Source organism: Macaca fascicularis, chromosome 3, assembly GCF_037993035.2.
Source record: "Macaca fascicularis isolate 582-1 chromosome 3, T2T-MFA8v1.1".
NCBI classification, from domain to species: domain Eukaryota; kingdom Metazoa; phylum Chordata; class Mammalia; order Primates; family Cercopithecidae; genus Macaca; species Macaca fascicularis.
The window spans coordinates 42,268,692-42,340,163 of NC_088377.1; the positions used below are offsets into that span (position 1 = coordinate 42,268,692).

The 71,472-nt window shown below is 49.3% G+C and overlaps 1 protein-coding gene and 2 long non-coding RNA genes across 3 annotated transcripts; 1 reads left to right on the forward strand and 2 right to left on the reverse strand.

Annotated features, from left to right (window-relative positions):
* Positions 1-872: 872 nt before the first annotated feature.
* Positions 873-33,443, forward strand: LOC141409997 (uncharacterized). The gene is made up of 3 exons (XR_012433183.1): positions 873-1,074; positions 32,597-32,769; positions 32,952-33,443. It is a non-coding gene; the product is annotated as an uncharacterized lncRNA (long non-coding RNA).
* Positions 32,892-37,146, reverse strand: LOC135969862 (uncharacterized). The gene is made up of 2 exons (XR_010585233.2): positions 35,995-37,146; positions 32,892-33,287 (listed from the first exon to the last, which is right to left on the reverse strand). It is a non-coding gene; the product is annotated as an uncharacterized lncRNA (long non-coding RNA).
* A 216-nt stretch (positions 37,147-37,362) lies between these two features.
* On the reverse strand, positions 37,363-43,159 carry LOC141409981 (uncharacterized). The gene is made up of 4 exons (XM_074036515.1): positions 43,112-43,159; positions 42,285-42,553; positions 40,316-41,124; positions 37,363-37,433 (listed from the first exon to the last, which is right to left on the reverse strand). The coding sequence occupies exons 1-4, from the start codon at positions 43,157-43,159 to the stop codon at positions 37,363-37,365; spliced, it is 1,197 nt and encodes a 398-aa protein (XP_073892616.1).
* Positions 43,160-71,472: the final 28,313 nt, after the last annotated feature.

The window sequence follows — 71,472 nt, forward strand, 5'->3', positions numbered from 1 at the left end:
AACCCCGGGAGAGAGCATAAACTCTAGAAGCAAAACGAACAAATAAAGAACTTGAGGTCATCAGGGACGGGTGTGGGATCACACTGAATCTCGTGTGTTTTGCTGTCTGTGTCACTGCAGAGTGTAAACGGGAACTATTTTTAGCTTAAGGTAAAATAGGTAACGGGAAACACTGTGGAATGGGCACGAAGGTGCGCCCCTCATTACCACGTGTTACAGCCAAGCGTCTGCCTCCTGGGGAACGATCTGTTCTGTGGGGAGACTAGACGTTGATGATTTCCGGATATGTGAAGGGAAATGCCCTCCGAGAAGCGTGGCTTTGGCCGGAGCACGTGAGACGAGAGTTAGCGTGGCATGGAGTTTCCACAGTGCCCCTCAGCCCTGCTGCTTCTCTCCCCACCCCTGGTCCTGACTCTTACCAAGGGAGGAAATTTCAACCCCGCACAGGGCTGTGGGTCTCTAGGGCAGGTGCTGCCTTCTCCTGAACAGGCTGTGGCAGAGGAGGGTCTGGCCTTACTTGAACTGTGAGAGATGCTCTCGGAGATCCAGCATCCTGCAAACCCAGGTGCTGAAGGTTCCTCTTTCACCGTCCTGCAGGGAGAGGCCGCTTTTCTTGCTTCCCCTCAACCTGAGCTGATGTCTTGTCTGTTCTGTACACCTAGTTCTCAAGAGCAGTTATTGTTAATCATCCAGCAGACAAACCCCATAAGGTGACAGCCTGGGAGGGTAGATGGGGCTGGAAAGTAGTTTCCTGAATAACAGGGTTCAGTTTCCTGTTTTGGCGTCATTTGACCAAAAGACCCCAAATAATTGAAATATTGTCAGCAAAACACCCATGCTGTATCTGAGTTTTTTTTTTTTTTTTAAAGGAATGGGTGCAAACATTTAACAGGGACCTGACGAAAAGAGAAGGATGTCTTCTCTGCAATGTGAAGGTCAAGGCTGGTTGGCATTTGCCATCTGTGACTAGCAGCGACCCAGGTTGTTTCCCTCCTGATCCTCCAGCTACTGCTTCAGTTCCCACCAGCAGGAGGAGCAGCGGGAAGGTGCCTTTTCCCCTTTGAAGGGGATGAGGTGAGAGTTGCACCTGCCATTTCGCAAGTCCCTGGGGTGATTCTCCAGCATGGGTGGGAGTTGGGTTTGGAGGCCTGAGCCCCGTGAAGCTGGGGTTGCTGTTCCCTGAGCAGCAGGAGCCTGGACTCTGGGAAGTGGGGTCAGAAGGTAGCCTTTGCTGCATCCACAGGAGGGGCCCCTCGTCTCAGTTGACATCTTCACTGCAGAAGGGGGTGTGGGCTTCATGGTCCATTGATAAATAGAACGTTACTTTTTTTTAAGCACATCGAACCCTAATTCAGCCTTTACTAAAGTGGCATTTTGTAATTCCACTTGATTTCATCGTTATACCCGCCGGAGGGAATGCTTCCTGTAAACCAGAAGCATCTCTGAGATGGTTCTTGGCCCATAGAGAGTTCATTTTCCCAAGGTTGAAGACACAGCCTCAGGAGGGGTTGAGGACACACTGTGACAGCCTCAGGAGGTCCTGGACATGTGCCCAAGGTGTTTGGGGCACAACTTGGTCTTTCACATTTTAGGGAGACGTGAGACATCAATACATGTGAGATGTTCGTTGGTTCGGTCCAGGACGGAGGGACAGCTCAAAGCAGGGAGGGGTTTCCAGGTCACAGGTAGATCAGATAAATGCGTTTCTGGTGAACCTTTCCAGAGGAAGCAGTCAGATCCGCATTTATCTCCATGTGCAGATGGTGACTTTGAGTTCTGTCCTCTGTCCATGAGGAATTTCCTTGCAGACTGGTTGTGCAGGAGGTACGTGGCTGTTTTTCCCCCCAGTAGCTGTCTCTGTTAGGAAGAGCATGGGAGGCAGGTTTACCCTAAGCTGTCTCCCACCTTGATTTCCCTTTAGCTTAGTGATTTTGGGGTCCTGAGATGTATTTTCAGCTTCACACTTCTGAACACACTGGCACTCTAAACAGTGTTGTAGGAGGCATCTAACTTAGAAGAAGAATCTATTTGGAAGGACTTGAGCACCTTCCTCTTTGAGAGACACAAGCCTCTGTTTAGTTTGCCCCAAGGCTGTTAGGCTGCCCCGGTCTGTGAGCTTAGAAAGCTGTGCCCCTCTCAGGGCCTGGCTGTGGAATCTGATGACTTGGAAGATAATCCAGCATCTACATGTTTTGGAAAGCAGATTGTCTCTTAAATTTTTGGTGATTATGATTCTAACACTAGAATTTCAGTGTGTATTTTCCACCCTTCTTACTTTGTCTCCTCACACCCTGAGATGCTATTGCATTTGCCCTTAGGTTTCATTGAGGGAGGGTCAGTTCTGACCCTTTCTTAGATATTGACCTGGAACGAACAGAATCGAGATTCAGAAAAACCCTGGAGCTGTGAGAGTGGTTGATATCTATGTAAGTGGGGTTCATGTGTCAAATTCAGGTTGAAGAAATACCAATTCTAGGCTGAGCATAGTGGCTCACACCTGTAATCCCAGCACCTTGGGAGGCTGAAGTGGGCAGTTCAATTTTGAGCCCAGGAATTCGAGACTAGCCTGGGCAACATAGCAAGACCCTGACTCTACAAAAAATTAAATAGTGGTGGTGATGTGCACCTGCGGTCCCAGCTACTCGGGAAGCTGAGGCTGGAGGATCACCCAAGCCTGGCAGGTTGAGGCTGCAGTGAACCCTGATAGCACCACTGTACTTATGGTGCACTGTGCCTGAGTGACAGAACAAGAACCACCACAAACACACACACTATCAATTCATGCAGTGGCCAGTTCTGCTGGGACCACCTGTTAAGTCTACTCTGGGCCTCATGGTTTGAGAAGGGTCTGTCCAGGGGAGAGAGTGAGTAGCTTGAGGGCCTAGAAGCCAGTTCTTGTGGTTCAGCGTAACTGTGGGTGTGGAACTGGGGGCAGGGCTCTCCAGGGGCATGAGTGGGTAAGCTGATGGGATTCCAGGATGAGCCCCTGTGACTTTGCCTCGTTTACATCCGTCCAGTACGAATCCACAGGCTCTTACTCTAGAAGCTTCTGCCGGGGCTGATGGACTGGCCCAGGGACAGAGGGTGCCCTCAGAGCCTCAGGGTGCCTTCTGGTTTAGGAAGAGCACTTAGTCTCCTAGATCTAGGATTTATGGCACTACAGGGGACTGGTCACACTCGGAGCAGCAGCCACCTACATTCTAGACTTGGTTCTCGCCGAAGTATTTTGGAGCCTGTTGGTACCCTGTGTTCTGTTGATCTGTAAAACAAGTTAGAGTTGTAACTAGTTAAAATCTACTTTTAAATTTTTGCCACAGAATATGGCAGTTGTGGTGGAGCCTGGCCAGAGACCCCCACCCTCGGACGCTGCCGCATGCTGGGGTTGCAAGCGTTGCCTGCATCGGCTGTCCCTCCTGGTGTGCCTGTGTTCTTGACATGGGCGCCGGCTGAGGCTCGGCCTGTGGGACTCGTGCAGCCATTTGTCCGTGTTCCTCTGAGGCTCCGCAGACTTCATGGTCCCGTGGCAGAGCATACGGTATCTGCTTGCATCCTGATTTCCCCAAACCAGTGCACGTGAGGCCTCCCTGGAGAGCTTGTGGGAAGCCCTAGCCCACCCTTTTCTGGTCCCACAGCCAGCACCAAACTCTGAGATCCCCTTGGCCCACCCCTCAGGTTCCTAAAATGGTTAGGGTTTCCTGGGCCCCGAATTTTTAGGTCTAGGCTAAAAAGTCCTGGGACAGACTCGCAGGGTTCTTTATGTAGAAACGATGAGTGTGCTGGTGACTCAGAGCAGGCACTGCACCCTCACTCCAGGGTCCTTTGCGCCAGCTGTAAAGGAGCGTGTGGGTCACACACAGTCCCTGCATCCTCACTCCAGGCACTGCTCTTTTATTTCTTAATTAAAAGCCTAAAAGCCTTGATAATGAAAATGCATTCTCCCCAGAAAGTAGAGTTTCCTGTTACGGAGGCTCACCTGTAAATGCCGTGCCAGGTCCTGCTTCCTGCCAACGGCCAAGGCAGGTACTTCATTTGGGAGGTGACCCAGAGGGACATCTGAGAGGCCTGCCCGTCCCCGAGGGATGAAGCCGCTGGCCTCACACTCTGCTCCGGCCTCCATCAGCTCCTTCCTACCTGCAAACTGCCTGCTTTGACGTTGCCATCATTGGAGATCCATTAGGGACTTAGTATGGGTTGACTCCCATAGGACCAGGAGATCGTGGAAAGGTGGGAACCAGGGCTGGGAGGGTGGTGACCACGGCCAAAATGAGAACCGCGGTGGACTGGGAGGTCCATCTTCTGTCTAAAATGTTTTTTAAAATAAACATAGTGTCTCAGGAGCATGAGAGGGCAGGCCACAGACAGGGGAGAACGTATCTGTAAAAGACTCATCTGATAAAGGCTGTTATCTAAACCGTGCAAGGAACTCTCAAAACTCAACAAGAAAATGAACAACCTGATTAAAAATGGACCAAAGACCTGGATAGATAACCCAACAAAGAAGATACACAGATGGCAAATCTCCACGCGGAAAGATGGCCCGCGTCTTATGTCGTAGGGCGAGGCATCACTGCGCACCCATCAGCCTGGTCAATACTGGAACTCTGACACCACTGCGTGCTGGTGGATGTGTGGGCATCAGGACCTTCACTCATCACTGGGGGAAGTGGGGCAGCTGCTGTGGGAGGCAGCGTGGCAGTTTTCTGTGGAACTAAGCACTCCGACCACAGGAGAAATCAAAGTCTTGGACGTTTACTCAGAAGAGCTGAAAGTTCACTTCCACTCGGAAATGTGCACACAGATGTTGACAGCAGCTTTATTTATCATTGCCAAAACTTGAAAGCAACCAAGATGCCCTTCAGTAGGTGAATGGATAAACTGTGGTATGTCAGAAACTGGGATATCATTCAGCACTGAAAAGAACTGGACCACTAAGCCATGAAAAGACGCGGAAGGATCTGAAACGCATGTTGCTAAGTGAGTCTCCAATCTGGAAAGGCTACCTGCTGTCTGAGTCCAACCACAGGACAGTCTGGAAAGGGCAAAGCTGTGGAGAAAGTAAAACGGTCAGCGGCTGCCAGGGTTTGGGGAAGGGAGAGATGAATGGGAGGAGCATACAGGATGTGTAGGGTGGGGAAGCAACTCCGGGTGGGGCTTTCATGGGGTATCCTTGCCGTTCCACCTCTGTGAAACCCACAGAGTGAGCAGCAGCAGGCCGAGCCCTCTGGTGAGCTGTGGACTCTGGGTGGTGGTGTCGTGTTGATACGGGTCTGTCAGTCGTACAGACGTGCTTGTCCGGTGGGGACAGGAGAATGATGGAGGCTGTGCCTGTGCTGGGAAAGGAGATACGTGAGGACTCTCAGTACTTTCCTCCTGATTTTGCTATGAACCGAAAACGGCTTTTAAAAACGTCTATTGAAAAGCCAAAGAAAAGAGTGCTGGCCAGATAGCATCTGTGTGAGCGTGTGGCCTGTGTTCTATGTTCAGGATTTCCCTGTTAGAATACACATATCTACATTATTCAGAAGTTAAACTTTTGCAGTAAGTAACTCACTATAAAGTTAATGACAATATCAGCTTGAGCGCTGCCGGGATAGCCAGGATCCTGTATCCTGAATCCTGAACAGCTTCTCCCCTTACAGGTGCAGTTGACGCCCATGCCCTCAGCCCAGTAAGCAGCAGGGCTGGAACCAGGAGTCAGGCTTTGGGGGGCAGAGAGGAAGTGAGATCTGTAAGCACGTGGCGGGGGGGTGGCAGGGATGATGTTTTGACCAGTTTTCCTTATCCCTGAGACCTTCTTACAGTTGGGAGTCCCCACTCTCGGGCACCTCAGAAACCAAAGGCTGCTCGTAATCCTCAAGTTCCAGATGCCTCAGGGGAGGTACTTGGGTTGTTGGGTGCAGTTATTTGCTACTCGGTGGGATTTACCCGCAGCATTTCTGGTTGTTTTGAAGAGCTGATGCTTGAGCTGCTTAAAATCACGTATGGATATCGATTTACCTGTAAAAGTTAAGAATGGAATTTGAGTTCAAAGATTTGTTGAAAATGCTCAAGTTTGTGTACTAATATATACATTAGTGGAAATATCCAAAAGTCCAAGATTTATGTTAATCACTTCTCTTGATTTTTGTAATATCTACCTGTCGTATTTCCATTTGATTAATAGATGTCAGAGGGCTTAAATTTTGAGTGCCTGAATTCACTGAATTTAAAACTTCTTACACCAAATGTAATTAAACTGAATGCAGCCAACAGTGCGTGCTTTTATAAATGTTGATTAAAATATATATAAAAACACATATCCATGAACATGCAGATGGGGGCAACATATTAAACCAATGGAAGTAGAATTAGTGTTCCTTGTTTTCTGAGAAGACAAATTTTTAAAAAGCTGAGGGTCTTATAACTTTCTAGTTTCCCACTTATTTGCCCTAAAGTGGAAGATTGACAGCAGCAGAAGAGGAGATCCTGGGCCAGTGCGGGCTCTGGGAGCAGCGGGATGAGTGCCCGAAGGTGCTGGCTGGAGGCAGAGCAGGGAGGTGCTCAGGCAGGCCAGGACGGCCTCAAGGCACGCGGCTCAGTGAGTGAGAAAGGGTTCACGTTTCCTGGAGAACCCTTGTCTCTGCCCACGGAAAACCCAAACTCCTTCCAACCGGGATGTGCATCTCATGTAAAAGTTGTTGCTCCCAGAAAGAAAGCCAGTGGATATAGAATTTTTTTGTATGCAGAAATTAGTTGAAATTTGTTTCTAACCTTATCCTTTTCTTCCACCATCTTAATGTCCAGTAACTTCCTGCAGGTAACACACACATCTTAGGAGAGCGCTGTATTTCAGCTGCTGTTGGCTCCGATGTGACTTTGTGGTGTCTGATGTTCTGGTTCTGAGGTTCTGCCCAGAACGTGGCTCCTCCCTGCTGAGCGTTGCTTGTTGAAGGCCCGTGTGGAAACTTTCCCTGTCAGCTCGTTGACCGCAACAGTCTTGGTTCAGAAACCTTGGACCTCCTGAGACTTCACACAGCCTTCTAAATTTTCTTGCGTGACCTTTTCATTTTAGTGTTCCCCATTAATTCAGCTGTTTTCCAGAATGTAAGTAAGCTGCTGAATGCAGGGTGGGGGGTGCCCTCCGTTGGCTCTGGGGAGAAGCATCGCTGTTTCTCCGGGTGGAGCTTCCCGGCCACCATGTTGTGCTCCAAGACGCAGCAGGGTTCTTTGGCAGAAGTAACCGTCGAAGGCCCGCGTCTCAGTGGCAGGGTGGCTGTGGGTGTGTGGCCTCGCGGCCATACCGGCCCCTCCCCGTCAATGGCACCACGGAGAGGAGCAGGGGGAGGCCTGGGATCTGTCAGCAGAGTCACAGCAGTGCTTCCGAGAGTGTCGTCCATTTGTAACTAGACAAGCAGAGAAAGTGTTGGAGATAAGCAGGAGACGGTGTCTGTCCCTAATGAGCTCAGGCGTGCCCTTGAGAGGGTCAGGTTTCTGTGCGGTTGATCCGGACTCAGCCTGGCTGTGGCAGTGCAGGTGACTGCTGGGCTTTGGCAAGGCTGCAGCCACTGTCCGTCTGAGACAGCCCCCTTCCCAGGTTCACGGTACCAGCTGGGCGCCCAGGCCTGATTTCCCGCCAGGACGGAGGCCCTGTGTATGTGTTGGGGGAGGGGGCGAGGAAGGGGGAGGTGGGGTCCTGCTTTATTGCTGTATCCAATGCCACGCGGGGTCAGTACTCAGGAAACACGTGCTGTGTGGGTCAGCGATTAAGTTCAGAAACCTGAAAAATTCAGCAGCGCAGGCTTTGGGCATGCATGAGCCGTCCAGCCCTGGGGCTCTTTCTCTGAATTTCCTTCCATGGCATCCTCCTCATCCCAGGGGCCCCTGTCCCCGCATGGCTGTTGGCAGCTTCACAGCTTCCTCTGCCTCCCCTCCAGGGCCCTGGTGTGGCTGGGGCGGCTAGTGGCTGTGCAGACCCCATAGCCAGTAGATCGTTGATGCCAACGCCTTAGGCCTGGGTTACCTGAGCCAAGGACTCCAGTGCACGGCTGAGCTCACCCCAAATGCCTGGATCGGAAGGCCTTGGCTTGCAGTGGGGTGGGATTTGGATATCGAAGGACAACTGCAAAGCGGAAGGGGAAATGAGTGTGCTGGATGGGCAGCTGGAGGAGTCTGTGCAGAGCCTGGAACCCAGTGCAGATGCAGAGCTGGCATGGGGAATCCGGGGACACGGCCACCATGGAAGTGGACAAAGTTACAGGCTTCAGATCGATATGGAGGGGCTGGTCTAAAACGATTCTCCTTTTCCTTTAATCCTAACAACTGCTGGCTTACGGGGTGGGGGAATGAGATCTGTGGTGGCAGCGAGGAGAGACAGGGATTTTAATTAAACCCCTCTTTCTGGGAGGGGGAGTAGCCATCTCTGTAGGACAGTGAGCATTTTCATCTGAGTCAGTTCAGGCTGTTGTAACGAAACACCATTGACTGAGTGGCTTATGAACAACAGGAATTTGTTTCTCACAGTTCTAGAGTCTGGAAGGCGGGATCAGGGTGCCGCAGGAGGGGATTCTGGTGTGGACCGCTTCCTGGTTAGCACACACCTCTCTGGCCCTGACACAGTGGGAGGGTGAGGGATTTGCTGGGCCCCTTTCTGAGGCACAAACCCCATTCACGGGGCTCCAGCCTCGGGAACTCATTACCTCCCAAAGACTTCCTGACAGCTTCGCATTGAGGGTGAGGATTTCAACCTGTGTTCTGGGGGACGGGTAGGCAGTTTGTCACCCTCACCCTCTTTGTGGATTTCTGACTCAATATTGAGTCTGCATTCGGCTCTCCAGGGGACAGAGCCTGTGTGGACACTGAGCAAGGTCAGAGCTGCAAGCATGTACACATTGGGGGCAGGGGAGCTGCCAGGGGTGCAAGAACGGGTCTTCAGAGTCAATCGGAGCTGCTTTCCTGGCAAATGTACTCATAAGCTATCCTGGCAACATTTGCTCTTCACGAAGAGTCGATCAGGCAGTGCGGGCAGCAGGCGGTGTTGCCAGAAGCTTGGAACAGATGGTCGGGGCAGAGGCCACGACCTTGGGGTGGTCAGCAGCGCCAGGTGTCTGCCCTCCAGGCCTCACGCCTGTGACTGTGCAGAGACCGAGCCGACCGGGGTTTGCCGGCCAGTGTGGCTCTCATGCAGGTGATTATCGGGGTGTGCTTTCTATGTAATGTTCCCTCAATCCCATGCCCACCCCCACCATTTCTGTGTCTAGCAGAAATCATGCTGCGTTTCCTTGATGAAGCACTGAGTTTCCTATGGAGGTGTAGGAATAGCACAATTTGGTTCACGTCAAAATACTTTGTAGTGAAGCTGCATGGAAGAGGATTCTAGGCTTCCATTTGACGTTTTAGACAATGCCTGAGTGTTACAGGACCCACTTGCTTGTTAAAAAGCACCAGAAGAGAAAGGCTACTGGTTAATAAAGGAGATTTTTATATTAGCACAGAGAGGGTGGCTTGAGATAAATTCAGTGTAACGTAGGTGTGTTTGTAAGCCGTCAAAGGGACCATCTCTGTGCTGGTGACACATGTTTTCTGGCATTGATTTTCTGAAAAAGGATGACTGGCATTCGGTAGAATCATTGCAAAATTCACCTGGAAGGCGTCCACATGGTGTCTTGTTTTCTCCTGACATTCTGGGCACCACGAGGAATTATTCTTGTCTTCACCACTAGCGGGGGACTTTCCTGAACACCTGCTCCTCTTTGCCATTGTGGGTGTGAAGGGGTCAGAGTGACCCTGTCTTCGTGGAGCTTTCAGACACCATGAAGACAGTGTGGCACGAGTGTCAGGCTCGGGTGGGTTGGACGCTTTCCCCAGAAAACAGCTGCCGATTCCAGGATGGCCCTCGACCCCTCCTCCCTCTGTTTTTCTGCGTCGTGTCTGAATTAAGGCTGTTCTATTGTAGCGGGGGTGTCATGTTAACTGCAAGTGTGCTTTTGTTCTGGGCAGTAAGTAAATTAATGGTACATTTGCCAAGGACAGTGAGGCTTGATTTGATGAATCCAGTGGGGGAAAAGGAGAAGGGGTTTGGCCGGGTGGGCACGTGTGTGATGGGAGCAGAAAGGAGTAGCCATGCAGGCTGGTGGGATGGAGGGACCGCGTCCGCATTTCCATGGGGTCCATCGATGTTTGTGTCACTAGACCTGAACCTCTGTCTCTAATTCTAAACCCTGCATAGTGAGGAAATTCCTGATGGGCCTGCGTTGTTACTTCCTGTGGCCATTGCTGGGAAGTGCCCCGGGCGCCTCTCCTGGCTGGTGACGGCCCCGGGGCTGGACACTGGGTTCGTCCTGAGCTCTTCAAGGGGCTTGGGCTCCACGCGCAGCAGGCACCTGCGCATCTCTTTGGACGTGAGATGTTGGCACTCGGCTTGGAGGCCACCGCGATCTGGGTGTGGTCAGGACTGGCTATCCTTTGGGGAGAGAGCACCTGCCCGGGGGCCCCTCTGAGGTGCGTAGCCCTGCAGTGCCCTCACAGGATGGCCTGTCCTCCGGGGACTTCCTGCCATTCCCCTGGACCCTCAGGTGTGGGAGTCAAGTGTGGTGTGTGTGTGTCACGGGCGGGGGTGCTGAGGACACCACGTGCCTGCTCATTCGAAGACACGAGGCGCTGCGTGGGCTCATTTCCAGGGGGCCGTTGGCATCTGGGGGCCTGTGGGTGTCTTTCCACTGGCAGGAAATAACGGATGGCCCACGTTACCTTTTTTGTCAATTTTTGCCAAGAAGCCCTAATGGCAATGTTGCTGTCCCGTTGTGGGAACCGCTCGTCTCAGGCTCACTGGCCCTCCTGTTTCTGGGCTGTTGCAGTGTTGTGTTCGGATAACCAGGTTAACTTCATTTGATTTTTTTTCCTGTTCTTTTGGAATAAGAGTTGATAGCTTGTTCTGCTTGTTCACCCCAGAGGCGAAGGTATCCTTTAGGCCTGGAGGAGCACAGCCCTTGCAGGCAGGTGCCCGGCCTCGGCTTCTTGTGTCTTCCGCAGCCCTCACCGCACGTCTGCTCTTCGCTCCTCGTGCACACGGCCGGGGTCACGGGCTGTTCACTCTGCTGTTTGAGATCCTCGGAAAAGGTGGTGTTTACACTGAAGGGAGATTGGGGGTGTGGGGCTGATTTTAAATATGAGGAAATGACGGTAATCGAATGAGCAATGCCTAGCACTTAGTTTTAGGCTTGAGAAATTGTGTTTTAGAAACAAGGTATCCCCAACTCCTGGTTTTTTGAAATTAAATCTTTTAAAGTGTTCACATATATAAACAGTAAAAGCCTAAAACTATGCAACAGAGGGCCTAGAGCCCAAGCCACTGCCACCTCTGTCTCCAAGACACCTCAGAAACTTGTTCCTCCTCCTCACAGAACCCCCTTCTACTCCCCCCTACACTCCACCCTCCACACTCCACCCTCCACACTCTGCCATTCACAGCCCTCTTCCCCCTCCTTCCGCCCCCTCCTTCCCCTCCTTTCTCCCCTCCTTTCTCCCCTCTTTCCCCCCTCCTTTCCCCCTCCTTCCGCCCCCTCCTTCCCCTCCTTTCTCCCCTCCTTTCTCCCCTGTTTTCCCCCCTCCTTTCCCCCTCCTTTTACCCCTCCTTCCCCCCTTCCCCCCTTCCCCCATCCTTTTACCCCTCCTTCCCCCATCCTTTTACCCCTCCTTCCCCCATCCTTTTACCCCTCCTTCCCCCATCCTTTTACCCCTCCTTCCCCCATCCTTCCGCCTCCTTCCCCCCTCCTTTTACCCCTCCTTCCCCCCTCCTTTTACCCCTCCTTCCCCCTCCCTCCTTCCCCCTCCCTCCTTTCCCCCTCTCCTTTCCCCCTCTCCTTTCCCCTCCCTCCTTTCCCCTCCCTCCTTTCCCCTCCCTCCTTTGCCCTCCCTCTTTTCCCCTCCCTCCTTTCCCCCTCTCCTTTCCCCCTCTCCTTTTCCCTCCCTCCTTTCCCCTCCCTCCTTTCCCCCTCTCCTTTCCCCTCTCCTTCCCCTCCCTCCTTTCCCCTCTCCTTTTCCTCCCTCCTTTCCCCCTCTCCTTTCCCCTCTCCTTTCCCCTCCACTTTCCCCTCCCTCCTTTCCCCTCCCCTTTCCCCTCCCCTTTCCCCTCCCTCCTTTCCCCTCCCTCCTTCCCCCTCCCTCCTTCCCCTCCCCCTTTCCTCTCCTCCTTCCCCCTTCCTCCTTCCTTCCCCTCCCCTCCTTCCCCCTTCCTTCCCCTCCCCTCCTTCCCGCTTCTTTCCCCTCCCCTCCCTTCCCCTCCCCTCCCTCCTTTCCCCTCCCTCCTTTCCTCTCCCTCCTTTCTTCTCCCTCCTTTCCTCTCCCTCCTTCCCCCTCCCTCCTTCCCCCTCCCTCCTTCCCCCTCCTTTCTACTCCCTCCCACTCCCTCCTTCCCCCTGCTTTCCCCCATCCTTTCCTCTCCCTCCTTTCCTCTCCCTCCTTTCCACCCTCCTTTCCCCCGCCCCCTCCCTCCTGCCCACCCTCCTTTTCCCTGCCCTCTCCCTCATGCCCGCCCTCCTTTCCCCTGCCCCCTCCCTCCTGCCCCACCTCCTTCCCCCTCCCTCCTGCCCAACCTCCTTCCCCTTCCCTCCTGCCTCCCTCTTCCCCTCCCTCCTTCCTCCCTCTTCCCCTCCCTCCTTCCTCCCTCTTCCCCTCCCTCCTTCCCCCCTCCTGCCCTCCCTCCCGCCCCCTCTTTCCCCCCCCTTGATCTCCAGGGAAAGCAGATCGATAATGGGTTATAAACATGGAAACGTTTTGGAAAAGCTGTCCTCCATTTGTCAACTCCATCTCTCCTGCCTGGAAGATGTAGGGAGAACCTGCCTTAACCCCCCCTCATCCCGTAACAGGACAGAGGACCAGGAGGCAGAGACCCAAGTCCTGTCAGTGCCCTCAGGAAACCCCCCGTTTCCTCCTCATGGTGGAAGTGGAAACCATCCTGCTGGATGATCTTCCCGGGGAGCTCCTCCACCCTGAAAGCAAGGAATCTGGTTTTGAGCGTGCACACATTCTTGGTGCCATCACTTTCTGCAGCTGAATCCTGCATACGTGGCCCATTAGTCTTGCTAGTCTGGTGTTACTGGGTCCTGAGAGTTTCTGTGGGCTGATGGCAGGTGTTTACCATTGTGTTTAGAGAGGAGAATAGAACTTTATTGTGTCAAAATCCAATGATAACGATTGCCATGTGATTCCTTGGGTTGGTTGGGGCGGGAGGTGCTCAAGCTTCTTCTGAGAGTTAAGTTCTTATTTGAGACAGTCTCACTTTGTCGTCAAAGCTGGAGTGCAGTGGTGCGATGTTGGCTCATTGCAACCTCCGCCTCCTGTGTTCAAGCAATTCTCCTTGCCTCAGCCTCCTGAGTAGCTGGGATTATAGGTGTGTACAACCACGCTCGGCTAATTACGAAAATTTTTTAAACAGGCAGGGTTTTGCCATATTGGCCAGGCTGGTCTCGAACTCCTTACCTCAAATGATCGGCCCACCTTGGCCTTCGAAAATGCTGGGATTTACAGGCTTGAGCCACTGCGCCCGGCCCGATCCTGACATCTTTTAAAGCTGCCTTCATGTAGCAAAAGGCAGTCTATGTTTGAACATCAGGCTTGAAGAGCCTAGGAGAAGAGGGTTACACTTCAGCTAGGTAAATAACTATGCATATGTTAAAGATATGGGCCAAAATCTACACCAAATGTTAACTCTTCTGCTTTATATTTTATATCTATTTATGGTTATTCTTTCAGTATTAAGATTTTTAAAGATTCTTTTGATAATTATAGACAAATTACTACAAAAACTCAGCTGCATTTGTAACACTTTAAAGAACTAATTGGATGACATTATTTTCCTTGGAGGCATTTTGGATAGTTACATAATTAATGTTTATCTCTTTGCCAGAAATCTTTTTTTTTTTTCCAGAACAGAAGCCTGAAAAGAAAAATTCCTTTGCAGTAAGTGCTATTTCACCGTGTGACAATCAATTTTTGAATGTGAGAACAAGATCATCGTGTATTTTTGGGATAATTCTTACTTCATAGTGATAATACTAAGTGTTAAAATTATGGAACAATTTGTTTCTTTGAAAATTATTATTTGCCTGCTCTCCAGGTGGGAGCTGAAGAGAACGTGGATGTAAAAATTAAATTGTATTTAGCTTGTATAAAAGAAGTTTTAAAAAAAGGTTTTTTGTTTTGTGCTACTACTGAAGTTGCTTAGCTGTGGAAATGAGGTTATTGCAGGCACCTAGAATTGTATCTCCTTCACTTCCACACTGGGAAGAAATTCTCCAACAAGCACAGGAATCTGACATTCTGATATTGAGACTCCTGGGCATCAAGCCCCATGGAAGGGGTGGTGATTACATGAGCGTTGGCGTTGATGTGGGCACCCTCCAAGCCGGACGCAGGGAGCAGGGAAGGGCAGAAAGAACAGGCCCCTCAGGTGCCACGAGAAAATAAAGCTTTGGTGGCAGTGGTAAGGGTTGGTGTCAGGGGCCAGGAAGAGGTGGCGAAGGGAGCATGTGCCTCAAGGCAGCCCTGGAACCCGCGGTCCCTGCAGTGAGGTCTGGTCTGCAGAGGACGTGGACGGCCACGTGGCGAGGCCCACAGACAGCCTGGACTTGGCTGCCTCAGAACTCTGGTGGGCGTTGCAAGCAGCCCCACAGGGTTGCAGTGCACATTCCACGGACAGAAAGAAGACGCTTGGAACTGTTCCCGGCACGAAACCAGTGCCCTGCGAACACTGGCCGCTGCTGTCGTGACTGAGTGCTGTCCAACTCGGGGCATTTACTCTGCGCAGTTCACTTAATTGGGCCAGGAATGGGGTTGCCCTGCCTTCAACAAGCTTGACGCATTGAACGAGGACTCAGTCGATAATGTACTCTGTAAACATGCTCTCCCGGCTAGAGTGAGCAAAGCCCAGGGAGCGGGTTGTTCTTCAGTATTAGCCAGGTGTTTGTGGCGGGGCCAGCTGTGCGGCTGCCAGAGCGAGTGTGACCAGGAAGCCTCTGTCCCCCCAAGGTGGCCAGCGTTCCCGTTACACGTGACTTAAGCAGAAGGTGGGCACTGCTGGGGAACTTGCTCATGATCCTGTTTTCTGATTGGAAATTCAAGGTTTCTGAGCATCGTACATCAAATTTGTACATTGCTGAGACTATACACATTTCAACACTTGTTTTTTTCTGCTTTTCGGATCTATACAATCTGGCATTTGGCCATGGCTTCCAAGACAGGCTGGATGCAGAGTGAAGTCCTCTCCTCACTGTCAATGTTTGCTGATGTCTTTTTGTATAAACTTTGTATTTCTTGAGACTTTCAATTAGGTTTTTACTTAACTAGACTTTTAAAATTGCCATGCACATAATTCTACCAGTTACAATCATGAGCTGACATGGATTTTGGTTTTACTTTGATGAATGTTTCACATTTGCATGCTGGATGTGGGGGCGGAGGTCATTTATCTGCTTTTCATTTCCTTCTTGGTTATACTTAGTAACTTTCAGGTAAGGCGTGGAAGGCGTGGTACAGGGTGAATTGCAGGCCGCACTGTGGCGCGGTGGACGAGAGGCGCGGGCTGCAGCGGTGTACACAGGGGATGAGAGAAAAGAGGAGACTTCCATCCTCGAGGGAAACACACAACAATTTAAAAAACTGATCATCTAGCTTACATGAGGTCCAACAAATTCAGTTTGCAAAGTTTAACTTCCAAGTTAATTTAGTAATTTTTCCCCTAAGTCATTAATTTAGTACCTTACATTTAAATATATTTCTTTTGTCTAAAGCAAGTCATAAATTCTAAAATGAATGACTAAACATGGAATAATTTAGGAGTACAGCACCTGAAGGGAAAACTGCCAGTATGCTATAATATTGGATACAGATGCTTAAAAAATAGAATGTAGCATTCTTACAATGCTGTGCTTTTAGCATGTAACTTGGTGAGTAGTTTTAAGCTCTATTTGTAGGACTGTGTATCTTGAATACTTCAGGGCACCACTGCAGATGTGTGCGTGAGATGTATAAATACTGAATGTTCTTCTCCCTTCCCTTAAATGAAAAACATTAGCTCCCTTTTTTTAAATTTCAATTTTAATTTTTTTTGAAGTGGACTCTTGCTCTTGTTGCCCAGGCTGGAGGGCAGTGGCACAATCTCGGCCCACTGCAACTTCTGCTTCCCGGGTTGAAGTGATTCTGCTGTCTCAGCCTCCTGAGTAGCTAGGATTACAGGCACCCACAACCATGCCCAGCTAATTTTGTATTTTTATTAGAGATGGGATTTTGCCATATTGGCCAGGCTGGTCTCAAACTCCTGACCTCAGGTGATCTGCCCACCCCGACTTCCCGAAGTGCTGGGATTACAGGAGTACTCCACCGTGCCCGGCCAACTCCCTTCTGTACTGATTTATACAGTTGTTTTTGCTTTTTGTTTTTTTGAGACGCGGTCTCACTCTGCCGCCCAAGCTGGAGTGCAGTGAGGCAAATCTTGGCTGACTGCAGCCTTCCCCTCCTGGGCTCAGGTCTCCTCCCACCTCAGCTTCCTGAGTAGATGGGAATAGACACATGTCACCACGCCCAGCTAATTTTTTTTTTTTTTTTTTTTTTTTTTTTTGTATTTTTAGTAGGGACAGCGTTGTGCCATGTTTTCCAGGCTGGTCTCAAGCTCCTGGACTGAAGTGATCTGCCCGCCTCAGCCTGCCAAACTGCTGGGATTACAGGTGTGAGCACCACATCTGGCCCATTTTTTTTTCCTTCCAGGATTAATAGGCGACTTTCAGAAAATTCTTCAACCTTGCAAACTTAATTTTCCATAATAATATGCCTCTAGGATAAAAACAAGACAGAAACAAAGAAGTATGTGTGGACTATAGTTAAACATTTTCAACACAACATAGCTTAGGAGAGTTGACATTTACAAAGAGCAGGAGGCCCGTTCAGTGCCTTCTAGGCATTGGGAATGGCGGTCTGTGGGCGACCCTAACGTGTGGGCGTCCTGAGATGTGATCGTGGTGCTCACGCTTTTACCGAGCGCCTCCCCCCGGAGTACCCGAGGCTCTTCTGCAGTTGGCCAGCCGGGCAGCAGCTGCTGGAGAAGGAACAAACAGGAAAAGACAGATGTACACGGTGTTATTGTGGCAGAGAGGTTAAAACCAGGCTCACTCTGTTCTTACTGTTTTAAAAAGCTAATAATGAAGTTCTTAAATATGTATTGCATTTCAGGATTTTAAAACAGTTGTGGGTGTGTCTGTGTCTCTCTCTAGCTCCCGTTCGGGTCTGCGAAGAGAGCTCAGAGATGCCACCTTTTCTTGTTGAGATGACAGGGCCTAGAGAGATGTGAACCCCGTGGTAGGGGGTAACTGACCTGTGGGGAGGCTGGGTCAGCGTGGGGATCCACCCCACTCCACGTTCCTGTAGGGAATCCACAGTTCTAACTCTTTATGATATGGGTAAGATGAACCTGGAAGAGGTGTTGTTTTTTAAGAAGTAAGTGCCATGCTCTTTTTTCCTCATATTTCTCTGTGTTTAAGCAGCATTGAAGGATAAGGCACTAGTAGCAGGTTGGTTTGGAAACAACCTTGTTGGTTATTTTACGTTGAATCCGATATTAATGTTGTCTGGTAACAGAAGTTTTCCTTTAACAACATGGAACTCTGTTGAATCTGTTGCCCCGTTGGCTGAGCCGTCTGAAGTCGGTGCGGTGGCAGCTGAAGACGCCGCTTCCCCTGGGAGGAAGCCTCTGGCTTGGCAGAAGGCACAGCCCTTGATTGAGGGAGTGAGGCGCCTTTGCAGGGACCCCCACACCGCACCTGTGGCTCTCTCCTGCCCCTGTTGGCTGGCCAAGCAGCCTCGCGACAGTGTGCTCAGTGTGAACGTTCACGGGGCAGGCCAAGGCTTTTGTTCCAGAAACACTGACTTCGGAAACGGCCGGTGGTGTGTGTTGAGCATGGCAAGAAAGACTTACGTGTGTTTAAACTTCTTGAACAAAGCAAGCTGACGTTTCGAAGGCTAATGACTTTGCTATGATCAATGTTCAGGAGAAAATAGGGTTTGATGAAATAGAAAGATAGGAGTGGCAAGTGACGTGCTTGTGCCCCATATGACTAAGCGATGACCTGGCCCTTCCACACCAGGGCCTCTGAGCAGCCAGCGTTGCAGATACTGGGTCAATTTAGATGGGACTCCTGGAACTGTCAGTCCCCTGGGAGAAACACGAGTTCTGTGTGCCCACGATCATGGTTCCCGCTACTGTGTCCAACAATGTGCCGAGTTCCGATTTCAGCATCGGGGCAGACACAGCCCTGAACACTATCACCGACCTAAGTCCGTGTGTGCCCCACCAGGCGGGCGCCGGCTGACGCTAACCCGAGGGCCCCGCCCCTTTTTATCTACCAGTGCGCTAGAAACAGCCTTTTACAAATACCATGAATGAGAGCTTCTCGTTATTCCCCCCACCCCCAGAAAATTACGTTTTTAGACTCTGAACATTTTTTATCTCATTCTCAAAAAAGTTTTACCGCCTCTTCTTCTGTGTGGCCACCGGCGGGGACGTAGCGTGGCCAATACCCCGGGAGTGCCCGTGAGTACCTGCAGTGCTGAGGAGGGCTGGGCCGCACTCTCTGTAAATGCTGAGCCTACATTTCTTTAAGCCTCCAGTACCCATTATGATGAACCCCTGCCTTGATGCTGAGGGTAGAAATTGAACCGAATATTTTATAATTGTAGTCATTGTTCTGAACGCACCATTGCACTTGTTATCTCTTTGGTCTTGGCTGTTGACCTCATTTTCCCCTTTGTAAATTGGGGATGTTAAGTTACATCTAAGGCAATATTGGGGCTAGTTGAGTATTTTGCCAAGAGACAATAATAAAACATAGAAATATATTCTTCTGGTTTTTTGTTTTGTTTTGTTTTGTTTCTTTGTGAGACAAGGTCTTACTCTGTCACCCAGGCTTGAGTGCAGTGTTGCGATCTCGGCTCACTGCAGCTTCGACCTCCTGGGCTCAGGTGATCCTCCCACCTCAGCCTCCCGAGTACCTGGGACCACAGGCACGTGCCGCCATTCCCGGCTATTCACGTGGGAGTCTGAAGATGCGTACCTAATGCAGGAAGCATTTCATTTTTTTTAAATTTTAATGTCTAAAATTTTTCACTAATTCTCAAGTTTTAATTTTTCTTGTGCGACTTAGTTCTCAGGAATATTTTTCAGTTTTTCTTTCTTTCTTTCTTTCTTTTTTGGAAACCCTTGGCATGAAACTTATTTCTGGCACTGGTAAATAAAAAAAAGTATTTAACATACAGCACCTATAGTAAGTAATGCTTAGCACTCGTTTCTTGCTTTTCTGAGCATCTTAAACTCTCTTCACTTTCTTTGCGAAGGAAACCTGCCCAGGTTTTCCCGTGTTCACTGGCTTTGGGGGCAACTTTCACCTTATTTTTGGCAGTCACTAATCTCTGACCTAGATGTTGCTTCTGTTTTCCCAGTGACGGGTGTCACGGCTTTGCTGCTGCGGGGCGGGCCCGGCTCTGGGCTGACCTTCGCGCTGGGAACATGAACATGAGTGTCTTGTTTCAAAGAGGGGATTCCAGCATGGCTTTCCCTGCTCTTTCACCAGCTTTAGCTGAATTTTTGGGTCTGTGAAAGTTGGATGGGCAATGGGAGGGATTGAAGCTTCTTTTTTCCCTAATTGTTACCTAATTGGATCTTGCCCAGAGGGAATGGGTGGAGAATTTGAGAGCAGTCACTGCAGTTAGCTGAGAATCTGAAAGATGTGGGACAAAGCTGGTGTTGAGCTCCCTGTGACTTTTTTTATTTTCAAGTTTCCACACAAAGCATAGGTCCTTGTGGCATGTGATGTACACTTTCAGGCATGAAAAAAATCTCTCTTTAATTCCAGGGTCCTCCGCTATAAATAACTTTCTATTTGTTGTTTTTCAGATTGTAAATATGTAACAAATGTGTAGGGTCAAAATTTGAAAACCAAAATACGTGAGGCAAACACCCCACAAATGATCAGTTCCACCCCCTTTGACTTCCCTTGGAGGGACTGTGTGATTTATTATGCGATTGTTTTAAATTCAGTTTTTCATTCATTCGAGTTCCTCAAAGCTAGGTTAAAAAATTTCATTTTCTTTCTTTCTTTTCTTTTCTTTTTTCTTTTTTTTTTTTTTTTTTTTGAGACAGGTCCTCACTCTGTTTCCCAGGCTGGAATGGAGTGGTGCAATCACGATTCACTGCAGCCTCCACCTCCTAGGCTTAGGCAATCCTCCCACCTCAGCCTCCTGAGTAGCTGGGACTACACGTGCATGCTACTGTGCGCATCTAATTTTTTTTTATTTCTACAGAAACGAGGTCTCCCTGTGTTGCCCAGGCTGGTCTCAAACTTCTGGGCTCAAGCAGTCCCCCTGTCTTGGCCTCTGAAAGTGCAGGGGTTACAGGGATGAGCCACCGCGCTGGGCCTTAAGTTAACTGATTACAATAGAGAAAGAACTGGAGCGTGTAGTTAGTTGAGGCTCCCGTTGGCCAGGCACAGCCACCTTGGTAAGTGTATGTGTGTGTCCTCATTGCCCTTCTGATCCTGAGCTCCGAGAAATGAGGCTGTCTTGGGAGTGCTGTGGTTCTAGTCTCGTGATGGGTGAGTGACGCCGGCCGATCAAGGTCACCCTGGCGAATGCAACAGCTGCTCGGGAGCCAGGACAGGGATGAGAAAGCTGCTGAGGGTCCCTCTGTGGACCCCTGAAGGGAGAGGGACCTAGATGTGAACATGGCAGCTGTTTTCTCCAGAGTCCTGTTTACTGACGGCCAAACAGGATGAATCCTGAGAAGGTTTGGATTTGGGTCTGAACTGGGCTTGTCTGGCTGTAGAACAGGAGCTGGTGACGAACTCAGGACATGAGGGCATGAGGCGACTTGATGTGGATGGCTCCGGGTCGCTCCAGCCACTGTCCTGCAGCCGTCAGAGGCTGAGGATGGGTGGGAGCGTCTCTTCCCTGTCTGGCCACACCCTCTGTGCCCTGTGACTCATGGCCTGGCCCTGGGCAGCATTTATGTTTGGGGTCTGTGGATGGCTCCAGTTGTTCAGTAAATTCGGTGATTCTCATGGGGTGATTGTGCCCCAGGGGATGTTTGCACCGTCCAGGGAGGTTTCTGGTTAGAACTGGGAGAAGGGATGCTCCCAGCCTCTGGGGCTGGAGGCAAGGGACGCTGCGGAATGTCTCTCCAAGCACAGGGCGGGCTCCATAGTAGGAGTCTGGCTCAGGATGTGGCTGTGTTGTGCCCAGGACGCAGCCCTGGGCGGATCTGATGTGGTGAAGTCATCATCCTCAATCGTGATTTCCTTCTTGCCAGCATTGATGCTTAGATGACGCCACAACCCCTCAGAATCTATGCGGTGCTGGTGAGTGGGTCTTCCGGGCAGAACAGAATGAATGAAATACCTCAGAGCAGGTGTTACACATTCTCAGGATATGGCTGCAGGGTGTTTCTCTTGGACTCCTTTCATTCCCTAGCACTGGCTGGTGCATTACTCTGTCCTGTAAGCTTGATCAGGTCACATCAGAAACACAGTAGGTGGGTGCCACGCTGCTGTCAGGTGTCACGAAGGTGACGGTGACCACAGCCTTGTGAGTAATTCCTTGTCATAGTGGCCCCACCACGGACCCAGGGGCCCGGCTGTGTTCGGTCTTGAGAGTTTTATGCTTTTCTGGGCAGGGTCTCCCCTGTCTTGAAGCTTCCCTCTCCTCTTTTGGAGACTGAAGGAAGGAGAAGAGGAGCGATAGGGAAGAGGGGAGAGAGGATTTGCAGCAATGTGGCCATTCCCACAGATTTCAATGTGGAGTTAAGGAGCCGAGACCTCCTCCACCTGCCCTCTTGTGTGCCTCAGGCACCAGGTTACACACACCCTCCGGCTTCCGGTGAGGGCTTCTTGGAGACGCAACCAGCTCCCCGCAGCCAGTCTTGGTCAGTCCTGAGCTAGGGTATTCCCCAGGAAAGGAGTGACATCACCTGTCTGAAAAGCCTAAGGAGCCCCCCACATGGTTGGTGGTGCTGACGGGGCCACATCCTGGGCACCAGACCAGGGAGTATCCCCCAGATGAGTGTTTCTGGCTGGCAAGCAGGCTGGCATTTGGATGGAAGTCCTGCACAAACTGCCATGGCCAGAGCCTGCAAGGCAGAGCCTGTACAGAGCAGCCCAAGAGCTGGGCATGTGCTGGGCCTGGGAGGACGTGGAGGCCATGCCATGGGGTGTGGGGGACCCTGCTCACAGCTCACCTCGTGGTCGCCCAGCACTGACCCATCCACCTTACCCTCCTACCCACCACGCTGTGAACTCATCTGCCACAGATCTCCACCCACTGTCCGAAGCCCTCGGCCCACAATGCTTCGGGTTGCACCAGGGCTGCAGAGCCTGGGTCACTCACTGTTCAACTCTCCTGGGGCAATGTGGGCCCGGCCCTGCGTCCCAACAGTAGCATTTCTGCAGCAGATGTGGGGATATTCACAGTAAGCGGGACAAGTCCAAGTCCATAAACAGTTGGTTTTGCCGCCAAGTGGATGACAAAAATACTTTGCTGTGTGGGGCCGCTTGGAGGTGGGAACAGTGAGCGTGTAGACCTGTCCTGCTGTTACCTTGGTTATCACGTTGAGGTGGAGTCTGGAAAACCCCGGTGCACATGGGCTTCGGAACCGCTCCCCTTTTTGACACCAGAACCCATTTCCCAGTGGAACCCCAGAGCAGCAACTCGGGCTCTTGCTCGCCTGTGTGGCTTTGTGTGTGGCTTCCTGCTGGTGAGCAGAGATGTGGCGTGGGGCTGAGTGTGGCCCACCGGTAATCCAGCTGCATGCCTCCTTCCCTGCCTGAGTGTGGAGGCTGCCTCTGCACGATGAAGGCTGTCACTTGGTGTGGTCCTTACAGCTGTGGGCCCCATCCCACTGGTCGTGGCCTGCCTGCAGAAAGCTATAGGACTGGCTTTGCCTTTCAACCTGCTGATCGCCCTGGCCTCCCTTACCCACGATGAGATGCCGAGAGCTGAGCTGTCCTGCTCGTGACTAACTCGCCACTGCCTACAACCTGCGCTGCTGCCTGCCTCACACCCACCCTGCTGTGCTGCCTGCAGGCCTCCCCTTTCACGAGGACCTGGGCTGTGCCCAGGCAGCCCCCTGTGTCGCTGAGGCCTGTCCTGCTACCGCACGGCCTCCAGAGCTCCCCTCGGCCCCTTGACCCGCATGAACCGGCTTCCCCTGGTGATTCAGGCCCCTTCTGTCCCTTCCTGGACCGCAGCGCAGGCCCTGGGGCTGGCAGGTGAGCACGCGGCACCCCCTGCTAACCGCTTGGCCCTGCTGCTTCAGGCTTACAAAAGCGCGTGCGACATGGCCGAGGTGTGAGGCCGCCGCCAGGAGCTTTGCATCCCCCTGTGTGTGGTGCCGGCCACGATCAGCAACAATGTCCCGGGCACAGAAATAAGCCTGGGCGCTGACACTGGCCTGAATGCTGTTGTCTGGGTAAGAGAACCCCGTTTCCTCCCATTGCTTTCTTTCACTTATTTTGGCAATTTGTTTCTTCTGTGCTAAGAATGAGCCAGATTTATTATTACTCTTCTCCACCCCCCACCCCCACTCTTTATTAGCTTGACTTTATGTCGGTCACACTGGACAGAACAGGGTAAATTTTGTAGCTTCTCTGCCTTAGGGAGAATCTGTCTTTATTGATTAAAAGTGAGATGATATATTCAGTTCTCAGGGTCTTGTCTCTATCGCACCTAGACTAGGGGAGCGGTGAGCACCATTTCTCTGGAGCCTGCCTCTCCTGCCTGCGTTGACTAGCGAGGCTGCAGGGCCAGCTGTGGGAGCCTGCAGAAAGGGGTTTGAGTGCCTGGTATGTACGAGCTCTGGGACACAGCCGTGTCCACTGGGGGCCGCTGCCTGGAACCACAGCCTTCCTGGTGAGACGAGAGGTTCTTGAGAGAGCTGAAAGCAAGCCCTCCTGGGCAGGTAGCTTCACCAACATGTGCTTTGGGAGGAGTGGATCCTGCCGGTCATGGGCGTGGTGCTGACACCCGCATGGTGGCCCCTCCGGTCCCTGATAAGCTGACCCACCTCTATGGTCATGAACTGGACATGAGGACCTGTGGGAGTTCCACAGGCCTTTGCTGCAGAGAGGGTCCTCACTCAGCTGCAGACGGGACGGTGGCCATCTTGGCAAGTAGGGTCGTATCAGTGGCTTGGCTGCCTGGTGCCTTCTGAAGAGCAGCCGCTGGCCTTTACCTTAGATGTTCACGTCCAAACCACCTCCGGAGTTTGCGGTGAAAACTCCCAGCCCTTTTGGAGACTCCTTAGTTCAGCTTGGCACAGAACCTCGGAAAACAGCAGTTCTGTTCCGGGTTCTTCAGAACTGACTTCCAGTGCAGGGAAGGGAGCAGAGGGACCGTGAGGTCGGCTGCAGCCTCCTGTGCCTCACACTCGAGCTGAGGGCCATCTCTCTCCTGGACTTCTCCTTGTTGCGTTCCCTGGTGCTGTGCTGGCCCAGTTCCCTTGCAGAGGCTGGCCCCGACTCGTTCCCTGGACTTTCTTGGGCCCCGTGCTTGACCCCTGTTCATTGAATGCCATTGGGTTCCAGCCATCGCTGGCTTCGCTCTCCTTTAGCACCTTGTAGATGTCCACACATGCGGCGCAGCACTACCCCGGCCAGCGGCTGTGCTTTGCTGCAGGTCCCTTGCTGTAGCAGGGGCGGGACCCCCACCCCCTGCCCCGTCTGGCCACCGACTTCAGTAGAGGCTCGGCTGTCGTGAGGGATACCAGTCATGGGAAAACTGGTCTCCCTGCAGATTCACAGAGCAAGGTGGTTCTCACAGAGAAGTCAGTGGCTTTTTTCTACCTTAACGCTGTAGCAAATGCCACCTTATCTTTCACCACCAATTTATAGTTCTTTACACCCACAGAGCAAAGTGCTGGTGATGTTTGAACTGTAGCCTGGGGCTCTCGCTCCCATGGGACTCCTTGGGGAATTTCCTAGCAGGATCGTGTGTGTGCCCTTTCAGGGGGTTGTATCTGCCAGGCGCATCCCATTGTGTGGCAAGAATGGCTGAGGTCACAGGCTCTGCCTGACGAGTGCCACTCACAGCTGCTGTCCACGCAGGGCCATGCTTGGGATTGGCCTTTTTCTTGTCAGTGCTACTTTGACTAATTGCCCGAGTCACGGCTGGAGTGACTTGCTATTTTTAGAAGCTAATTCAGGCTTCAGATGCCATCTAGGTAATGAGGAGAGAGTTCAGGAAAGCTGTATCTAAGCTCCAGCAAAGGCGGATTCTTCCATCCCAGCTGTCACTGCGTTTACACTGAGAGGAGCACACGGTCGTGGGCGTGGCTCAGGTGTCAGGGCTGCGCTGTTCCACGCACCCACAGCAGCAGCCTGGCGGGACCAGAACTTAGACACTCTTGGGCACAAATCAGCCTCTTGGGAGAGCTGCTTTGCCTGCAGAATTCTTTTGCTATTAAGCGATGGATGTCATTCTTTGAATGAGTGACAGTAATTCCCCACCTCAGGATGGGCTGCGGGGGAGATTCAGTTGGAAAAATAACCCATGAGGCTTTGTGCCTCTGAGGATCCTGATGCCCCACCCACATTTTCCTTCCCATGCCCAGGATTCTCTAAGACAAAGGGCAAGTCTTAAAGCCTTACGGCATCTTAAGTCTTAGATCGCAATTAGAGACCCACCCAGTACAGGTGGAACAGTGAAACCCTCAGAATTCTACACTGGCCCTTCAAGAAGGCAGTTGTGGGCTCTTTGGACACTTGACGGGTTTCTGTCCTCCGTCCTTCCTAAGCACAAAGACGGGAATTCTTCCCATTGCCTGTTTCTCTCCCCATCTCGGCTTCTACACAATGCAAAGTGGCCCTCTAACTAGAGCCCGTATTCAGTTTTGAATACATCAACCAATTATTTTGGGAAGAAAAGAATCTGTCAAAAAACGAAGTATAGGTTGGAATGGTTGAATCAAGCCTATGTTTATTCAACAAAGTGCGCTTTTAAATTTCATCCGAGGTACTCAAGTGAAAATTTCCCAGTGGGTGTTAAACTTTCATGCACAGACTCTCATGTGGCTCCCAGTCTCAAGTCCACACCCCCACTTCATGTTTTTACTCTTGGCTGAGTCCCATGGAGGCCGGTTAGGGAATCCTGCAGGATCAGCCCTTGACCAGGACGGACGGACGGACGGACGGACGGACAGACAGACGACTGGCTGAGGAATACTGTGCTTATGTCATTCAGAGACAAGTATTTCTTGAGCGCCTGCTGTTTGGGCTCGGCCGGGTCCTGTTGATGGTGCAGTGGTGTAAGCCCAGCCCACAGTTCCTGCCCTCATGGAATTTGCAGCCTAGTGCGGACTGCAAGTGAAAGAACCACGAGGTAACTGCAGGGAGAGACACCGGGGTGATTTCTATGAAGAGAGGACATGGGGTGCCCCGAGAGCCCCTGACAGAGGGAACTTTGCACTCCTAGAAACCAGGCGGCGTTTTCCTGAGGAAATGACATTTCCCTCTGGGTGAGAGCTGAGGAAGGTGCCTGTGTGTGTCCCGTGGCCGCTGAGACCCTGACCACACACCTGGGGCTGGAAAATAATACTCACTCTCCCACAGCTCTGGAGGGCAGGAGCCATGGACTGAGACCAGAGTGTTTGCTCCAGGAGAGGCCCTCGTGGCCCATTCAGGTGCGCAGAGCTGCGGGCCTTGCACGCCTTGTTCCCTGGCGCCGCCTCCTCCCATGTGGGTGTGCAGCATCCTGCTCCAGGGCCTTCAGCCTCTGCACCCCTCATCTGCCGATGCAGGTCGTGGCACTTAGGGCCCACCTGGGTTGTCCTCAGAATTCACCTTTATCACCGCATGAGGGAACAGTCCCAGGTTCCAGGGATTGGGACCGGGATTCCTTTGGGGGTCGCTCTGCCGCCCATCACTGTGCCTGAATGTGATGCACACAGCGGCCAGCATATCCAGAGGCCCCAGGAGGACCTGGGGTGGCTGGAGCTAGAGCGGGACCTGGTGTCAGAACCAGGCGGAGCAGGGAACCTCGAGAAAGGCTTGACGTGTACTTGAAGTGAGCAAAGAGTTTTCAATGGATCAGATGAATGTTTTTTATAGATAGCTCTCCAGTCTGTGTGAAAAGATTGGAGGGTGCCGGGGTGGGAGCTGAAGCCCAGGTAGAGGCTTTGCAGAGGCCCCGCGAGGTGGGGCCCAATAGCCACCCCTTCTCCTCCCCTTAGCTATTGGGAGCCATGGTGGACTCATAGCCTGTTTAAGATATTGTGAGTAATATCGTCTCCCCCTCTGGAAATAATGAACTCTTTCACAGACGGGTGTACACCTTCAGTGTATTGCTCAGGAAACAGTGATATAATTCTTAAACATCAAGAATCGATTGTCATAATTATCAATATTACTATTAATTAATATTTTACAATATGGATAATTATTTTAAATAGATGATGGATGACAAAAATTAATTTTTAATAATTATATCATTTATTAATGTTACTAATTTTTAATATTTTTTTTGCCGGCATCACTTAGTATTGATTTAAGTAAGATTAATTGTTGATATCATTATTTTATTAATAGTGTTAATATTAATACTCATCGTTAATATTCTGAATCAGTATTAATATTTAGTATCTTTGTCATTATTAATGTCGATGATTACTAATTTTTATTATATTTATTAATAATTAATAGGCTTGTTCCTCATATCCGGCAGGGAGAAGATGATATTACTCCCAATATTGCAGAAAGTGTACATTCCTCTATGATGTTTTTCCTAATAACCAGAGGGTAGAGGATGACATTATTGAAACTACCGCAGTGTGTGTACATCCTTTCGATCATCTTGTTCCTTCTATCTAGGGTACGAGAGGATGATATTACTCCCAATATCGCAAGGGGCGTGGATCTCCACTGTGATATTTTCCCTCACATCCAGCCGGGGAGAGGAAGATATTAGTAAAAGCCAGCAGGGAAGAGGAAGATATTACCCCCAATATCACAGGGGTGTACATCACCTTGTGATATTGTTCCTTATATACTGGGATGGAGAAGATAATACTAGTGGCAATATCGCAGGAATTTTACACACCCACTGTGCTATTGTTCCAAACAACATGATATGACTCCTAGTATCACAGGGGGAGTACATCCTCCTGTGATATTGTTTCTTATATTCAAGGGGAGAGAATGATATTACTCCCAATATCGCAGGGTTTGCACACACCTCCTGCGATATTGTTCCTAATATCCCAAAGAGGAGAGCATAATATTACTCTCAATATCTCAGCAGGTGTACACCTCGTTTCTAATATTTTTCATAATATCCAAGATGGGAGAGGATGATAAGACTCCCAATATGCCAAGAAGTGTATAGCCGCCTGTGATATAGTTCCTAACATCCAGGTGGGGATAGCATGATATTACTGCCCATATCGCACGAGTGGTAAAACCCCTTCGATATTTAGCCTACGATCCTGTGGGGAGGGGATGATATTACTCCCAATATCGAAGAAGGTGTACACCCCCCTGAGACACTGCACCCAATATCCATGTTGGGTGACGATGACAATATACTCAATATCACAAGGGATGTACACAAACCCTGGGATATTTTTCCTTATATCTAGAGTGGGAGAAGACACTATTACTCCCAATAACACAGGGACTGTGGCTGTATACCCCTCCTGTGATATTATTCTTAATATCCTAGGGAAGAGAGGATGATACTACACCCAATATCGCAGGGGGAGTACACCCAGCCAGTGATGTTGTTCTTAATGTACTCCATCTCCCTCCACCAGGGATATCGTTTCTAATATCCAGGGGAAGAGAGGATAACATTATGCCCAATATTGCAGTGGAGTGTACACACCTTCCGTGATGTTGTTCCTAGTATCCAAAGGTAGAGACGATGATGTTACTGGCCATATCGCAGGGGGTGTACACCTTTATGTGATATTGTTTTTGACATTCAGTGGGAGAGAGGATAACATGAATCCCAATATCGTTGAAGGTGTACAGACCCCTGTGATGTAGTTTCTAATGTACAGGGGTAAGACCAGAATATTGCTCTCAATATCACAGGGGGTGTAACCACCCTGCCCCCTGTATGTTGTTCCTAATATGCAGCAGTGTGGAGGCTGATAGTACTCCCAATATCCCAGAAGGTGCGCCCACACCTGTGATAGAGTTCCTAATATCCAGCGGGAAAGAGGCTGATTTTACTTTCGATATCGCAGTGGGTGTACGCCGCCCCCAACCCCGGGGTATCGTTCCTAATATCCAGGCGGGAAGAATATGACATGGGTGACAATATCGAAGGGGGTGGACACCTCTTCTGTGATATGGTTCCTGATATCCAGGGGGTGAATGGATGATATTACTCCCAATAAAGTAGGAACCGTACAGCCACCCTGGGATTTTGTCCTTAATAACCACAGGGGAGAGATGATATTACTACCAACATTGCAAGGGGTGTACACACCTCCTGTGATATTGTTTCTTATATCCAGGAAAGGAGAAGATGGTATTACTAACAATATTGAAGAGATATACAACCCCCATGGGATATTGTTCTAAAGATACAGGTTGAAAGAGGATGAGACGCCATCCAATATACTAAGGGGTGTACACCCCACCTGTGATATGAATCGTAAAACCTAGAAGAAGAGAGAATGACATTGCTTCCAAAAACACACGGGGTGTATACCCACCTGTGATATTGTTTCTGTCATCTAAAGGAAGAGATGATGATACTACTCCCACTACCGGAGAAGGTACACACCCCCCTATGATATTGTTCCTCATAACTTGTGGGGGAGAGCATGATATTACTTCCAGTATGACAGTGGCTTGACACCCAGTCTGTGATATGGTTCTGCACACCAACTCTGTGCCCCTCGTTTCCCATGCATTCTCTCCACACTTTTGGAACCTCGTGGGAGGCTTTGTCTTTGGTTACAGATGAAGAGACGAAGGGTCTGAGAGGTTAAGCAAGTTTGTTACTGGAAAGCGGTTCCGATCCAGACTTCAAGAGAGGTTTCCTGGATCTCACAGAAGAAAGAATTCGGGGCGAGTCCATAAAGTGAAAGCAAGTTTATTAGGAAAGAAAAGGAATAAAAGAATGGCTACTCTGGCTGGGCGCAGCGGCTCACTCCTGTAATCCTATAACTTTGGGATGCCGAGGAAGGTGGATCACCTGAGGTGAGAAGTTCGAGACCAGCCTGGTCCAACATGGCAAAACCCTGTCCCCATTAAAATACAAAAAATTAACTGGGCGTGGTGGCAGGTGCCTGTAATCCCAGCTACTAGGAAGACTGAGGCAGGAAAATCGCTTGAACCCAAGAGGTGGAGGTTGTAGTGAGCCAAGATCATGTCACTGCATTCTAGTTCAGCCAACAGAGCAAGACTCCATCTCAAAAAAAAAAAAAAAAAAAAAAAGAGAAAAGAAAGAATGGCTGCTCCATAGGCAGAGTGGTGCCAAAGGCTGCTGGTTGCCTATTTTCATGGTTATTTCTTGATCATACGCTAAACAAGTTTTGGACTATTCATGAGTGTTCCAGGAAAGGGGTGCGCAATTCACAGAACTGAGAGTTTCTGCCCTCCCTTCTGAGACCACGTAGGGTAACCTCCAGATGTTGCCATGGCATCTGTAAACTGTCGTGGCGCTGGTGGGAGTGTCTTGTAGCAGCTAATGCATTATAATTAGCATATAATGAGCCCTGAGGACAATCAGAGGTCACTCTCGTGGCCATCTTGGGTTTGGTGGGCTTTGGCCGACTTTACTGCAAACTGCTTTATCAGCAAGGTCTTTATGACCTGTATCTTGTGCCGACTTCCTATCTCATCCTGTGACTAAGAATGCCTAGCCTCCTGGGAATGCGGCCTAGTAGGTCTCAGCATCCCTTTACCCAGCCCCAATTCAAGATGGAGTCGCTCTGGTTCACGTGCCTCTGACAAGTTGGCCTGGGTAGAGTGTTCTCTAGTGTGGTTGTTGGAGCTGTTCCTAGAAGTAAGAGGTATTTTCAGTAGGAAACAGGTCTCTGTTAGCCCGGGGACTGGCACTCTGCCCCAGTATGTCGGCCTCATTTTAGTGATGGCAAAACTGGGGCTCAGAGACATCAACTCCCTCATCCCGAACCCCCAGACTGTCAGTGGTGGGCTGGGGTTTGAATGTGGGGCTTGAAGACCCATCATCTCCTCTGGTCCCCCAGTCTCTGCTGCCCAAGAGGAACAGGATCCCAGGATCCAGGCCCCTCATGGCACCAGTCAGGGTGGGTGGAGATGGGGAGGCAGAGTTCCAAAGCTCCCCAGGCTCTGAGGCAGGTCGGGGACCAAGAGCAACCCGGACCTGGGGGCCCCACCCCGAGAAGAATGGCTGCAGGCCCGGCCCAGTAGGCAGGAGGTCTGTGTCCTCAGTCAACGTGACGGCGCTTCCAGCTGCTCCAGCCAGGCCGTGCTGTCTTCACGTTTCCAATCATGCAGCCTCCTCTCCAATTCCCAAGCCCAACCCACAGAGACGGCGATCTGGGGTCTACATGAGGTTTGTCAGCAGCTCTGAGCTGCTGCTTCCCGCCAGCCGCACGGCCGGTTCTGGAAAGCTCTCTGCTGCCCCCTGGTGGGGAGGCTCAGGGTAGGGCTCTGGCTGCAAGCATGGGGTCCCAGAACCTCTTGATTCTGTCACCTCTGCTGGGTGGAAACCAACCCAGGACTGAACCAGCAGATGGGTGCCTGATTCCTTATTATCAGAGCTCCGCCCACTGGCAAGTCTCTCTCCGGACCTCAGTTTCCCCTTCCGTTAAACGAGGGGCTTGGGGGATACCAAGAAGGGGTAACTGCTTAGTGAGGATGGGAGGTTTCTTCTGGGGAGATGAATACATTTTGAAACTAGATGGCGAGAGTGGTTGCACAGGACTGTGAATGCACAAATGCCACCACATTAATTGCGTTGAAATAGTTAATTGCATGCGATGTGAAAGTCACCTCATTTAAAGTGTGTAAAAAAGGGGCCTGGGAGAGTGCAGTGTATGTGAGAATCACGTGGGACACCCATAGTCTCTGAACCTCGGTTTTCTTGCGTAAACTGGCAAAGAGACCGTGTGAGCCGTGTTCCCTGGGGCCAAGAGATTCCAAGAAGGAAAACCTGGGATTCCTGGGACTAGGATGAGGGCCAGGGGCCGGAAGGGGAGGGGCATGTGGGGATGGCTGGGGTCAGCCCAGATAAGGCTTTCAATACTGGGTAGCAGCGTCTACACAGGCGGAGATCCCTGCATCTCACTTCCTGCAGGGCTGACCAGTGGCCAGAGGTGGGACTGGCCAGGCTCGGCCCAACCAAATCTGAGAGCAGAGGACACTGAGTGAGGGATCCCCTTCGCCACCCTCACTGGCCTGTGGCTCTCCTGACACCACAAGAGAGGTCCAGGAGCTGACTTTGGGTCCCAATGGGGGACACCATCCAGGCTACAGGCTGGCAGGGTGGTGTGGTGGTCAGTGTACTGGGCTCTGCGTCTCTGCCCCTACCTGCTGTGTGACGGTGGGCCAGACACCTAACCTCTCTGTGCCTCTATTTCTTCAATGGTGAACAGGGACACTAGCAGCCCCCACATCCGATCACAGTGGCCTGAAGGTTAAAGGCAACGGCGGCACGAGACGTACAGTAAGAGCTCTGAGCAGGGAGAGCAGGGAGCTGCCCAGGGAGTTCCACCACCATCTCCCGTCTGGCCGCCGAGGAAACCGAGGCTCATGGTGACCTGGCCAGGTCTGTTGGACTCAGGGTCCTTCTCATCCCCAAGATAAGAGAGCTGTCACCAGGGAAGGAGCTGGCCCGTAGACACAGCCCAGGAAGCACACAGAGAAGGATGCCCTGGGGACTTCGGTATGTTATTGCAAAAAAAACATTTATTGCTATTTGAACCCTGCTTTCATGCCTCCATTTCCCAGAAAATGAGCCACGGAGACACCAGGAGAGGCAGGAGACCATCCTCCTTGCACAAAACCCATTCCCTTGTATGCTGTCCTCAGCGAGGGTGGCTGAGGGCCAACCAGGGGGCCCACCCGCAGAGTGGCAGAGGAGGTAGGTTGACCCTGCAGATGTTGAGCTCTGTGGTGAAGGTCCTGGCCTTCTGGTAGAAGAGGATAAACTTCTCACAGTCCAGGAGGAAGTTGTGGGAGATGGTGGCCGGCTGCGTGTAGGTCTTCAGCTGTGCCCTTCTTGTTGCCCAGGTCCATGGCGGCTGCCAGGGCCAGCTGGTAGTACCCGGCTGCATCAAACGGGTCCTGAAGGGGACAGGCCATGCTCAGCAAAAGGGGGACTCGGAGCCCGTCTTCCCAGAGGCCGTTCCTGTCTCCAGGTCATTCCACATGTCCAGCCAATGCTGGCTCACCCCATGAGCCCCGAAGCCTGTGACACTGCTGTGGTCTCAGCTGCAGGAGGTGGGGATGACCCTGACACCCCTGGAAGCCTTCCTGAGTGTCCCTACGCCCCACTCACCCCAAGCCTCCTGCCCCAGTCCCACCCTCTCTGTAGGCAGTGGCTGCTTTCCCCATGGGCTGAGGTCAGGGCAGATCCTGCCTGCTCTGACAGTTCCATGCAGGACTCGTGGCTCCAAGCCACAGCAGGGGCACAGCGTTGAGTGACCCAGGCTCCCCTCTGGCCCCTGTCCATGCTGACCATTTCCAGGCCCTCCACGGGACAGGCCAGGTACAAAACCATCTCACAGGTGTCCTCTCTGGCAATGTTCCCTGAAATATTGATGGAGTGTGACTCCCCAGACATCCACTCCTGTTTTCAATGCATCTTTGGCTCAAACTCACCATCCCTGGGTTGGGATGCCGTTTCCCAGACCTCCTCCTTGACCCTCCCATCCCCCACCTGGCACCTCTTCCACATGGGGGTCACCCAAGGGACCTCTCTAAGACCCATGCCTGGCCTGTTCCTCTTTGCCATCTCAAGATGGCTCCCAGGGCCAATGAGAAAGTCCAAGATGCAGCAGTCTATTCCCTCACTACCCCGCCCCACACACAGAGCAGGGGCGTGAGAAGGTCCCGAGTCACCGCCACTGCTCATCCAATGGCCCCCGCCCAGCCGAACACTGGACTCTGTGCTGGGTGTGTGGCTGAGCCTAACGTCCTTGATCCCAGTCTGAGGGACCTGGGAGTGAACACTGACCACACAGGGTGGCCCGGGCTGTGGCAGAGGGAAGCCCAGGAGACCCCAGACTCAGCCGGGGATGGAAGGCAAAGGCTTCCTGAAGGGGTGGGGGCTTCCCAACTAAACAGGAAGGAGCCAGCCAAAGCATATGTCTCTGCGTGTGCTTGTGTGTGTGCCTGTGCGTGTTTGTGTGCCTGTGTGTGTGCACGTGTCTGTGTGTGGGCGCCTGTGTGTGCATGTGCATTTGCGTGTGCATTTCCATGTGCCTGTAGTGTGTGAAGCAGCTAATGAGCAGCAGGCTGAGCCAGGACACATCTAATCCACCCTATTCCAGGGCTCACTCTCACGTGTAGACTAAAGGGGACCCCATTTTAGAGGCAATCGGCAAAGATGCCCATTTACCTCTGCTTCTCTGCCAGCCTTCCAGGCCCCATGCAGCCCGGCTTTTTCTCCCACTCCTCTGGGCCCTGGGTCCAGGGTCTCCTATACAAGGAGGAGGGTGTAGCCTTGGAAAGACAGCCGCCCTTGGGGAATTCTGAGGGGGCCTCCCTGTGGGAAGCTGGCCTGCGCTGACAGCATAGTCACGATGAGGCCCAGAGGGCTGTGCATGGGAAGGAGGTGAAGGAGGCCTCTGCCCCTCGACCCCAACCGTGGACTTTGGCCTTTCAGGTACTACTTGGCCCTTTCCTTTCTCCTGGACAGGGGGAGTGGGCGGCAGGCTTGACCAAGTGAGATAAAGGCCTCTTCTGGGAGGTCGGTCCCCTTGGGTCCCAGGAGAGACCCTGGGCAGTGAGCAGTGTCCCTCTGGGTCTGACACTTGGCACCTCCCTGTCTGGCTGGGACTTGGGAGGCCACAGGGACCACTTCTGATCACCAGGTGTCGCCAGCACTGGGCAAGGGCCTCCCGGGCAGCCCCAAGCCTGTGGTGGGGGATACGGGGCAGGGTCTTAGGGCTGCCCCAGCTCCTCATGTTGTTCTAAGGCCCCCAAGATTTTGGCCCCTGGACTGGAGTGCCCTGGCCTCTCAGCCCCTAAGGAGCACTGACGAGGTGCCGGTGCGATGCTGAGGAGGGGTGGTGCCTGCTGGGCAGAGGGGTGGAGACACCCCAGGTCTGAGTCTGCCAGTCCCAGCTCTCTACCCCTGCAGGGCTGGGGGCAGAGGGAGCACAGCACCTCCCCTCAAGACAGACCCGACCCAGCAAGGTCTCAGCCTGGCTGGCTGGGCCCCCGCCCCACTACACCTGCCCTAAGCTGGGGTTTCCCTGTCTGTGAACCCAATGGTAAGACACTGGGGTCCCACCCAACCCTTCCTGGGTGGTGTGAAGATTCAAAGTGTCTCGGGACTCCAGGAAGGAGTTACTCAGTGCAGGCTGGCACCCTGGGCAGGCTTCCTAGAGGAGGCGCCAGGATTTGGGTTGGATCTTGCAACGTGGATTCAATGTGAGGATGATGCCGTCCTCTGAAATGTCCTTCTCCCAACCCTGTTTTCTTTGTTAAATGCAACTTGACACTTGACTGTCAAGACTCAGTTTGGTGTCACCTCCTCCAGGAGGGCCCCCCTGACTACAATCCTCCTCCTTTACCCAGAGGCCACCATTGCCCACTCATGTGTCAGCCTCCCTGGCTGAGACTGAGTTCTTGAGGGTGGGGCCTGGCCATCTTGGGAGCTTGGTTGTATCTGCTAACCTTGCCGGCTCCACCAGCTGGGTGCAGAGCTCCAGGGAGGCCACTGGGCCATTCCTAAGGAAGGCTGGAACCCAGGCCTCTGGGGTGTGGGTGGAGATCCCACTGCAAGGGGTCTGGGAACACCCCGTGCCCTACCCCTGCCACCTACCTTCAGGTCATAGAAGATGATGTCACCGAGAACCAGATACATGTTCACGTAGTAGACGGTCTCCTCGTCGAACTCCAGCGGTGAGTTGCAGAGCTACAGGGCCTTGAGATAGAAGTGCTCCACCAGCTTGCCATGGCCCAGCCGGTGGTGCAGGGCGGCCAGCCGTGGTAGGCCATGCGCTCGTTCACTGGTCCCCTGGGTGCAGGCCAAAGGTGCAGGTGTGAGGACGTGGCTCCCTGGGGCAGGGAGGGCTCAGGCCCCTCAGGAGCAGGTATGCAGACCCCGGGGCTGCATGCCTGGCTTGCCTCCAGGCACCTGTGGTCACCTGGGCAGCTCTGGCTGTCCCTTCCAGGTTCCCAGACTCACTTTCCCATGTGCAAAGCAGAACTAATAAGGCCTGCCCCTGTCTACTGTGAGGCTTTGGAAAGTCGGACTTGGATGGCCCAGTTCTGTGTCTACACAGAGCCACCTGCCTTTGCTCACTGGTTTTAACCAGGAGAACCCAAAAGCCATGCAGTCCAGGTGCTCCTGGGCTCCCCGGCTCCAGGCAACCCACAGACGTGACATCCGACTCCTCCTGGGTGTGGCACGATCAGAGCCCCCTACCTTGGGGAGTCAGCTGCACACCTACTGTGTAATGGGCCACGGGGCACAAGGCGCTGGGGCATGTGGCCTGCCTAGGGTTCCCTGTCTCTGGAGGGGGACAGACGACCCTGGCACAGCACCAAGGGATGCCCGGCCTTAAGGGGCAGACTGCTGTAAGGGGAACTGGGATTTTATCAGCCAGAGAGCTGTGTGGTTGATGATGGTGGGAAGGGCACAAGAGAAAGGGAATGTGCCACTCAGCCTGGCACAGGGACCAACGAGATGCCTGGCATGTCTGGAAGGCAGAGGGCACACTGGGCAGCCCTTGTGGTCAGCAACAGGAACAGGCAGAGGAAGCAGAGCTCAGGCAGGCAGGGAGCTCTGCACTGCGTGAGAGACCTTGGTCTGTGCCCCACAGCCGGACGGGGAAGCCCGTTGGGCAGATCTGCCTGCCTGGACAGGAGACCAGGAAAATCCAGCAGCTGTTTCAGCTCCTGGCCTGCAGACCTGGAGGCTGGGCTCTGGCAAAGTGTGGGTCCTGGCAGGGTGGGGGCTCAGGGGACTTACCCAGAGTGATGCTGAGTGCTAGGGCCATGTAGGCAAACTCCAAGCCCTCCTGGGGCTTCTCCAGTGTGGCCAGGAGTGCCACCAGCTTGTTGCACAGCTGAAGCTGCAGCTCCACCTTGCGGTTGCCCGTAGTCAGTCCAGGGGCAGGGCCTGGTCCTACCACACAGGCAGGTGGGGTCAGGTTTCCCACAGCACCCACCTTGCCCAGCGCCCTCCTCAGAGCTCAAACATGTACTTGGAGCTTCCCATGCCCCAGCTACCCCTGCACCTCGACACAGCTCTGTGCTCTGGGATAACACACAGTTCAGACACCAAGTTGGGGGCTGAAGAGTCACCTGAGGCCCATCCAGCTACACCTGACAGCCTCAGACCAGCCTCTCCCACCTGGGCACCGGGGGTCTGACTGGGGGGAGCCAGCACTCCTCTCTGCTCTAAAAACACCACATTTATCTGTGTCCAGGGCTGAGCAACACTGTGAGCTCAGAGGAAGGGAGAAGCCGTCCCACTTCGGGGTACATGCAGACCTGGGTCTCCCACTGATGCTGTGTGTCCTTTGATATGTCCCTGTGCCTCTCTGAGCCTCAGTTTCCTCATCTGGAAGATGGGGACAGGACTTCTCACTCATGGTTGCTTGAGGTCATCAGGTACAAGGGTAGAACCATTGTCACGTCCAGGCCCCGAGCGTTTGTCTCGGGCAGGGGCATGGTCAATATCATTCCCGGTGAGACCACTTGGAAACTCATCATGTGCATGGGTGGCCCTGCCTCCAGGTGGGAGACCTCTACCCTGCCACACCTGTGCCTCAGCCCTCCAGGTGCCCCACTGAGGCCCACCCACATCAGCCCACAGGCCAGCTCACCTGGTAGAAGGACATGCCTTCCTCCCGCTCCCAGGCCCCATTGAAGAAGATGTCTCCAGCTGCCTCAAACAGCTCCAGCCCCAGGTTGGGGTCGCCTGTGTACAGGTCCACATTCTGTGCCACCTGAAAGGAGACAGAAGTTCCCTCAAGACCCACACCTAGCGAGGTGGCCACGCGCACCTTTGCCAGCCTCCTTCCTCTCACACACTACAGGTACACCTGAGCATTTTTCAGACCCTGTGCATGAGGGCTGCCCCCACCACTGGCATGAGGACAATGAACTGATGCACCTGAGTGCCAGGAAGTGACAGAGCAGCTGCAGCCCAGGAGCCCGATACCTGTGAATCCTACCACCAGGGCTAGCCCTAGCCCACTCCCCCTGCACTCAAACCAGTCTCCGTGGCCCCCAGATTGCTGGGAGCCCAGCCCCTGGCTCCTTTCTGCGTTGCCACATCCCTGCCACATCCGCAGTGTTTGTGGGTGGGCCTGGTCCCCTCTTGGCCATGAGCTCTTGATCCTTCTCCTCAGCTCAAGGAGGTATACAGCAGGTGCTCAATAATGAAAACTTCACCAGGCTCGTGGGCTTCACAATTTGTTCCAGATCACACTGTGTTTGGGAAAGCCTCTGAAAACAGTCACTATGATAGATTCATTTTGTAAGGAGATGTGCCACGTGTCGCTTGGAGCAAGTTCTGTGTGTTAACTGAGTGGTCGCATTATTTGAGCATGTGCTGTATACCAGCAGATGCTGTGCACTGTGAGGGGCCACGCCTCTGCCCTCAGGGAAAAGATGCTGGCCACTGGGGGAGGATGTGAGGGAACCAGTTGGAGGGAGGGAAAAGGCACACAACAGGTGCTCAGCAGTGGTTTAGGAATGAGTGGATGGATGAATGAATGGATGAGAAGATGTAGACACATGGATGGATGGATGGGCGTGTGGCTAGATTAATGCTTGGATGCATGGATGGATGGATGGATGGAATGATGTGTGTATGTCTGTATGTATGTATGGGTGGGTAGATAATGTATGGATGGGTGGAGGGTAGATGATGTATGTACATGTGGATGGATAGATGGTGGATAGACGAATGTATAGATAAACAAATGGACAGATAGATGAATGGAGGGATGGATTAATAGGTAGATAGGTGGGTGGATGGATGATGGAAGAATGGATGGATGAACAGGTGGATGGATGGATGATGGAAGCATGGATAGATGATGGATGAATAGATATGTGGATGGATGATGGATGGATGGAAGGATGAACGGACAGATGGATGGAACAACAGGTGAATGGATAGATAAAAGGATGGATAAATGATGGATGCAGGGATGGACGGATGGATGAATGGACAGATGGATGGATGATGGATGGATGGAAAGATGAACAGATGAATGGATAAATGGACAGATGGATGAATGGTGGATGGATGGAAGGATGAACAGGTGGATGGATGGAAGGATAGATGAACAGGTGAATGGATAGTTGATGGAAGGATGAATGGACGGATGGATGGATGAACAGGTGAATGGATGGATGATAAATGGATGAAGGATGGATGATAAAAGGATGGATGGATGGATGATGGATGGAAGGATGAACAGATGAATGGATGGATGAATGGATAAATGGATGGATGGAAGGATGAACAGGAGATGAGTGGATGGATGGATGGATATATGGTTGAATGGATGGATGGATGAAGGATGGATGGATGGAAGGATGAACAGGTGAATGGATGGATGATGGAAGGATGGACAGATGGATGGAACAACAGGTGAATGGATGGATAAAAGGATGGATAAATGGTGGATGGAGGGATGGACAGATGGATGGATGATGGATGGAAAGATAAACAGATGAATGGATAAATGGACAGATGGATGAATGGTGGATGGATGAATGGTGGATGGATGGAAGGATAGAAAGATGAACAGGTGAATGGATGGTTGATGGAAGGATGAATGGACGGATGGATGGACGAACAGGTGAATGGATGGATGATAAAAGGATGGATGATGGATGGATGGAAGGATGAACAGATGGAAGGATGGATGATGGAAAGATGGATGGATGGAAGGATGGATGAATGAATGGATAAATGGATGGATGGAAGGATGAACAGGAGATGAGTGGATGGATGGATGGATATGTGGTTGAATGGATGGATGGATGGATGGATGGATGGAAGGATGAACAGGTGAATGGATGGATGATGGAAGGATGGATGGATGAATGGATGAACAGGTGGATGGATGGTGGCTGAATGAACGGATGATAAAGGAATGAATGAATGATGGATGCACGGATGGATGGATGAATGGAAGGATGAACAGGTGAATGGATGGATGATAGAAGGATGGATGGATGGAAGGATGAGCAGGCGAGTGGATGAATGATGGAAAGATGGATGGATGATGGATGGATGGAAGAATGAACAGGTGAATGGATGATGGAAGGATGGAAGAATGGATGGAGGGATGGATGAACAGGTGAATGGATGGATGGATGATAAAAGGATGGATGATGAATGAATGGATGGATGGACGGACAGGTAAATGGATGGATCATGGATGGATGGAAGATGGTTGGATGGATAACGGAAAGATGGAAGGATGGACGGATGGACGGACCAAGAGGTGAACAGAAGAATGATGGATGGATGATGGAAAGATGGAAGGATGGATGGATGGATGGATGGATGGACGAACAGGTGAATAGATGATGGAGAGGTGAATGAATGGATGGTTGCATGGAAAGATGAACAGGTGAATGGATGGATGATGGAAGGATGGATGGATGGATGGAAGGACCCACAGGTGTATGGGAAGATGATGGATAGATGATGGATTGATGGATAGAAGGATGAGCAGGTAAACAGATAGATGATGGAAGGATGAATGGATGGGTGGATGGACAGAGAGTGAACAGCACAGGGGTCCTCCTGCATCCCTTGTCACTCACCTGGATGTACAGGTCCACCAGCTCGCTCTGCCGCAGGATGTAATAGATCTTCCCTGCTTGCAGCCAGGCATGCGCCGCCTCCTCTTTCCTCTGGAGGTCAATGAAAATCTCCAGACTTCGTTTGGTGTAGTCCAGAACGGATTTGTAGGCCCTGGAATCAGACGCAGGTGTCAGAACAAGGGCTCTCATCCTCCTGGAACCAGTCTGCCTCCTCCCGTGGGTCTGGCGACAGATGAACTGGAATGTGCAGATTGGGAACAGCCCTCTTGTGTGTGCAGTGTTCTGCCCTTCCCAGGCTGCTGGGAGGGCCAGGGTGAACACACACGGCATGGAAAAGATGAAGGACATCCTTCTGAGGGAATCAAGCATCATGCTGCCCTGTGGCAGGAGGAGTGTGCTAGTCCATCTCCCCTGCCTCCCAGACATGACCTGTGTCTTCTCCAGATGCACCAGGAGCCGTTAGTGTTCAGAGGCTATCTGGGCCGATGATTCTCAAGGTGTGCAGGCATCACAGTCACCCGGAGGCCTGTCCTTATAGCTTGCTGGCCCTGCCCCCAGAGCTTCCGGCTCCACAGGCCTGGGGCAGGCCCTAGAAATCCCACTTGCCACAAACTCCTAGGTGACATGGATGCTGCTCTACTGGTCCAGGGACTACACTTTGAGAAGCATGGCCCATTTCCTTCTGTGAACCTGAGGCCAAGACTGGAGCCAGTCTCCCAGGTCCCCATGGAATCTGGCTCCTTCCCTGCTCTCTCAGTAAGTCCAACACTCGAGGGGGTGTGACTGCAGCAATGTCACTGGGCCCTATGGGTGGGGTGGCCAGGGCCATGGTTACCCCACCAGGTCAGGATGCTTGGGGGAAGGGGAGTAGGCCACATATGGGACGTGAGACCTTGAAACCCTGCCCCAGGGAAGGAGGTGACACAACTGGCTTTGTCTTCTGTGGGAGAGAAGCCACAGGTGGCTGCTGTGGTCACATTTAAGGGGACAGATGAAGGCCAGGAGTGAAGATTCAGGGCAGGCAAAGATCAGATGACAAAAGCCACCATAATAGGAAGAACAGCCCAGAGTGCATGTACTGCCTCTGCTGGGGTTGAGATGACCTTTGACCCAACAAGGGAGGCTCAAGCTGGGACTCACGGGCCAGCAGCAGCCCTGGGACGACCCCAGGCCCACCAGCTCAAAGCATCTGATGCCAAAGAACCAAATGATCAAAAGGAGAGGGGCTGATGGCGCCCTGAGCCAGCTTCCCTGTGCCCCCCTCCCTGCCCTGCCCGCCCCCACCTCCACCACTGCAAAGCCAGCCCTTACCACTCTGTGCCCAGGGACAGGTAGAGCTGACTGATGGCCTCCAGGATCTGCCCCTCCAGCACTTTGTCGGCCACTTTGTGGGTCAGGGAGAGCTGGAGCTTGTGGTAGATGACACACTGGGCCTTCCTGGGCTTGATGACGCTGTAGAAGTAGCACAGCCACTGGACGGCCCGCAGCTGGCCTGGGCAGAAGACAAAATGGAAGATGTTAGTCTCCCAGCATTGAAGCGAGGCTGGCTGTTCTCGGAGGCCCCTGCGCCATGCTTGCCTCTTTCACCTCTGTGAGCCTGGGTCCCATAGGCGGGGAGCCTGAGCGCAGACAGGCCATGCACCTGTGCAAGGGCAGATGCCAAGCACACCGTGACATGGACACAGCTTGGTACAGATGCTCATGGTACAGGCCGGCCTTCTTTACAACTCCCAGGGCTGAGATCCTGGCCAGGCTCGGCCCCTGCACCAGGCCATCTATTTCTGCTTCACAAAGTCCCTCTGGTCAGGACCAGGGCCACCTTCAGCCTGAGCTGATGAGGCCAGGGGCACAAGTAGCCCCTGTCACAGATGGAACTCGCAGAGAGCAAAGCCAAGCGTCATGTCTGCCACACACGGCATCATGTTGGGGGAATGGGGTTCAAAGCCGGCCCCTGGCGTTCCCACACATGCTTCTCTCATGCAACCAGGCTCCCAAGCCACAGGCTCACTGGCCTCTCCCAAAGCCAGGGCGCTGGGAACAGTGGAAAGCTTCTGATTTTCTAGTGTGAGAAACGTTCCGGAGATTAATACAGGAAACCAGGTACGCCGAATGGACATCTGTCACACACGCCCCCCAACAACAGCTGAATACACAGTCCTCTCGAGCACCCATGGGATATTCCCCATGACGGACCATGTGCCAGGCCACAAAATGAGCCTCAGTGAATGGAGAAGGACTGAGACCAAAGCAGAGGTGTTCTTCAGCTGTACTGGCACGAACACTCGAAATCGACAGTGAAGGAAATGTGGGAAATTCAAAAATATGTGGAAATTACACACTCCTAAACAACCAGTGAGTCAAAGAGACCATCAGGGAAACCGAAAACTAATTGGAGAAGAATGCAAACAAATGCACAGCCCGGGCCAGCGCGGTGGGAGTTGAGGCGGGAGGATCGCTTGAGTCCAGGAGTTTGAGATCAGCCTGGGAAACATGGTGAAATCCTGTCTCTATAAAAAAAAAAAAAAAAAAAAAAAAATTAGGCGGGGGGTGGGGGGTGGTGCACAAACATCTGTAATTCCAGCTACTCGGCAGGCTGAGGCATGAGAATGGCTTGAATCTGGGTAAAAGTTGCAGTGAGCCAAGATTGCACCACTACACCCCAGCCTGGGCAATAGAGCAAAACTCTGTCTTAAAAAAAAAAAAAAAAAAGCACAGCGTATCAAAAATTCCAAGATGCAGCTAAGGCAGTGCTGAAAGGGAAATTTATAACTGCAAATGTCTACATTCAAAGAAAGAAGAAAAATCTCAAATCAAAAACCTAACCTTCCGCCTTGAGAAACTAGAAAAAGAACTAAACGCAAAGTGAATAAAAGGAAGAAAATAATAAACGTGAGAGTGGAGATGGGAAGTAAAAATACAGAGAATGGAAAAACAAGACATAATCAACAGAACCGAAGGTGGGTTTTTTGAAAATAATAACAAAATTGACAAATATTTCACCAGACTGACCAAGAAAAGAAAGATGGGACACAAATGACTAAAATCAGAGACTGAACACCATGGCGCACGCCTGTCATCCCAGCACTTTGTGAGGCGGAAGTGGAAGGATCGCTGAGGCCAGCATTGAAGACCAGCCTGGGGGAACATGATGAGACCCCATCTTTAATAAAAATAAATAAATAAATAATTAAAAGCCCAAGTTTCTAAAATCAGAAATGAAAGAGGAAACATTATTGCCGACCTGACAGAAATAAAAGGATTCCATGAAAACACCACGAACAATTGTACACCAAGAAATCAGACCATCCAGACACAACAGCCACACTCCTAGAAGGACATAAACTACCGAAAGTGACTCAAAAATGACCCCAAGGAAGCATGTGGGGTATCAGCGCCGCCCTCGGTCTCCTCGACCGTTCAGCGCAGGGTGGGGAGACAGGGAAGCATGATCCCCGTTCCCTGGCCTGCATTTCCGAGTCTGAATCCCCCAGCACCCCGGGGAGGGCCTCGTAGGAGGAGGTGCCACAGGCTGTTGTGTCAGGAGCAACCGGAGGCTGCAGTGGGGGCTGGGGCGCTGGGTTCCTGGAGGGTCTCCTTCCAGTCAGAGAATGCCCCTGGGGAAGAAGCCTGGGTCAGAACCCCCCACCCCTCCTTGGGCAGATATGTGGGACCAGGGCCCCTTCACACGGTCCTTTCCAAAATCTCATCCCTCCTAGGGCCAGGAGTGGGTGCCAGGCCTGTGCTGGGAAATGGGCAGGTTTGGTCACAGCCCTTGGGGCTCTGGTCCAGGCCACAGGAGGCACCTCTGAGTGGTCTCACGATGCCATGACAAAGCGCTGCAAGGCAGAGGGGACTCAACAGTATCCCTTGACTCAGCCATTTCCCTGGACTCAACTTCCTCATCTATCCCCTGTGGCCTAGATTTTGGACAGCCCTGCCCACCTGCTGTCCGTTCACTGCTCAGTCTGCAGTGACTGTTCGATAGCACCCCATGGCTCCCCAGTGCTCTTGGGGAAAAGGCCAAGCCACAGCCTGAGGCCCCAGGCCCTGCTTAGCTCTCCAGAAGAGCTTCTCACCATCCAGCACCCAACCCACCCACTCCCAACTCTGCACCTCCCTGCATAAACCCTGCTCACTCACCCCCGCTCATACTCCCACTCACTCACCCCACTCACTCATCCCCGCTCACACCCCACTCATCACCGCTCACACTCCCACTCACACCCCATTCACTCACCCCCACTCACACCCCACTCATCCCCGCTCACACTCTCATTCACTCACCCCATCAAACCTCCGCTCACCAGCACTCACCCCCACTCCCTCAACCCTGGGCCTTCACACAGGCTACATCACCAGCCCCTCCTCCACCACCAGCCCCTCATCCACCACCTATTAGTTGACTAAATCCTCTCAACCCTCTGGTTCTAGACTAAAGAGACTTCCCTAACCCGGGGCCAAGTGCTGCCCTACCATCACGCCACTCACCCTTTTGTGGCTTCTGTGGCCTGAAGCTCACATTCCTACGCTCAGTCTCTGCCACCCCAGGACCCTACAAGCGCCATTTGTGGGTGGGGCCTGGCACACTCTGCACACAGCCCCTCCCAGCCACTACCCTGGCCTCCGGGGCAGCTGGAGAGCCACGTGCCTTTGCTCCAGAGACTTTGGCAGAGGGTGGAACCACCCCCTCCCTGAGGCAAAGCTACAACAACCTTCCCTTCCCCACTGGCTTCCCGGCCTCCTCTGGAACCTTGTGCCTGCATCCCAAATATACTGGGATGGATCCCATTCCCCGGGAAATTCCAAGAGCCCTTGGTGGGTCCACATCACCAGGCTGTCCACATGTGGACCCTGAGGGGAAGAGACAGAGCCGCAGAGGGGAGACGGGAGGGCCTCCCTGAATCAGCCCCTCAGGAAGGAGCAGACCTTTCAGGGACATCAGTTGAGGCCCCTGTAACCTAAGGCTCTGAATTCTGCTACCCGCTGAGAGCAGTGTGGCCTCCCATCTCTGAGGCAGAGCACAGGGTGAACTGCAGCTTCTCCAGGTCATGAAGAAGGAACCCACAGCTATATGTGGGCCCCAGCAGTGGAAAGGATGCCCCACCTCGGTCGGGGACCAGGCGGGGGTCAGCATGTTCATTGGAAGAAGTGTGGGACCCCACGGCCTCCAGTGCCAGAGTAGACGGGAGGTTCAGGCCCACCTCAGGCGACATCCTCCAAGCCCCCAGCCCACACCACAGAGGGGTGACTGTCGCATCCAATGCCCACCGTACTCAGCTCTGTCACCACCCCCCGCGTTACCCCAAGGCCCAGCTCATAACCAGAGGAAGCCTGAGCCACGCGCAAAACCCACCTTGTTCCTGCGGCTGCTCAGTCTCAGCTTCCTCTACTGAGTCTGGCAAGGGAGAAAAGAGAAGCAATGAACACCCCCAGCCAGCACCTCTGGTTCCATGTCAGGTTCAGCTGGGTGTCGGTGTTGCAGGGTGAGAGCATTGCAGGGTGCAGGGGTTGAAAGTAATATCATCCGAGGGCCGGGCGCGGTGGCTCAAGCCTGTAATCCCAGCACTTTGGGAGGCTGAGACGGGCGGATCACGACGTCAGGAGATCGAGACCATCCTGGCTAACACGGTGAAATCCCGTCTCTACTGAAACATACAAAAAACTAGCCGGGCGAGGTGGCGGGCGCCTGTAGTCCCAGCTACTTGGGAGGCTGAGGCAGGAGAATGGCGTAAACCCGGGAGGCGGAGCTTGCAGTGAGCTGAGATCCGGCCACTGCACTCCAGCTTGGGCGACAGAGCGAGACTCCATCTCAAAAAAAAAGTAATATCATCCTCTTCCCTCCTGGATCATGGGAACAACATCACTGGGGGGTGTATACTTTCTGTGATATGGGGAGTAATATCGTCTTCTGTGCCTTGGAATATTAAGAACAATATCATGGGGGGGGCGTGTACATCTTCTGCAATATTGGGAATAATATTATCCTCTCTCCTCCTGCATACTAGGAAAGATATCAGAGTGGGTGTTCACCTCCCGTGATATGGGGATTAATACCATCTTCTCCCCTTCCGGATAGCAGGAAGAGTATCACACGGGGGTCTACAGTGTCTGCGATACTGGGAGTAATATCAACCTCTCAGCCTTGGAATATTAAGAAGAATATCACAGGATGGATGTACACCCACGGCCATATTGGGAGTAATATCAGCCTCTCCTCTCCATGGATATTAGGAATAATATCCCAGGATGTACGCCTCCTGCTCTATGGGGAGTCATATCATCCTCTCCCTTCCAGGATATTAATAACAATATCACAGGGCGGGTGAACACTGCCTACGATACTGGAATTATTATCATCCTCTCCCCCTCCAGATACTAGGAACCATATCACAGAAGAGCTGTACCCTCCCTGCGATATTGGGAGTAATATCATACGCTTCTTCCATGAGTATTAGGAGCAATATCACCGGGTGACTGTCCATTCATTGCTATGTTGGGAATCATGTCATACTTTACTCCCTGGATATTAGGATCAGTGTCACAGTGTGAGTGTACACCTACTGCGATATTAAAACTAAGATCATGCTCTCTGTCCCTGGATATTAGGAACAACATCACAGGTAGGTGTACACTCCCTCGATATTAGAAGCAATAATATGATTAATTAGTAAACATCAATGATCAATTTTAATAATTATCAGGCTGGTCTCGAACTCTTGACCTCAGGTGATCTGCCCGCCTCAGCCTCCCAAAATGCTGGAATTACAGGGGTGAGCCATCGCGTCCAGCCAACACTTCTTTACATCTCTTTTTGGACCTCAAATTTAGCATGCCCAAAATGCACTTTTGATTCCTCCTGCTATAACCCACTCCTCCCATAGTCTTCCCGATCCCAATAACAGCATCTCTAGCCTTCCAGTTACTCAGGCCAAAATCCTTGACATCATCCTTAAAACTTCTTTTTCTCTCTCTTGTCATCCAAGAGAGAGACTCTCCTTTCAAAATAAATGCCAGACCTAACCCCTTCTCACCTTCCTCATCATTTCCAACCACGTCCAGCCCTCATCATAGCGCTCTGGGTTACTGTAAAAGCCTCCCAATCGCCAGGCAGAGTGGCTCACACCTGTAATCCCAAGCACTTTGGTAGGCCAAGGCAGGTGGATCATCAGAGGTCAGGAGTTCAAGACCAGCCTGGCCAACATGGTGAAACCCCTCTACTAAAAACACAAAAAATTAGCCGAGCATGGTGGTGGGTGCCTGTAATCCCAGCTATTCGGAAGGCTGAAGCAGGAGAATCACTTGAACTCAGAAGGCAGAGGTTAAAGTGAGCCGAGATCGTGCCATTGCACTGCAGCCTGGATGACAAGAGCGAAACTCCATCTCAGAAGGTTAAAAAAAAAACAGCCTCCCAACCCAACTCTCTCCTTCCACCTTTCACCCTGCCCTGCATTCTACCTTCCACTCTCAAACATTTCAGAAAAAAAAAAATTATATCCACAGAAAGAGAAAAAGAAAGTGCAAATGGGGTGAAATGTTTGGGGAATCTGAGGGAAGACCATACGGGAATTCTCTGTACTATTTTTGCAACTGTTCAATAAGTCTGGATTATTGCGAATTCAAGAGTTAAAGAAAGAGGCCGGGTGCGGTGGCTCAAGCCTGTAATCCCAGCACGTTGGGAGGCCGAGACGGGCGGATCATGAGGTCAGGAGATCGAGACCATCCTGGCTAACACGGTGAAACCCCATCTCTACTAAAAAATACAAAAAAACTAGCCGGGTGAAGTGGCGGGCGCCTGTGGTCCCAGCTACTCGGGAGGCTGAGGCAGGAGAATGGCATAAACCCGGGAGGTGGAGCTTGCAGTGAGCTGAGATCCGGCCACTGCACTCCAGCCTGGGCAACAGAGCCAGACTCAGTCTCAAAAAAAAAAAAAAAAAAAGAGTTAAAGAAAGAAAGAAAAAAAATCTCCCTTTGTGAATCCATCCTGTATTTCCCCTGGCAACTTAAGGACGCTCTTAACTAAGCACATCTATTTTTTCATGAACACTTGAACCCTTGCCTAGTTTTGACTTTCTGTGCTTGGCAGAAGTGTGTGTGTGTGTGTGTATTTCATATATATGTGTGTGTGTATATATGTGTGTGTGCGTGTTTTGTGTATATATAGAGAGGGAGAAATATATACGTGTGTGTATATATAAATCTATATTGTATATTTACTATGGTAATATATATATCTGTGTGTGTGTGTGTACATATATTACGTACCCCATAGCCTGTCCTTAACCAGTTCTAAACTTAGTGGGAAAAATACATACCTAAGCAGAGAATTTCAAAATAATATGATGAATGTTTTGATACAGGGATGTGTTGCTGTGGAACACGCTGCTAAGACACAAAACCTCCTAGATGGGACAATGAATGAACGAAGTATTGCACCTATAGGCACCCCCTCTGATATCCCCACAAATGTTTATAGTTATATGCATTTGCTTCCCCCAGGACCCCCGTTTCATAAGGGTTAGTCCTAGAGCCTAGCAAGTTCCTACTACGGTTGGCATACATATGCCATTCAAGAAAGAATGACTGAGTGAATGACGAGTTAAGAACCATTTGTCAGCCAGTGCTCAGTAACACAACATGCACTGGTATGCAAATTATATTTTTGTTGAAAGCAAGGGCAGGATCACAAATTATCCTTCCAGAGAAAGCAAACCTCAAAAGCTTCTTTACCCCACATTATAAGAAGCTCCCCTTATATAAAAGAAAACCTCCTCGTTCATTATCAATGGCATGTAAACCAATAAGCCTTCACCTCTGATGACATCTCTTCCATCCCCAGGGCTAGATAAAGGAGGTTCCGGAAACCCTGGTAGTTGTGAAGGCGGCTCCCAGCTCTGACAATCTTGAACCCTGCGGGCGCGGAGGTCACACAGCAGAACAACCGAGGGAAGCATCATCAGGTTTCGAATATGTTTGAACCAGAGACGGCAAATAGGCTTCAACCAGCTGAAAACACCAGAGATTCATGGTGGCCACCTGAGGGGTTGTGCTCTTAAAAAACAAAAATTAAAAATAAAATTAAAAAATTAAGAAAGGAAGGGGTCAAGAATCCATCAGGTCTGACTGAGATGTGTATCAGTGACTAACACCCCGTAAGGCAAAAGTGCTCCGGTGCGCTTTGGGTTCTCTTCAGCAGTATTTAAAGGCGTGTGCTTCCCTAAGACTAAGCCACGGGAATACCCCTAGCAACACTGCCAGGAGAAACGTCTACCATGGATTTGGCTAGAAATACAGTTGTCTTTAACAAATTAACACTGAATAAATCCTGCCTTATTAGAGCCTGAGAGGATGACATTCTCAATGATAACAGTTATCACTACAATCTCCAAACATCTGCGATCCTGCAAGGAGGAACTGTGACAGCGCAGGTCACGTGTCCAGAATGCTTCCCAGACTGCCTGTTACAGAATAAAAGAAATGAAACCCCCCCCCCCCAAGAATGTCTTCTCTCACATTTAGCCAGTTGTTCCTTTGTGTGCATCTCTGTGCTAAAATGGCCATTCTTCCCCACAGCCTGAAGTCATATGCTAAAATAAATGAGACTCACATGAAGCCAGAAACGTGCAGATGCGAGGAAACCAACACAACTGAAATGGGCTGGAGAGTGTGGCCAGGAGGATGGTACTTCCCAGGAAGCAATTACTTCATCTCTGCCCATGAAGCAGGCAGCTGTCACTGTCCCCCAGGCCCACACCAGCCACTCGAAGTACGTTCTAACCAAACTACCTCCAACAATCAACATCAATACACCACACAATTGGCTTCTGAAAGGACACCTTGCAACCAACAAGAAACTGTTAGCACAACTTTGAAAACCTGTGCAACTAAAAACCTTGGAAAGGGATAAACACTGCCACATTTTGACTCAAATACTGTCATGGGGTAGCACTGCAATAATTCACTGAAACAAAAGAATGAATGAGGAATACGTTTATATAGGAATCAGAGGAAGCATGACTAATCATTTAAAGAAATAGGTCAAGAAACTGCTAGGTTCAAATGCTACCGTGAAACACTGTCAGGGCCTTAGGCAAATTCACTTCTCTTGGTCCTGTTTCTAGGTTCATCAAAAACCAGCTTTGGACTAGGGAATCTGTTGCTTCCCAAAGCCTTCCTTCTGTGATTCCAGCCCAGATTTTAGGACTGCTCTCCCGCTTGGTATATGAATGTGCTTTCTGTGTAGAATAGCAAGAGTACATTTCTGTGTTGAATGAGGTTTGGGACCTACTCTATGAGGCAGAATATCATCATGTAACTTTAAGCATGACGACAAGGCGCACTCTAGAATAAGGATAACACATAAGATGTGGCCATACACCTGTGCGTGCCTGGCAGGGAGATGAAGAAGTCTCATTTAATGAAGCCGCGGTGCCTGTTGCACCTGAATATCCTCAGTCCACATCAAGTTCACAACGTCCTTCTGACATCAAACCACATGTATCCCATACTTTTCCATACTTTCTACCCAAGATTAAAATATGCAGAGCACCGTGATAAAGACGCCTCCATCCCCAGAATGTTGGCTCTCGTTCTGTAGAATTACATACTTGAGGTAAAAAATGATCACCAGGCTGCAGCGGCAAGCAAGACTGGGCTCCGTGGGGACAGCAGGCCCTGCAGCAGCCACCACTCCTGTCCCCACAGTCTGATGCAGCTGCAGAGAAGCTGTGGTTGAGGCCATTCACTTTGTGAGGGAACCACACAGGAGGGAAAAGGTAGGGGAGGTAGGGAAGAGGGCAATGTCAAGCCTCTGAGCCCAATCCAAGCCACCGCATCCCCTGTGACTTGCACGTATACACCCAGATGGCCTGAAGTAACTGAAGAATCACAAAAGAAGTGCAAATGCCCTGTCCCACCTTAACTGATGACATTCTACCACAAAAGAAGTGAAAATGGCCGGTCCTTGCCTTAAGGGATGATATTATCTTGTGAAATTCCTTTTCCTGGCTCATCCTGGCTCAAAAAGCTCCCCCACTGAGCACTTTGTGACCCCCACTCCTGCCCGCCAGAGCCAGAGAACAACCCCCCTTTGACTGTAATTTTCCTTTACCTACCCAAAGCCTATAAAAGGGCCCTACCCTTTTCTCCCTTCGCTGACTCTCTTTTTCGGACTCAGCCCGCCTGCACCCAGGTGATTAAAAAGCTTTATTGCTCACACAAAGCCTGTTTGGTGGTCTCTTCACAGGGACACGCATGACAGGCAGGTGCAGAGCCAGGGAAGGACCTGTGATGAGAACAGAAAGGAATGTGCCTCCCTGTACGCACACTCGGATTTTATGACAATGTGGGCATGGGGCTGAACAGGATGCCTGAGAACATGCCTCCAAGTTCTTTTGCTGATTTTCTAAATATTGGTGTAAAATCTGAACTCAGACAAATTTCTTTTTAAATCGGTTCAATCAACATCTTTGGTGCTCAGCATCATGTCTACGTGATCATCTAGAAAACCAACTTCTGTTCTAAGGCTCACATCTTCCTATTAAGTCCCAGGGATTTTACAAGGGAATGCACCTCTCATTCGCATCAAGCACACACACAACTACCATTAAAGAAATGCTTAATTTGCCTACATAATTTTTTAAACACCCAGATTTGAAATACAATAGAGAAGACAACTTTTTGATAGCTCTGCTTTCCAACTGCGAACTCCGGGTCGAGAAAATAACCTGCCATGATTTCTAACCAGTCAACAACCTGTCTTCCCTGGCTGCAGTAGGAGCGATCTTTCTGAGCTCAGGATGAAAAAGAACCCAGCTGTTCAGGGGACAGATAGTCATCAGTTCTCAGCGGGCTTCCCGAGTCCCAAATCCCCATGTGATACGTGGAAGTAAAAAGCTATCAATGACCAAGCATCTGAACTCTTATCCCACCTCGACATCTGCTTCTCCTGCCATGTAAATTTAAAATTAATAAGCCTGCTATTAGAGAACAGAGTTGGTGCTGCATCTGTCTTCCTAAAAATATGGGTAATTACCAGCCCACAATAGCTTCTAATCAGATTTGAGTAGTCCCTTAGACAGGAAGCTAAAGTGCCTCAGCCCTAAACTGAGAAGAAAACAGAAACTGGAATGCTCTAGGTTTGATTTTTTCCCCCTTGTTCTAAAGTTGCTCTTCCCGAATCTCCTTCTACTGTCTTGCTTATAAAATGTATGAGAAACAGGGAAATTTAAAGACATGATAGAAATGGCCACTTTTTCTAGGTACAAACTTTGTGAACATTATTTTCAGCTGCTGGGCTTTTTCTCCACAAACTGTGAGCCTGGAGGACATTTTCTCCCTCGTGGTTACACATTCAGAGTCAGGGAAGGTGGCTTTAGCAGTAAAGAGGGGAGTGCAGTGAGAAGTGACCGGACACTGAGAAGGGCAGACAGGGACTCTACCTCGGTGGCCTGCAGCACTCCTGGGCCTCGGCCTTTACTTTTCTATCTGTACAAAGGATCTAAAGGCCTGTGATTCTAGGCCACGACAGCTCTTCATACACACATACACTAACATCACACGCCTATGTGAAAAGCTGTGACACTTGGCTGATTTCCTGAAGAGGTTATCTTGTATCATTTCTACTCAAGTACTCCACCTCCTTCCAGACAAGTATCTGAGGATGATGGGCTATCCCACAGCCATGTGTGTAACCTCTGCTGCTTACGATCCCTGTTCACATAGCATTTTCCAAAAGCATTTGGTGTGAAGTGACAGAAGAAAGAAGAATAAGGTTCTTTCAGCCCATTCATTCATTCATTCAACAAATATTGACTGACTATCTACGTGCCAGACACTGGTGATATAACAGCGAACATATATTTTTGTAGGTAGAGACAGACAACCAAAAAGTATGTTAAAGAGTGATCGATGCTGTAGAGGAAAATACACCAGGAAACAGGAAAGAAGAATACCCCTAGCCACCCTACACTGGGGTGACGCTAGTGTTACAAAATGGAAACAGCGGCCGGGCGCGGTGGCTCACACCTGTATTCTCAGCTCTTTGGGAGACTGAGGCAGGCAGATCACCTGAGTTCAGGAGTTCAAGATCAGCCTGACCAATATGGCAAAACTCTGTCTCTACTAAAAACATAAAAATTAGCTGGACGTGGTGGCACACACCTGTAATCCCAGTTACTCAGGAAGCTGAGGCACAAGAATCATTTGAACCTGGGAGGCAGAGGTTGGAGTGAGCCGATATCACGCAACTGCACTCCAGCCTGGGTGACAGAGGAAGACTCTGTCTCAAAAAAAAAAAAATAAATAAAAATAAAAATAAAATGTAAACAGAGAATAAGATACCAAAAGAAAGAACATGAACAACTAATTGTAACAAAAGCCTTTGTAAGCTGATACTTTCCTTCCTGGATCCTTGTCCCTTACAAATGGAAAAAAAGGGTGGGTAGGGGGTAGCATCAAAATGATGTTTTAAGACGGCTTGGGGTTTCAGATGTCTGACAGCCATACTCACGTACTTCAAGGAAAAAGCTCTAGCTCTATAAGCCATCTGGGCAATGGTTTAATGTCTTTTCCTTTTTTTTTTCCCCCAGAGTTTTTAAAATACAGGAAAACATGTATGTTTATTTGGCTGCTCTGTGCCCGCACACGTGCAAACTGTGCTAACAGGTTTTTCCATGTTTTGCTGAATTTGCCAGCTTGCCATAAACAGGCTTCCATGTCGTAATTGTCTATAAATAGCACAAACACACGAAAATGCAAATCAAGACAAGCTGTCCCTTCCACTGCTGTTGCCATGATGACAGGAGAGCGACCATTGGCCAAATCAATACGCGGAGACTGCAGCTGTCTGGCAGAGAGCACAAGGTCGACTGCTTTTCCCATAGCATTTAAAGAAACAAGCGGAAACGGCTCTCCACACAGGACAGACACGTCCTTTGTTCTTTGAATCAATACTGCCAATGCCCAAAATACTTTCTCCATCACACTATCTATATGGAATTCAAGTTCCTTCCAATGCCATGAGTAACGCCACTGATAGACTATGTTTAGTCATAATGACCCATTAGCATTCTTTTTCCTCTAAAATGTTGAAATAATAACATTGAGTGTGCACTCACGAGGTGCCAGGCTCTGAGTTTGATCTCGTTTGGTTCTCGTTGAAATCCTGTAAGATCAGTACCATATTCTCTCATTTTTCATAGATGAGGAAACTGAGGCATAGAAAGGCTAAGTAAGTTGTCCATGGTCACAGGTTATTTAGGAACTTTTCTCCAAACTTTCAAAAGTTAACCACTGCCACTATTACAAATGGGTTTTTGTTTGTTTGTTTTTGTTTTTTTTTTGAGACAAGGTCTTGCTCTGACCAGGCTGGAGTGCAGTGGCATGATGATGGTTCACTGCAGCCTCGACTTCCCAGGCTCAAGTGATTCTCGCACCTCAGCCTCTCCAGTAGCTGGGATTACAGGCAGGAGCCACCACATCTGGCTAATTTTTTAATTTTTATTTTTTCTAGGGATGGGGTTTCATCATGTTGCCCAGACTGGATCCAAACTCTGGGCTCAAGAGATCCTCCCAGGTCAGCCTCCCAAAGTGCTGGGATTACAGGTGTAAGCCGCTGTGCACAGCCCTACAAATGTGACTTATACAAAGTCAGAGCAGTGAGCAGGAAGAGAACAGAGACTTCAGCGAGCCTCCTGGCTGTGGCAACACCATATCCCTCCTCCATACCGTAATGTGTCTACACCCACCAAGCTCCTAGACGTTGAAGGCAGGCCAGCTCAGAGACGAAACAGCAGTCAAGAAAGAGAAGATGCAGACATGTGTCTTGATTTCAGCTCGAGCGTGCCTCTCTGCCTTGCAGCTGCACAGGCAGAAACTAGGGGCGGTGAGTCTGAGACAGTGTGTTTGGTTCCTGGCAGGTAATCTTTTGGGAGACCATCCCATACAATTAGTGTTACACTTCTCAAAAAGGAAGTGTGACTTTTATAGAAAAATCATTTCCATTTGGGAGAAAGGCCTAATAAAACCACAAAAGGATAATACATTCATACAACAACAAATTCAATTCATCTGTCACAAACTGAAATCCCAAAGCCCTCTGGGCACACAGCTGCTTTTCTGAGCTGAAATTCAACTCCAGTTGAGAAACAGGTCAATTTTTCTAAAAAATTTTCTTTTTCACATGCCTTAAATAAAAATTCCTTCCCCTCACTTGTCATTTTCCAGATTTAATGGCTCTGTTGGTCTTCCTCTCATTTAGGCCATGAGCACTGGCTGCATGTCTGCTACGGCCCAGACTGCATGGGAGGCGCCCTAGGGAACACAGATGACCTCAGCACAGCGACACCCTCAAGGAGCACACACGGAGAAGGCAAGAGGATACAATCGCAGACTTCACACAGAAAAGAACGTGGCATCCATACCCCGTCCCATTTCTAGAAAACAACGATGCTGAGTCAGTAACATTTACCGAACAGCCTGCAGTGTGGAGGCAGGCACGAGGGGGCTCCATGCGGGGAAGAGCACCTTCAGAAGGGGGCATGCAAACAACGTGGAGGCAGGAGACGCCCCCACGCACAAGGGCCAGCCTGGGGGCCTGCAGAAATGCCCATGCATCTGGGAAGAGGGAGAGAGGACAAGATACTTAAATGCTCCAAAACGAATAGAAGCCTCCCAAGAACCTCCCCCGAAATGGGGCAGGGATTTACAAAAGACCAAACCGAGCATACGCAGTTACCTGAGCATAGCGCCAGGAGAGGAGCTCTTCCAGGAAGAAACAGGGTCCCTAGAAGCCTGAGCCTCTACTCCCAGCTCTGCGACTCATTCACCCTATGACCTTGGTGAAGGCTCTTAGCTTCTGTGAGCCACAAGAGAATCACGCGAAAACAGAAGATAGGAAAACTGCTCTGCCTTTTTCACAGAACTGCTGAGGGAATAAAATCAGATCATGGATTTTAAAATTCTCTGTGAATTACGAAGTAAAATACAAAAATATGAAATCATTCTTACCATTAGTAACAGCTCTGTAAAATTAAGAGCAGAGGTAAGATCACAGCATTTTCCACCTCCCGACTCCCGAGAGAAATAGTGAGTCCAGCCGATGTATTTGTGCAACCCCAGTATCTAGGCTTTGAGAGCCTCAAACCGCTCATGAACTCTGACAGTATCACTCCAGCCCACTGTTCATTAAGTTCTCCAAGACAGCCAACTGACCTAAAATACTACAGCTTTTTCAGCTGGGCTTGAAGCCCAGCACACAGCACAGCTAAACAGTGAAGAGGTTTTCTGCCACTAGACTCAAAAGCTGGCTTTTGTAGATTCCCATAGAAAGAACATTCAAGGCCAGGCATCGCGGCACATGCCTGTAATCCCAGCAATTTGGGAAGACGAGGCAGGAGGATCACCTGAGGTCAGAAGTTCAAGAACAGCCTGGCCAATATGGCAAAGCCCCATCTGTACTAAAAATACAAAAATTAGCCGGGCATGCTGGCGGGCACCTGTAATCCCAGCTACTCGGGAAGCTGAGGCAGGAAAATCGCTTGAACTTAGGAGGCCGAGGTTGCAGTGAGCTGAGATCATGCCACTGCACTCCAGCCTGGGCGACAAGAGCGAAACTCCATCTCAAAGAAAAAAAAAAAAAAAGAAAGAAAGAGCATTCTTTTTTGCTGATGTTAAATTTCCTGTGCTTAACACAGAGAAATCATACAACACTGAAATCCTGAAAAACATATCATAAAAAGCATTTAGCGACTGAAAAGACATTCAATATAACCTGTAACAGTGAGTTCCCCTCCTCTTTCCAGCCAGCTCCACTAACGCTGTGACCCTTAACAATGCTTTCACTAACACAGAGGAAAATTAATAGGACCGCTTACCCCTCTCAGCTGACAGCTAAACCACTGTTTCTCCCTGGGCTCACTAAAGATGACCTTACCCAAAACCAGGCTGCAACGACCCTGTAGATGTTGACTAACGATTTCAAAATCCCCATATTCTTTGTCCACTCCTAAGGAAGATGAACTGAAGCCAGGTGTCTCCAAGTCAGAACAGAGGCCTTAAACATCAGATGGCCCATTCCCTTCTTTGACAACCGGGGGATCTAAAGCTGAGATTATGGAATAAAACAGCCTGTTTAATAACAAAGCGAAAACCAAAGCCTAGTCACCCAACCTCTGGTCCAAAACTCCTGCAACAACCCAGCACCCATACAGGATGAGTCTCCCTAACCAGAAACTCTGAAATCCTCAACTTTTGAGTGTCGAGGTGATGCTCAATGAAATGTTCATTGGAACAGCTCAGACTCTGGATTTTTGAATTCAGGATGCTCAACCAGCAGGTATAATGCAAATATTCAAAAATCCAAAAAAGGAAAAAAATCTGAGACACTTCTGATTCCAAGCAGTTTGGATGATATTCAAAGCAGGATATTCAACCTGCATTTTTTTTTTTTCTCTAATGAAGGAAATTAAAAACGAGGCCCAAGCAAAGTCATTCAATCTATACTAAAGTCATTCAATAGTTTAATTAGTACCCATTTAAAGTTAAATGCTACCCGCAGATATTTAAAAGGATGAATACATACATGACTATAATCCCAGAACTTTGGAAGGCCGAGGCGGGAGGATCACCTGATGTCAGGAGTCCAAGACCAGCCCGGCCAGCATGGTGAAACTCCATCTCTACTATAAATGCAAAAATTAGCCAGGCGTGGTGGCACACACCTGTTACCCCAGCTACTTGGGAGGCTGAGGCACGAGAATCGCTTGAACCTGGGAGGAGCACGTTGCAGTGAGCCGAGATCACACCACTGTACTCCAGCCTGGACCACAGAGCAAGACTCTGTCTCAAAAAAAAAAAAAAAAAAAAAAAAAAAAAGAAAGAAAGAAAGAAAGAAAAAAGAGAATTTAAATTGTGTTTTCACATGGAGCCCATGTTCCCAGAACACAAGCCCTGCTCTATGCTCCAAGGGCACACAGGGTGCCCCTTTATCTAATACTCACCATATTCCATGGCAGTCATTAGCACGCATCTGTCCATCGCACTAGACTTCCTGCACATGAGGCAGGGATCATATATTATTACCTTTCTGTCCCCAATGTCTGGCCTAGAAGACACTCAGCAAATGATTCCTGAACTAAGTCAGTTACTAAGATATGTTAAACTTGTATTAACAAAATTGATTTAATAAGTTTGCCAATGCAGCCTTCATACCACACAGCTTAAATCTCAACCTGCGGATTTATCTTGTGTACTGCTAGATTATCACTTATTACCATTCAGGAGGCACCTAGTATGTGCTAGGCATTACTAATTGCTGGGGACCTAGCAGTGACAAAACAACATTCCTTGTTCAAAGAGAAGTTCTAATATAAAGAGGAATAGAAGGAACATGCTAGATTGATGAGAGAGATAAGAAAAGGACAGGCTGCCGTGGGAAGCACCTGGTCTTGTCTGGATGGTACATAGTTAACGAAGTCTGAGTGCTTCATACAGCATAAGGTCATCTCCTCCAAAAAGCGAATGAAGCTTTGATTCCCCAGTACCAAAAGTCATCATAAAGTTGTGCACAGCCACATGCTTAGTGTAGGAAGTGAAACCAAACAAACAAACAAAGCTCCAACTTCCAGAGGCAACGGTCCAATTATGAAATCCTCTGGCTACGTTCCATTGAAATTCAAGGTATTCAAGAGGCCAATATTTAAGTGATAAATTAACCCAACCACTTAAAACTAAAGTAGTCTTTGGTTCAAGGGGTAAAGGTATAGTACCTTTTACAAATTTATTAGCTCTTAATATTTACATTTAAATATGATGATGATGGTGTAATAATAACTTTACTGAGTAGTTACTATGTGTTAGGCACCAAACTAAGCACTTTACAAACACATTTGCACGATCCTGTGAGATGATCATGACCCCTTGTCATCCCATTTCATAGATGAAAGTCAGGTTTACATAAGCTTAAAAAGTTGCCCCAAATGACACAGCTAGTTAGCAAAACCCAGGCAGCCTGACTCCATAGGCCTTTTTTAAAGAAGTAATATTTAGAAGATGGCCGAATAGGAACAGCTCCAGTCTCCAACTCCCAGCGCGAGCGACACAGAAGACCGGTGATTTCTGCATTTTCAACTGAGGTACTGGGTTCATCTCACTGGGGAGTGCCGGACAATCGGTGCTGGTCAGCTGCTGCAGCCCGACCAGGGAGAGCTGAAGCAGGGCGAGGCATTGCCTCACCTGGGAAGAGCAAGGGGGAAGGGAATCCCTTTTCCTAGCCAGGGGAACTGAGACACACAACACCTGGAAAATCGGGTAACTCCCACCCCAATACTGCGCTTTAAGCAAACAGGCACACCAGGAGATCATATCCCATACCTGGCCGGGAGGGTCCCACACCCACGGAGCCTTCCTCATTGCTAGCACAGCAGTCTGCGATCTCGCGGCAAGGCAGCAGCGAGGCTGGGGGAGGGGCGCCCACCATTGCTGGGGCTTAAGTAGGTAAACAAAGCTGCTGGGAAGCTCGAGCTGGGTGGAGCTCACAGCAGCTCAAGGAAACCTGCCTGTCTCTGTAGACTCCACCTCTGGGGACAGGGCAATAACAAATACAGCCGAAACCTCTGCAGACGCAAACGACTCTGTCTGACAGCTTTGAAGAGAGCAGTGGATCTCCCAACACGGAGGTTGAGATCTGAGAAGGGACAGACTCCCTGCTCAAGTGGGTCCCTGACCCCTGAGTAGCCTAACTGGGAGACATCCCCCACTAGGGGCAGTCTGACACCCCACACCTCACAGGGTGGAGTACACCCCTGAGAGGAAGCTTCCAAAGCAAGAATCAGACAGGTACACTCGCTGTTCAGAAATATTCTATCTTCTGCAACCTCTGCTGAGGATACCCAGGCAAACAGGGTCTGGAGTGGACCTCAAGCAATCTCCAACAGACCTACAGCTGAGGGTCCTGACTGTTAGAAGGAAAACGATCAAACAGGAAGGACACCTACACCAAAACCCCATCAGTACATCACCATCATCAAAGACCAGAGGCAGATAAAACCACAAAGATGGGGAAAAAGCAGGGCAGAAAAGTTGGAAATTCAAAAAATAAGAGCGCATCTCCCCCGGCAAAGGAGCACAGCTCATCGCCAGCAACGCATCAAAGCTGGACGGAGAATGACTTTGACGAGATAAGAGAAGAAGGCTTCAGTCCATCAAATTTCTCAGAGCTAAAGGAGGAATTACGTACCCAGCGCAAAGAAACTAAAAATCTTGAAAAAAAGTGGAAGAATTGATGGCTAGAGTAATTAATGCAGAGAAGGTCATAAACGAAATGAAAGAGATGAAAACCATGACACGAGAAATACGTGACACATGCACAAGCTTCAGTAACCGACTCGATCAACTGGAAGAAAGAGTATCTGCGATTGAGGATCAAATGAATGAAATGAAGCGAGAAGAGAAACCAAAAGAAAAAAGAAGAAAAAGAAATGAACAAAGCCTGCAAGAAGTATGGGATTATGTAAAAAGACCAAATCTACGTCTGATTGGGGTGCCTGAAAGTGAGGGGGAAAATGGAACCAAGTTGGAAAACACTCTTCAGGATATCATCCAGGAGAACTTCCCCAACCTAGTAGGGCAGGCCAACATTCAAATCCAGGAAATACAGAGAACGCCACAAAGATACTCCTCGAGAAGAGCAACTCCAAGACACATAATTGCCAGATTCACCAAAGTTGAAATGAAGGAAAAAATCTTAAGGGCAGCCAGAGAGAAAGGTCGGGTTACCCACAAAGGGAAGCCCATCAGACTAACAGCAGATCTCTCGGCAGAAACTCTACAAGCCAGAAGAGAGTGGGGGCCAATATTCAACATTCTTAAAGAAAAGAATTTTCAACCCAGAATTTCATATCCAGCCAAACTAAGTTTCATCAGTGAAGGAGAAATAAAATCCTTTACAGATAAGCAAATGCTTAGAGATTTTGTCACCACTAGGCCTGCCTTACAAGAGACCCTGAAGGAAGCACTCAACATGGAAAGGAACAACCGGTACCAGCCATTGCAAAAACATGCCAAAATGTAAAGACCATCGATGCTAGGAAGAAACTGCATCAACTAACGAGCAAAATAACCAGTTAATATCATAATGGCAGGATCAAGTTCACACATAACAATCAACCTTAAATGTAAATGGACTAAATGCTCCAATTAAAAGACACAGACTGGCAAACTGGATAAAGAGTCAACACCCATCAGTCTGCTGTATTCAGGAGACCGATCTCACACGCAGAGACATACATAGGCTCAAAATAAAGGGATGGAGGAAGATTTACCAAGCAAATGGAGAACAAAAAAAAGCGGGGGTTGCAATCCTAGTCTCTGATAAAACAGACTTTAAACCATCAAAGATCAAAAGAGACAAAGAAGGCCATTACATAATGGTAAAGGGATCGATTCAACAGGAAGAGCTAACTATCCTAAATATATATGCACCCAATACAGGAGCACCCAGATTCATAAAGCAAGTCCTTAGAGACTTACAAAGAGACTTAGACTCCCATACAATAATAATGGGAGACTTTGACACTCCACTGTCAACATTAGTCAGATCAACGAGACAGAAAGTTAACAAGGATATCCAGGAATTGAACTCATCTCTGCAGCAAGCAGACCTAATAGACATCTATAGAACTCTCCACCCCAAAACAACAGAATATACATTCTTCTCAGCACCACATCGTACTTACTCCAAAATCGACCACGTAATTGGAAGTAAAGCACTCCTCAGCAAATGTACAAGAACAGAAATTATAACAAACTGTCTCTCAGACCACAGTGCAATCAAACTAGAACTCAGGACTAAGAAACTCAATCAAAACCGCTCAACTACATGGAAACTGAACAATCTGCTCCTGAATGACTACTGGGTACATAACGAAATGAAGGCAGAAATAAAGATGTTCTTTGAAACCAATGAGAACAATGATACAACATACCAGAATCTCTGGGACACATTTAAAGCAGTGTGTAGAGGGAAATTTATAGCACTAAATGCCCACAAGAGAAAGCAGGAAAGATCTAAAATTGACACTCTAACATCGCAATTAAAAGAACTAGAGAAGCAAGAGCAAACACATTCGAAAGCTAGCAGAAGGCAAGAAATAACTAAGATCAGAGCAGAACTGAAGGAGATAGAGACACAAAAAACTCTCCAAAAAATCAATGAATCCAGGAGTTGGTTTTTTGAAAAGATCAACAAAATTGACAGACCACTAGCAAGACTAATAAAGAAGAAAAGAGAGAAGAATCAAATCGACGCAATTAAAAATGATAAAGGGGATATCACCACCCACCTCACAGAAATACAAACTACCATCAGAGAATACTATAAACACCTCTACGCAAATAAACTGGAAAATCTAGAAGAAATGGATAATTTCCTGGACGCTTACACTCTTCCAAGACTAAACCAGGAAGAAGTTGAATCCCTGAATAGACCAATAGCAGGCTCTGAAATTGAGGCAATAATTAATAGCCTACCAACCAAAAAAAGTCCAGGACCAGATGGATTCACAGCTGAATTCTACCAGAGGTACAAGGAGGAGTTGGTATCATTCCTTCTGAAACTATTCCAATCAATAGAAAAAGAGGGAATCCTCCCTAACTCATTTTATGAGGCCAACATCATCCTGATACCAAAGCCTGGCAGAGACACAACAAAAAAAGAGAATTTTAGACCAATATCCCTGATGAACATCGATGCAAAAATCCTCAATAAAATACTGGCAAACCGGATTCAGCAGCACATCAAAAAGCTTATCCACCATGATCAAGTGGGCTTCATCCCTGGGATGCAAGGCTGGTTCAACATTCGCAAATCAATAAACATAATCCAGCATATAAACAGAACCAAAGACAAGAACCACATGATTATCTCAATAGATGCAGAAAAGGCTTTTGACAAAATTCAACAGCCCTTCATGCTAAAAACGCTCAATAAATTCGGTATTGATGGAATATACCTCAAAATAATAAGAGCTATTTATGACAAACCCACAGCCAATATCATACTGAATGGGCAAAAACTGGAAAAATTCCCTTTGAAAACTGGCACAAGACAGGGATGCCCTCTCTCACCACTCCTATTCAACATAGTGTTGGAAGTTCTGGCTAGGGCAATTAGGCAAGAGAAAGTAATCAAGGGTATTCAGTTAGGAAAAGAAGAAGTCAAATTGTCCCTGTTTGCAGATGACATGATTGTATATTTAGAAAACCCCATTGTCTCAGCCCAAAATCTCCTTAAGCTGATAAGCAACTTCAGCAAAGTCTCAGGATACAAAATTAATGTGCGAAAATCACAAGCATTCTTATACACCAGTAACAGACAAACAGAGAGCCAAATCAGGAATGAACTTCCATTCACAATTGCTTCAAAGAGAATCAAATACCTAGGAATCCAACTTACAAGGGATGTAAAGGACGTCTTCAAGGAGAACTACAAACCACTGCTCAGTGAAATAAAAGAGGACACAAACAAATGGAAGAACATACCATGCTCATGGATAGGAAGAATCAATATAGTGAAAATGGCCATACTGCCCAGGGTAATTTATAGATTCAATGCCATCCCCATCAAGCTACCAATGAGTTTCTTCACAGAATTGGAAAAAACTACTTTAAAGTTCATATGGAACCAAAAAAGAGCCCGCATCTCCAAGACAATCCTAAGTCAAAAGAACAAAGCTGGAGGCATCACGCTACCTGACTTCAAACTATACTACAAGGCTACAGTAACCAAAACAGCATGGTACTGGTACCAAAACAGAGATATAGACCAATGGAACAGAACAGAGTCCTCAGAAATAATACCACACATCTACAGCCATCTGATCTTTGACAAACCTGAGAGAAACAAGAAATGGGGAAAGGATTCCCTATTTAATAAATGGTGCTGGGAAAATTGGCTAGCCATAAGTAGAAAGCTGAAACTGGATCCTTTCCTTACTCCTTATACGAAAATTAATTCAAGATGGATTAGAGACTTAAATGTTAGACCTAATACCATAAAAATCCTAGAGGAAAACCTAGGTAGTACCATTCAGGACATAGGCATGGGCAAAGACTTCATGTCTAAAACACCAAAAGCAACGGCAGCAAAAGCCAAAATTGACAAATGGGATCTCATTAAACTAAAGAGCTTCTGCACAGCAAAACAAACTACCATCAGAGTGAACAGGCAACCTACAGAATGGGAGAAAATTTTTGCAATCTACTCATCTGACAAAGGGCTAATATCCAGAACCTACAAAGAACTCAAACAAATTTACAAGAAAAAAACAAACCACCCCATCAAAAAGTGGGCAAAGGATATGAACAGACATTTCTCAAAAGAAGACATTCATACAGCCAACAGACACATGAAAAAATGCTCATCATCACTGGCCATCAGAGAAATGCAAATCAAAACCACAGTGAGATACCATCTCACACCAGTTAGAATGGCCATCATTAAAAAGTCAGGAAACAACAGGTGCTGGAGAGGATGTGGAGAAATAGGAACACTTTTACACTGTTGGTGGGATTGTAAACTAGTTCAACCATTATGGAAAACAGTATGGCGATTCCTCAAGGATCTAGAACTAGATGTACCATATGACCCAGCCATCCCATTACTGGGTATATACCCAAAGGATTATAAATTATGCTGCTATAAAGACACATGAACACGTATGTTTATTGCAGCACTATTCACAATAGCAAAGACTTGGAATCAACCCAAATGTCCATCAGTGACAGATTGGATTAAGAAAATGTGGCACATATACACCATGGAATACTATACAGCCATCAAAAAGGATGAGTTTTTGTCCTTTGTAGAGACATGGATGCAGCTGGAAACCATCATTCTTAGCAAACTATCACAAGAACAGAAAACCAAACATTGCATGTTCTCACTCATAGGTGGGAACTGAACAATGAGATCACTTGGACTCAGAAAGGGGTACATCACACAACGGGGCCTATCATGGGGAGGGGGGCGGGGGGAGGGATTGCACTGGGAGTTATACCTGATGTAAATGACGAGTTGATGGGTGCAGCACACCAACATGGCACAAGTATACGTATGTAACAAACCTGCACGTTATGCACATGTACCCTACAACTTAAAGTATAATAATAATAAATAAATTTAAAAAAAAAGAAGTAATATATATAAACTGTCCAGCACAGCGGTGGTACAAACAAGAGTTCAATAAATGCCTAAAGAGTACTTCATACCCAAAATCGTTTCCCGCCAATCAAACTAGACTTACTCTGGTTCTGCATAACCAACTGTCAAATTATTGTTCCATGAAGAAAAGGTGGAATGGGTAGAGATCAGAGTAGAGTGAGTAACCGGTAAATATACTTCATGACAGGGAGTGACAGGATGTGACATTTAGGCTGTTTCCACATTTGTTTGCATAACACTTTTTCACAGTTCTAAAGCACAAGAACCATTCTAAGCTGGTGAAAGCATAAGGCATGTCTATGATCCAGGACTCCAATTCACTGTGGATCAGTGGATCTCAACCTTTACTCAACCTTTACAGTATATCAGAACCACCTGGGGGTTTTTAACAGCACTATAGCTGCCCAGGCTCCATTCCTGCAGATTCTATTTCAACTGGTCTGGAGTAAGCACACATGCTTTTTTCACAGCCCCCCAGATGCAGCTAGGTTTGCAAACCACTGTCCAAGACGCTCTCACACTTCCGCTCAGTTCAACACACACTCACTGAGATTCTAAGCACTATGAACTGGGCTAAGTTAACAAGTCAGGCTCCACTCCCTAATAATATAGACAAAGAAACCAAGATCAGAGATTTATTCCACTCCAAACCAAACAAATTGCCGGGTGAAAAAAATGCCCTGGCATAGTTTGTCATACAAAACAACTTCCTGCATCTTCCCAGTCAGTAGCCTACAGACTGACTCTGAGCCATGAGAATTCAGAATCAGGGGAAAATGTCAGTCTGAGGCATCTGCCACACTCCTAGCACACCCCCAAAAGCACCCAGCTACATTTCACATCCACTGTCCTAACAGGAGTCGAAATAGGGAAGAGCAGTGCAATACAGAAAACAGAGGCTGCTGGGCGCCAAAAGGCTGGGGAATTCCAGTCCTAGCCCTGCTACCAATCGGTCTACTCACTTCTCTCTGGTTCTGGTGTGGCCAACAGTTACGCGAGAGGTTGAGACATAAAAGCACAGATGTCAGGCAAGCTCCAACATCCAAAATACATAGAAATTAAAAAGCATTAAGGTGATATCAAGGAATGTATAGCATCAACCAGAAAAGTATCTGAAGTATTCGTTTTCCCATTCTTAAGAAATCAAAAGTGGAAGCAGAAAATTGAGCAATCAGCCTACCAAGTTGACTGGGGCAACAGAATACACTCACGGATTCTGCTCACAACAGCGGGGGTGACAGACCAAAAGGAGAACTGTAGAGCATCCCTCTCTCCTCTGTCCACCCATGCCACCAGTACGTGAGTGCATCCACACGCAGCGCCCAGTCTCCTGTTCCACTGATGCCGGCGTCCACTCACCGCAAGCCTACTAAGTGCCACATGTGCTAGGATGCTCCCTCATCTCATCACCATAGACATCCCTGCTGGAGGTGAGTATGTGACAGACGAAAATCACGGAGGCCTAGGGAGGTTGAGACCCGCGTTCCCACTGCAGTGAGGGTGTGCTTGAGAGGGACCCCATGGCTGGGCCCTCCATGCCGCTCCACTCACTAATCACTCCCAGACCAGAGCAGCGAGGGGGAATTTTCTTCCTCTCACTATTTTCAGCCCCTTGGCTGACTCAGCATTCCCCAGAAAGCTATCGAGTTCTGGCAGCTCTGAGACCACAAACCCATAAACGCACGGGACACACAGCCCATCTGTCTCTAATGGGTCTTTTACTTGTCATGCTGGTCATTTCTAAGAGCAGATGGGTTAAGAAAGACTTGGCAAGTTACCACGAAATGACCCCTCCACTCTTCCCTGGGGGAAGGCTGACTAGCGAGCAGTCAGGCCGGCTTTCTTCCCCCACTCCCTGCATTCCTGTCCCCAAGGAGCCACAGACAATCCCACCAAATATAAGCAGGAGACAGCCGCCTCCTTCCTACAGCTGGAGGGGGGAAGGGTCCTCTCGGGCCTTTCTAACTGCATGAAAACCAAACTGTGAGCTGTACTGACCCGGGCCTCACCCATGTTGCAGGCATGTACAACACAGGTGCCCAGTGGTATCATCAGGCAGAACTACGAATGTGCTTTCCATCGTTTTCATACAATGATTCCAGAACCGCTATCCACACAGCTCCACTTCTCACACATACGACGTGCTTCACGGATTACACAGCATGTTCACCATGGCCCTCATCCGCTCCTCCCAGCAGCCTTGTGTGATCCCTTGAGGATGCTTCCTCATACTGAGGTTTGAAACCAAAACTTTCCCAAGAACATCCAGCTAGTGTTAGAACCAGGATATGAGGGCTTCTGATTCTAGAACCAGTATTTGTGCCACTATTCCCCATGGGCCCCTCCAGGGATTTCTGCCTGATCTTAAAATGCAGACAGCAAATCCATCTCTCTACAGTCCTGGGGTTCCCTATAGACAAGAAGTGAAATTTCTAAGAGAAAACTTATACTTATTTGGAAGGCTACCTGGGATATTTCTTTTAAGTTAGTTTGTTCATGTTTTGGAAAGATTGTTCCAATGGCAATGCGGGGCATGAAGTGTAGAAAGGATTCCATGATGAGGCAGAGAAACAATTCGGTGGCTCTTACAATGGTTCCAATGTGGCATGAGGCTCAAGCAGAAAGGACAGAGGGAAAATGCATTAGAAAGAAATGCAAAATGAAGTCCACTCAGACCCAGGATGGAAAAAAAGGGGATTAAGCATGATGGTGGTTTCGAGGTTGAAAGACTGATGAACAAGGACGTCATTAACTACTGCAGAGTGGTATCTGGGGCCTGGGTGCACCAGTTTGTTTAACCATTCACCTGCTGAGCAGTCTCCGGGCTGTGTCCAGTTTCTAGACTTTATAAATAATGCTGCTATGAACAGATACATATAGGTTTTTGTGTGAACATAAGTCCTCATCTCTCTGGGATAACTGCCCGTGAATGTGAGTGCTGCCTCCCACAGCAATTGCACGTTTAGTTTTTTAAGAAACTGTCAAGCTGTTTTCCAGAATGGCTGTACCATCTTCCATTCCCACCAGCCAAGTGTGAGTGATTCCATTTCCCCGCATCCTCACCAGCATTGCTCTTGTTACTACTTTTTATTTTAGGCATTCTGATAGGTGTGTAGTGACGTGGCTTTAGTGTGCATTTTTCTGATGGCTCATGATGTTGAACATCTTTTCATGTGCTTATATGTTATCTGAAATGTCTCTTCAGGTTTTTTATTCATTTTCAAACTAGATGACTTGGTTTCACTGCTGAATTTGGATAGTTGTTTATATATTATAGATATGAGTCCTTCATCAGACATGTGGTTTGCAAATAGTTTCTCCCAGTCTCTAGCTCCTCTTTTCATCTTTATTTTGCATTTTACATTTTAGTCCATGATCCATTTTGAGTTAATTTTTGTACGAGGTATGAGGTTTAGATCAGAGTTCAGGTTTTTTTCCCATGAATAATCAGGTAGCCAGTAACTTTTTTTTAAGAGACAAGGTCTCACTCTGTCACCCAGGCTGGAATGCAATGACAGGATCAGAGCTCACTGCAGCCTCGACTCCTAGGCTCAAGTTATCCTCCAGCCTCGACTCCTGGGCTCAAGTTATCCTCCTGCCTCAGCCTCCTGGAGTAGCTGAGACCACAGGCAGGTGCCACCATGACCAGTTAATTTTGTTTGTTTTTGTAGAGACAGGGTCTTGTGCCATGTTCCCCAGGCTGGTCTGGAACTCCTAGGCTCAAGTCATCATCCCACTTATATGGGGCCAGGCAGTGGCACATGCCTGTAATCACAGCACTTTGGGAGAATGAAGCAGGAGAATCACTTGAATCCAGGAATTCCAGACCACCCTGAGCAACAGACGGAGGCCCTATCTCTGCAAAAAATTTTAAACATTAGCTGGGCATGGTGTTGTACACCTGTGGTCCCAGTTACTTGGGAGGCTGAGGTGGGAGGATCTCTCAAGCCTATGGGGCTGAGGCTGCAGTGAGCCGTGATCGCACCACTACACTCCAGCCTGGGAGAAAGTGAGACCCTGTCTCCAAAAAAAAAAAAAAAAAAAAAAAAAGCTAGAGCATCACCCATATTAAAGACACACATTGTCTTTTTGAAAATTTAATTACAGTTATATAATGGACATGTAAAATGTCCAGTTTGAAAGGTTGAAACATATATAACTCTAAGTATTCTTACCTTAAAATTCTGATTCCTGCCTAAGGTATCGCATACTGTTTACATAAGTATCACAATGCCTGGACAACAACTAAAATTGTGTACGAGGGAGAAAAATGATCATATATGCCTATTAATTAAGGTACATTTCCCCCTTATTACATAAAAAAGTCATCACGGCAAACCCCTGTGACTGTATCTAAAGCAAGCCTACAGTTTTACTTCTCCGTATTATAAAATGCAAGGCTACAATTCAAATACTAAACACTTCCTGAAGCCAACTGTAGTTTACTTAAAATAAATGCCTAGGGTCTATATCAAAAATATGAAAAACCTAGCTACTTCATAGCCATTCCAATCTAAGTTCAGCTTTTCTTTTTTAATTGACACATAATTGTGTACTGTACATATGTATGAAGTACACATAGTGATGTTATAATACATGTAATGTATGTGATCAGCATAATTAGCATATCCACCATCTCAAACATTTATCATTTCTTTGTGTTGGAACGTTCAATGCCCTTTCTCCAATTATCTGGAACTATATATATATATATATATATTTTTTTTTTTTTTGAGACAAAGTCTGGCTCTGTTGCCCAGGCTGGAGTGCAGTGGTGTGATCTCAGCTCACTGCAACATCTGCTTCCTAGGTTGAAGCTATTCTCCTGCCTCGGCCTCCTTGGTAACTGGGGTTACAAGGCACCCACCACTATGCCTGGCTAATTTTTGCATTTTTAGTAGAGACGGGGTTTCTCTACACATTGGCCAGGCTTGTCTCAAACTCCTGACCTCAGGTGATCCACCCACCTCAGCCTCCCAAAGTGCTAGGATTACAGGTATGAGCCACCACACCCAGCCTGAAACTATACATTCTTGTTAACTATAGTCATCCTATGTTATAGAACACTAGAACTTTTTCCTATCCAGCTATAATTTTGTATTCTTTAACAAATTTCTCCCTATCTGCCTCTTCCCCGACCCTTCTCACCCTCTAGGATCCTCTGTCTACTTTCAAATTCCATGAGATCCACTCCTTTTTGCCTTCCACATAAGTGAACATGTGCTGTGTAACTTTCTGTCCCTGGCTTATTTCATATCTTCCAGTTCCATCCACGTTGCTGAG

Excerpts from the sequence above, each read along its gene's own strand:
- LOC141409981 (XM_074036515.1), bottom strand. The coding sequence starts at position 43,159 with ATGGGGAATATCCCATGGGTGCTCGAGAGGACTGTGTATTCAGCTGTT. Across the intron at positions 42,554-43,111 it reads GGACTGTGTATTCAGCTGTT|AGGCAAGCATGGCGCAGGGG; the intron begins GTTGGGGGGCGT and ends CAGAGGTGAAAG. Across the intron at positions 41,125-42,284 it reads CTGTCCCTGGGCACAGAGTG|GGCCTACAAATCCGTTCTGG; the intron begins GTAAGGGCTGGC and ends GTCTGATTCCAG.